The sequence below is a fragment of the Aedes aegypti genome, chromosome 3, assembly GCF_002204515.2.
Source record: "Aedes aegypti strain LVP_AGWG chromosome 3, AaegL5.0 Primary Assembly, whole genome shotgun sequence".
NCBI lineage: Eukaryota > Metazoa > Arthropoda > Insecta > Diptera > Culicidae > Aedes > Aedes aegypti.
The window spans coordinates 395,241,880-395,299,078 of NC_035109.1; the positions used below are offsets into that span (position 1 = coordinate 395,241,880).

Below are 57,199 nucleotides of genomic sequence, written 5' to 3' on the forward strand. Positions count from 1 at the left end.
ATACACGTGGTTACCAATGGCTTTTAGGGCGTTATCTCAGAGTATGCGAGATTTCACTTGACGTAGCAGTTCAGATTTTTTACAGGTGAGTTGATTTCACCTGCTTATAAGAGAAAAAAAAACGCTTTAAATATACTTAACCTAACTTAACCTAAACATATAACGCATTAATCGTGGCAATAGAAGATTGTAACGATTTTTGCCTGAAATTATTTATTATTTTATTTGACATTTGTTCCAATGTTTCAAAATTGGATATTCTATGTAACTCATTGGTACTATACCAGGGAGGAAGTCTCAGAATCATTTTCAAAATTTTATTTTGAATTCTCTGATATTATAACAGCTAGTCCATATTGGTACAGCATACAACATGGACTTAATTAAACTATTATTTACATTTTGTTTACCACATATTATATTTCATTTTCCGTAGCAGTTCAGATTTTTTATAGGTGAATTGAATTATAATTATAAGAGAAAAAAAACTTAAAGAAAAGAACCTAATTTAACTTAAATATTTAACGCATTTATCGTGGCAAGAGGATTTTGCAACCAGTTTTGTTATTAAAAATTAATTTCATTTGACGTTTGCTTCAATGTTGCAAAATTAAATATTCTATGTAACTCATTAGTACTATACCGTCCCTTCGTGCTGTGCGTACACAAGCTCTTTTTGCTCTTTCTGCTTTTTTTAGAAACTACCTAAAGCAATAAAACAGTATCTCATTGCTAAAGAACAGTACTTTTCAGTGCTAAAAAAATGGTGTTTTCAGTGCTATAAAAACAGTGCTTTTCAGTATTATTTTTTCTACTATTGATTTTTTTTCTATCCTTGTTTGCCTTTGACTTTTCGTTGGACCCGTTAGTGAAAGCTAGCGGTGGTAATCCTTCTTGGAACCTCTTAGAACCTCTTCTTTCGTTTAAAAAGTAGTTTTTGAAACTGCCACTAAACGTGGCAAAAATGGAAGGAAGGACTTTTCTCCGGGATGCACGCTTTTTTACAAGGGTGAAATGGATAATTTTGATAAATGCATAGAAATGTGCAATCAGTTTGATGCTTTAGACAAATTTTTCGAACACCAAATCCAGGTAGCCTCTATCCCAGGCTCTTTGATTCAAGTAAGGAAGCAAAGAGTGCCGCCTATCATGATCAGTTTGTTCCGAATTTGGAGGATTTTGGCAGGAGATCTTGACTCCATTAGGGGAATCAGAGTTTCTTTCTAAATCGCAAAGAAAAAAGACTGTCTCGTTTTGCCGGAAACTCTCATAGATCGCTAACTTCTCAAACATCTTGAAGAGAAGAAGCACATTTTTTTTACTTATGACGACAAAACTGAACGTTTGTTCAAAGTCGTCTTAAAAGGTCTCTCAAGTGAATATAAGTCACTTGAAGAGATCAAAAATGGAATAAATGATTTACTTGGTTTTCCCCAGTCCAAGTAATCATTATGAAAAAGAGAACCCAATCTGGCATTGTTCGTTGGGCTTTCTCAAGAATATAATTTAGTTCACTTTAACAAAACAGATCTAAGTAATATTGAAGCAAGACATAGTCCGTGTAACATGGGAACATTTCCAGAAACCTGGAGGAAATTTCCAGAACCGCACACAGTGCCGTCGGTGCCAAAAACATTGCCTCATGGATGCTAAATGCATGATTTGCGGAGGTTCTTCTCACGCCAAGGACGTCTGTCCTGTGAAGGAAGATACCGATAAGTTCATATGCGCAATTGCGGGGGCAATCATAAGTCTAACTTTTGAGCTTGCCTTTCGCGTAGGCGAGTCGTCGAGGCTCGTGCCAGGCAGATGAACGGTAATGTCGTAACAATAGTTTCCGAAATTTCTCGGTAGAGTATCGAACAATGCTCATTTTTCAGTTAAGTTGCTCATTCACAAACTAATTTTGTTCCGCCAAGTAGCCGTTCGAATCTTTTAATTTCGAATGTATCTATCCATGTAAAATCTTTTGCCGATAACGTAGCAGGTAATTTGAACTCCTCCCCTTTTCATACTACGAGTAACCGTTCTAATTGTTTCCAATCAAATGGAAAAAAAAACCCTGCCACCACAGGAAACTTCTACTCCGCTTCTTCGTCTACCAAAATTTCTAACGGAAATCATCAGATAATTGAGACTAACTGAGACTCACGCTGGATGCTGCTCTATAGGCTCATGGCAGAACCAAGACTCCCGGTTAACTGAACTGTGTCGCAGGGTCTGGGCATGCTACTGGGTAATTCGGAGGGGCTACGCGGAACAACGGGTGCAGAAACAAGGGTATTTTTAGAGATTGGAATGGAATTATAATGTGGGTTGCAACTCAAGGGATTTATTCAATTTTAATGGTAGGAATTTATTGGGCTATTGTGGTCTAACACGGTATTCTGGGCTAAATGGGTTTCGTTGTTCGGTACGTACCGGTGGTGTTGCTGGACGACGTTGGCGAGCGCTCGCAGATAGTTCGGTGACTTGATGTTCTGGTGAGTTGGTTCGGTAGCTTGGTCAATGGCGGATACGGAGCCGGAGAGCACAGGTTCAAGACTCAGCTTAACCTATCGTGCAGCGTGAGGCTGTGGTAATCAAAGATTACGCAAAAGCAAGAAAAAAAAAGGTCTTGAACGAACTATGGCTGGCACTACTGGTCGTTCACTGCCGTTTCACAAATGGTTCAACTCACTCACGACTTACTATCACTGACGCCGGATTGCTAATGAGCAATGGTTGACTCCCCAAGTCTTACAAAGCCTTCCTTTTCCTTCCAGTTTTCCAATCGTTCTTTATCCCTTCATTATCCTTCCTTGTAGGTAGCTCACCACCCATCCAGTTCAATTTTCGCCCATTTTACCACAGTTGTTTTCTTCGCCCTTTTCTACCAACGCTATGTTCCACAAAACATGTAATTACCATCTGCTTATCCTACTATCACAAACATTTTATCCTACTAATTCTACTAATTCAACACTAACAAAATCTATAAAAACCCTAAAGTTTCTCAACAACATGCACAAATTAAAAAACAATCTTCAGGTTTTGTAATCAAACGGTTACATAATGTACCCACTTCAAATGATATGTCTCCCTCTGATTTTATTTTTCTAACTGAATAATTGAATCAAATGATGGAGGCAATGTTCAAAGCCACCACTATGACTGAAGCAGTCCAAGTTGGTGTAAAATTTACTAATCAAATTGTTATTGGATTACGTTTTTCTAATGGATCCAATAAATAATAATTTCCATATTTTAAATTGGAATGCTCGTTCCTTGAATGGTAAAGAGGACGAGCAGTTTAATTTTCTTACAGTTAATAACGTACATATAAGGACTGTTCATTTAAGAAAGTGGACACCTAAATATTAGCATTTTGGTGTAAAAATTCCATAAAAACAAATAAAATTTTGTTTCAGTGTGATCTCAAGTGTTTATTTTGACAGCAGACAAAAGTTGACATAAAAAAATTATAAATTCTAAACGATGGGTCGAATTGACATGGCGACTCTCAATTTTTTTCTGCACAAATGGTGTACAGAAAAACTGCCGTTCCGAGATTGTTACTTTTAACTTGACTAACTCAGAAATTCATTTGGTATTTAAATTTTAATAATAAGAATAATAGAAGAAAAGAACTACACTAGAAAGCTAAAGAAATTTACACTTAGAAAAAACTTCAATTCAAAATTAAAAAAAAAACTAATTAATAAGCAAAATTTTTCAAAACTATTTACACTTAAGTCCTCTCAGGGTCTATCCGGGAGAATCGTTCAGGGGCGGACTCACAACCCACACTTGCTTTATCGAGAAAAACTGCGATCACAACGGAAGAGAGTAAAATGGAATGGCACTTGTAATAAATAATTATGCTTAAACACTTCAACTTCAAAATTTTATACACTTAATTTAATTAAATTTCATCATTTTGGGAAGGGAATTTAGGATGCACAAAATTAACGTCACCTGGCTGGATTACTCCACTTCTGGGCTGGCCGATTTGACTTCGTTGCTTGCGTCGGGTGTCTAGTCTACCTTAAGCCGGATCTGGACGACAAAGCTCCACTCAATTTTTGCACTTGGTGATCACCTCGGTACTACGAGAGATCGGCGGTTCCACTCACGGCACTGGTAGGAATTTAGTTCCTGGATGAATTAATAATTAGGTTTTAGGTCACAAACGAACCGAACTGTTGAAATTTAGTTACCGGAAAGATCCTTTGGCTCCTCTTGCATCGCCTTATATGCAAATTCATCTTTCAAAATCATGACGAAGCATAGTATACGGAACATTTCCCGGGAGAGTTTTGCTTCCGTATGGTTGGTATCTCGCGCCATGTTTTTTTGTGCATAAAGGGAATGGCGATACCAGAGGTTTTATAGGAAGGGTTTCAAATTCAAATTTAAATTATTTATATTTACAAATTCATTTTTTTTTTATTTAATTCATTCGTTATATTAAGGGTAACTGGTATCGAAGGATAGGGGGAAAGGGATTGTATTTATATATTAAGATATTTACATTTAAACTAGGGTTGAAAGCACAATTATTTACAAATTTACGAGTATTTACAAAACTATGAACATGTTAACAAAGTATGGATATTTACAAAAAAAAAGAAGAAAAATATATATAAAAAACAAAAGAAAAAATACAAAAAAGCAAATTTGGATTGTGACCTATCACATAGGTAACAAGATTTGGCTTAAATCGCGAAGTGGCCAAATTGATTTTTTTCAACGCTGTGGCCAAAACAGATATTCCTGACGACGTACGATACATCCCAACAGAAAAATTTGGGAAAAATGATTTGGTATGGCAAGCAATTTGCTCCTGCGGTATGAAAGTACTACATATTTCACGACGGGTTCAATAAACGGCGAAAATTACAGAACTGAATGCATTAAAAAATGGCTTCTGCCCATCTACTGAAAGCATACCATGTCTCCATTGTTTTTGCCAGACCTAGCATCGGCTCACTATGCTTCAGCTACTTTGGAGATGCTCAAGAAGGAATGAGTCGAATTTGTAGAAAAATGATCGAATCCATCAAATTGTTCAGAACTACGCCTCATTGAAACATATTGGGCAATAATCAAACGGCATCTTAAGAAGGATGGACGAAAAGCAAGCTCCATCGATTTTTTCAAGAAAATGTGGTCAGCAGTTCAAAAAGCAGTTCGAAAAAGTCCGAAAAAAGTTGTGCAGAATTTTATGGGAGGTATCAAAAGAAAAGTAAGAGCATTCTCCAGCAATGCTCAATAAATGTTCAAATTTATGTGAATTTGATCGAAATTACGTTGATTTCCATGTATTTTAGGTAAACTCATGAATTTGTTCGAAAATAAACAGTTTACTGTAAAAAACACGTGTCCACTTTCTTAAATGAACAGTCCTTAGCAGTTATTTCTGAAATCTATTTTAAACCTGGATCCAAACTAAAAAAAGATCCTAACTTTTTTGTTTATCGTAATGATCGACTTGATGGGGCATGTGGGGGAGTTGCATAAAATATCAACTGTTTTCGTCATTTAAAACTTTAGGTGTTTCAGTTGAAATCCTACTTGGTAAATATACTTTCATAGCTGCCTACTTGCCTTTTCAATGCTCAAGACAGCAAGTTAATTTGCTTGATTGAAAATAGACTCGCAAGAAGTTTTTTTTTTGTCATTGGTGACTTTAATGCCAAACATCGGTCATGGAATAATTCTCAAAGTAGTTCCAACGGCAGAATTTTATTTGATGAGTGCTCTTCAGGATATTTCTCAATTCAATACCCTGATAGCCCTACTTGTTTTTCGTCTTCTAGAAACCCATCTACGATTGATTTGGTCTTAACCGACTCTAGTCATCTTTGTAGCCGACTGATTAGCCATGCTGATTTTGATTCTGATCATGTCCCTGTTACATTTCAAATATCCCATGAAGCGATTCTCAATCCTATCAGCTCCATTTTAAATTATTTTCGAGCCGAGTGGAATTTATATGAAACATATATTGACTCTAATCTTGATGTTATCATTTCTTTACAAACAAAACTTGATATTGACAATGCTCTTGAAACTTTAACAAATTCCATTGTTGAAGCCAAGAGCATTGCAATTCCAAAATGTGACGTAAAATTTGAATCCGTGATTATAGACGATGATCTTAAACTCTATGATCTTAAATCCGTCTTAAAAACGTGAGGAGAAGGCAATTTCAACGCACTCGCGATCCTGCTATGAAAATTATATGGCAGGATTTGCAGAAAGAAATCAAAAAACGATTTTCACAATCAATAAATAAAAATTTGAAAATAAAATTTCTCGACTGGACCCTGGCTCTAAGCCCTTTTGGAAATTATCTAAAATTTTGAAAAAACCTCAGAAGCCAATACCGTCATTGAAAGAGGAAAATAAATTATTACTAACAAATTGCGAAAAAGCTCAAAAACTTGCTATGCAGTTTGAAAGCGCGCACAATCTTAATTAAGGATTTACTAGTCCAATTGAAAATCAAGTTACTCAGGACTTTGAAAATATTTTCAACCGAGAGATCGTTTCAGAAAATTCCTGTCAGACTGATTTGGTAGAATTGAGAACTATTATTAAAATATTCAAAAATATGAAAGCTGCTGGCGATGATGGAATTTTCTACATCCTGATCAAGAAACTTCCAAAAGGTGGCTTATCATTATTAGTTGATATATTCAACGAATGTATTCAATTAGAAAATTTTCCTGACAAATGGAAAAATGCAAAGGTTGTTCCAATTTTAAAACCAGACAAAAATCCTGCAGAAGCTTCTAGCTATCGTCCAATCAGTTTGCTTCCCTCCATCAGTAAACTTTTTCAAAAGGTTATATTGAACAGAATGATGGCCCACATCAACGAAAATTCATTTTTTGCCAATGAACAGTTCGGATTCCGCCATGGACATTCGACCACTCATCAACTTTTACGTGTAACAAATTTGATCCGTTCCAACAAATCTGAAGGCTACTCTACTGGTCTTGCTCTTCTAGACATAGAAAAAGCATTCGACATTGTTTGGCATGAAGGTTTGATTGTAAAATTGAAAAATTTTAATTTTCCAACATACATTGTTAGAATAATTCAAAGTTATCTGTCAAATCGTACACTTCAGGATAATTATCAGAACTTCAGGTCCGAAAGACTTCCTGTAAGACCTGGTGTTCCTCAAGGCAGCAGTTTGGGACCAATATTATACAATATTTTCACATCTGACTTGCCTGAGTTACCTCTTACTTACTTGATACTTGATGGGCTACAATCCGCTACGTTGAATCTACGCCGAATAAATAATTCTTCTCCACTGGGCTCGGTCCTCAGCCAATCGCTTCCAGCCGCCCTGAACGTTAAGTGCCCTTAAGTCCTCTTCAATTGCAAAAAGCCAACGTGTGCGCCGCCTACCACGAAGCCGACGGCCTCGTCCGGGTTCTCTACTGAATATTATTTTTGCTTGTCGTTCTTCCGGCATTCGTACCACGTGACCAGCCCAACGCAGCCTGCCGTGTTTTATGAGCTTGATAATATCAACTTCTTTATATACTTGGTACAACTCATGATTCATGCGACGCCGCCAGATGCCATTTTCTTGTTTATCGCCGAGTATTGTTCGCAGCACTTTACGCTCAAAAACTCCAAACGCTTTCCGGTCGACCTCTTTTAACGTCCAGGATTCATGGCCGTATAGAGCAACCGGAAGGATAAGAGTCTTATATAGCGCGAATTTTGTTTTCGTCTGCAGGCTACGGGACTTAAGCTGGTTACGGAGCCCGTAAAAAGCCCTATTCGCAGCTGCAAGACGCCTTTTCACCTCGCGGGTAACATCATTATCGCAAGTCACTAAAGTACCAAGATACACAAATTCTTCCACTACTTCAAATTTTTCACCACCTAGCACCACTTCACTACCAACGTCCACTACTTCAAATTTTTCACCACCTAGCACCACTTCACTACCAACGTCACGATTGGAACCACGCTGTCTACCAGCGATCATGTACTTAGTTTTGCTGGTGTTGACGGTCAGTCCAATCCTCGCTGTCTCCCTTTGAAAAGGCACGAATGCCTCTTCTACGGCTCGACGATCAATTCCGATTATATCGATATCGTCCGCAAAACCCAGGAGCATATGCGACCGGGTGACGATGGTACCGCTTCTTTGCACGCCCGCTCTCCTTATAGCTCCTTCGAGAGCAATGTTGAACAAAAGATTCGAAAGCGCATCTCCTTGCTTCAATCCATCTAAGGTTACGAAGGAGGTTGAAGTCTCATCCGCAACCCGCACACTTGATTTCGATCCATCCAACGTTGCACGAATCAGTCTAATCAGTTTCGCCGGAAAACCGTGTTCTACCATTATCTGCCATAACTCATTTCTGTTTACTGAATCGTACGCCGCCTTGAAATCAATGAACAGATGATGTGTCTGCAAGGTGTATTCCCGGAACTTATCAAGGATTTGTCGCAAGGTAAACATTTGATCCGTCGTTGATCGGCCCTCACGAAAACCAGCTTGGTATTCGCCGACGAAGGACTCCTCCAGCGGTCTCAATCTGTTGAACAGAACACGTGACATTATTTTGTACGCCGAATTGAGGAGCGTTATTCCTCGGTAATTGACGCACTCCAATCTAACCTCATCTAGCGTCGGGGGCTCCACAGCTTGTCCATCGTTGCTGATGATTAATCTGTTCTCAGACGCGCTCGTGTCCTCTCCATTCAACAATTGCTCGAAGTGTTCTTTCCACCTGGCAGCCACCAAGATTTTATCTGTCAGCAAGTTACCTTCGCGGTCATTGCACATGACGGGAGACGGCGCAGTTTTTCTCCGTACGCCATTGACAGTTTCGTAAAATCTCCGCATATCGTTTTGTTCGATGCTGTTTTGCGCCTCAGTAATGATGTCTTCTTCATACTGCCTTTTCTTTCTGCGGTGAATTCGTTTCTCGACTGCTCTAGCTTCCTTGTACCGCTCTCTATTCTGCCGGGTACCAGACACTAACATCCGACTTCTGGCAACATTCTTCTCATCCGTCACATTCTGGCACTCCTCATCAAACCAACCGTTTCTGGGTCGTCTCTGAGCAGTACGTATCACCTCTCGCGCTGCTGTGCTCATCGCACCGTGGATAGACTCCCACAGATTGTTGAGGTTTTCGCCTACGTTGTATCCCCTTATCCGCTCATCAAGCTTCCGGCGGTACTCGTCTGCTACACCTTCTGTTGATAAGCGCTGGATATTGAAACGCAACGGTCGCTGTTTTCTTGTGTTCGCCACGGTAGACAACCGTGCACGAATTTTACTAACAACGAGATAGTGATCAGAGTCGATGTTTGGGCCTCGTAAGGTCCTCACATCGATGACATCCGAGAAATGCCGACCGTCCACCAAAACGTGGTCTATTTGGTTGCAGAGCTCGCCATTTGGGTGCATCCAGGTGTGCTTTCGGATGTCTTTGCGTGCAAAGTAGGTGCTGCTGATGGCCACCCTTTAGCTGCAGCAAAAGTTATTGGCCTTAGGCCGTTGTCATTGGTGGCGGAGTGAAGGCTCTCCGTACCAATCATAGGGCGGAAAAAATCCTCTCTTCCGACCTGAGCGTTGGCATCCCCGATGACAACTTTAACGTCATGTTTTGGGCATTCTCCGTAGGTCTTGTCGAGACAATCATAAAACGCATCCTTCGTGTCGTCGGGTTTGTCATTTGTCGGCGCATAGATGTTGATCAGACTGTAGTTGAAGAATTTGCCCCGTATCCTCAATACGCAGATTCGTTCATTAATCGGTTTCCACCGCATAACACGCTTCATCTGCTTCCCGATCACTATGAATCCGACACCATGCTCTGCCTTATCGCTGCCACTATGGTAGATGTTGTATTTGAAAGCTGTGTTGGCGACGAGATCCACCGCCCTGAATTCACGTTCTCCAGTTCTAGGCCATCTTACTTCCTGAATAGCAGCCACGCTCACTCCAACCTTCTGCAATTCACGAGCCAAAAGGCTCACTCGTCCGGGTTCATTTAACGTCCTGACATTCCAGGTACCGAGTTTCCAATCATAGTCCTTATTTCGTTGCCAGGTCGATTGCCGAAAATATCGTTCGTTATTTCTCCTTTCTCCATTTTTCGTGGTAGGTAAGAAATTCGATATGCTACCTTACCAAGGTCGCGATACCTACATCACGATGGTGGGGCTGCCACCTTAGGTGTAGCGGACGTGATACAGCATTACATACTCAGCCGCTGGATGCCAGAACAGACGCTGTTTGAGCCGCACCTCCTTGGTGGACAGACGCTCGAGACGCACCTCCTCACTCTAGCTGATGTCAGAAGGACAACAGTGCCTAGGCTGCACTACCAGCTAAGTACGCAACCCTTAGCTGGCGGTCTTTGTCATCATTTGACCCGTGGAAGCGTGAGGTAGGTGACACAGGCCTATCCGGCAAAGGACGAAGCCTGCATGTCATCTGTAGTCGATTGCAAAAAAGTTTGAATATTTTTCTTCATACTTGCAAAAAATGGAAGATTTCTCCTAAGCGTTAGCGTTAGCGTTAGCGTAGTTACGGTATACTTCGTAGATTGGATACTAGCAACATTCATGTTTCTTTTTAATAATCTCATCCTGACTACTTTCAAGAACAAGGCAGGGGAGTATACCTTGTTCAAATCATAAACAAGAATACTAAAAGCATGAATATCGCTATTCCCGGCCACGCCCATCTTTACCGTAACTTGGGATAGGGGAAGGAAATGTTGATGTAGCACTTACTTAATGAGAGGCCACCGACTCAGCGACACCCTCATAAGTGCTACGGAGTTGGAGGTTGGGGAAGGTATATTGTCAGGATTCGCCTAGAAAGCTGGCGATAGACCATAAATATTTGTTGTTTAAGCGTTTTCAAATTAATCTTTTGAATGCCGGCAATCAAAAGAGAAAACAATAGCTTATTTATAGTATAAATAGTATTTCGCGAAATGCTTGTCGATTGTGCAGTAATATTTTTGCTCAACAACCAGTAAAAAGCAAAACCGATCCCTCCAGGGTCATCGGATTGTGTAACGATACGCGTAAAAAAAAAAAAAAAAATCACGCCTATTGAAAAACTGTACTGGGTGGTACTGTATTTTTTTTTAGATAATCGAAAAACGAAAGGAAGCGCGTTCGAACTAAACACCCTAGGACACAGTCGGTTTTTCTGCTCAAAATTATACGAAAAGCAGGATCGATCCCTCCATGGTCATCGAACAGTTAAAAAGCATCCACAACCGATTGTTAGTTGCGTTACACCCGCCCGGACAGAATGCGCAATCTGAACATAATTATCAAACTCCGAAAATAACATTTTCCGTTCAAGAAACGATCAGAAGTTCCACGACGCGAACAAAAACGATCCGGAAGGCTAGGAAGGCTAAATAGGTCAGAAAACCCATTGAGGATATTCAAGCCAAATGTAACAAATATGTAAAATGTCTCTATCCCCTAATTAATAGAAAATCAAAACTTTGTCTTAAGAACAAGCTTTTGATATTCAAACAAATTTTCAGGCCAACCATATTGTATGATGTACCAATATGGGCTAGGGAAAGTTTGCCAGTTATGGTCATAGTGGTTCCCTATTTGGCCATATGTAGAATTTCGAAAGATTTCGCATTTTGAATCTTGTTGAATGTTCTAACAACAAGATATATTTGTTATCTAACTACTACAATACACGAAACAATTAAAAATTTTAAGGTGATTGAATTATCACATTTTGTGACATAGAAAACCACTATGGCCACAACTGGTACATCTACCCTAGCTGTTGTAATACCGGGAAGAAATCTCTGCAGAGCATTCAAAATAAAATAAAAATCTGAGGCTTCCTTCCTGGTATAGTACCAGTGAGTTACATAGAATATTCTATGTTGAAACATTGGAACAAATGTCAAATAAAATAATTAATATTTTCAGGCAAAAATCGTTACAATCTTCTATTGCCACGATTAATGCGTTATATATTTAGGTTAAGTTAGGTTAAGTAAATTGAAAGCGTTTTTTTTTCTCTTATAAGCAGGCGAAATCAACTCACCTGTAAAAAATGTGAACTGCTACGGCAAATGAAATGTAATATGTTGTTAACAAAATGTTAATAAAATCTTAAATTTGTTATACCAAATTAGGATGATAGTGTTGTCTAATAACACAGACAACCTAGATATAAGAAATGAATATGATGTTTGGAATGATACTATTAAAGAAATTAAAAAAAGCTGCTCAGCTCCCTGCTCAGAATATTTCGCCGGGAGATTAAAAAAAATCGCTACATTGTGGACGGCGTTATTTTCCACGCGGCCCAAACGTCGTTATGTGCACTGAAATTGCGCGCAAACAAGAAGGAAATCGCATCTGTTTATCATCTTTATCGACCACTTTCCGATGGCTATCGCAGTGACAAACAATGCATGCTGTGACAAACGTATCAAACAGCAAATAGTCAACAACTCATCAGATTTGAGAAAACTACCGGCAAGCAGTTAGCTGCCGGCTTGTTTGTAGGCAAAATTGAAAACTATTCATGCTGTTTTTTTTTCTGTAGGGGATACTGGGTAGATTTGATGCATGCTTCCAAATTCTCTCTTGTAAGGGGATACTAACAAAAATCTCACAGTGTGATTTTGTTCTTGTTATTCTTCAATTTGTTATACAAAACCAAGAAGTTCTGGAAATTCTTTTTGAGTTTGTTTTTCTAAGTTATTGGGGCTCCACAGGAAAGTTTTGACACATTTTTTAGAAATACAAGAAAACCTGTAAGGCACTGTTTAATTCATCGAGTTGATTGCAGAGTTACAACTGCTTTTACGAAAGAGGATCATTCTCCCCAGTCTCCTCTACGTTGTTGTTGCTGATGTTGGTGGTGGTCACTGTAATGATTCATGAGACGTTTGAAGAAGGTTCCCACTAGATAAAGTCCCACGGCTATAAAAGTTCACATTTGGTCGTGGCCTGCAGTTAGTTTATCGGTGAAGGGAAGTTCAACTGCTTACTGCAACATGGGACGGAAGGCAGTGATCGTCTTTATATTCGGTTTCGTTATCGGGCTTGTGGCAAGTGTTGATGAGCACTGGTGGCAGCACGCCAACTTCTATCAGATCTATCCAAGATCGTTCAAAGACAGCGATGGCGATGGGGTGGGTGATCTTCGGGGCATTATGGAGAAAGTGAGCTACCTTAAGAAAGATCTCGGACTGGATGCCATCTGGTTGTCGCCAATTTTCAAATCACCAATGGCCGATTTTGGGTACGACATTTCGAATTTTACGGATATCCATCACGAGTTTGGAACAATCGCTGATTTAGAAAACCTAGCCGAGGAGTGCAAGCGGCAGAATCTGAAGTTGATATTAGATTTTGTGCCCAATCACAGCAGTGACGAACATCCGTATTTCGAGAAATCGGAAAAACGGGAAGCTGGATACGAAGATTACTACGTGTGGCATGAAGGAAAGGTGTTGGCAAATGGGACACGTGTTCCACCGTCGAACTGGATCAGTGTATTCCGTGGAAGCGCTTGGAAATGGAGTTCGGTTCGTCGGGAATACTATCTGCATCAGTTTGTAGATAAGCAGCCTGATCTCAATTACCGAAGTACGAAGGTTGTGGAGGATATGAAAGACGTTCTTCGCTTTTGGCTCGAACGGGGCGTTACTGGATTCAGAGTTGATGCTTTGCCATATTTGTATGAAAATAAAACGGTCAACGGAGTGTACCCGGATGAACCAAAATCCAACAGCACTGATGATCCCGATAATCCAGCTTATCTGTTGCATCCATATACGCAAAATCTGGATGAAACCTTCGATATGGTATACCAGTGGCGCGAGGTATTAGATGAGTTCAAATCATCCAAGGGCTTGCAGGAAGATCTGGTTCTGATGATTGAAGCTTACACACCGCTGGAAAACATCATCAGACTGTACGGCAAAGGAGATCGCAAGGGAGCTCAAATTCCGTTCAACTTTGAAGTTCTGAGTAACATCTACAAGGACAGTACTGCTAAAGATTTCTACACCTATGTCATGCGCTTCTACGAAGCACTACCACAAGGGCAATTTGCCAACTGGGTGGTAAGTATAGCACTTCGCGGACTAAAACTTTTTGTCACTGACTTGGTGCCAAATTCTACAGGCCACAGTTACCACCAAAGACTTTTACGAGACTATTCCATAAATTCATCAGTATTTTCTTCTCATATGTCTTAAGGAAAAGCAGCAGGAGTTCTACTAGTGATTTAACTTTCAAGCAGTCATCCAGGCGACCCTCTGAAAATTTCTCCAGAGTTCAAAAAAATTGTGAGGATTCGAACGCTACTACCTCTAGTAATTTCCTCAGTGATAAGTCTGATAATTTTCTCAGAGGTTATCGTAGTAGATTTTTCCTAGAAATTTTTCATAGATTTAACCAGATGTTACTCTAGTTTCTAAGAGATCCTAAAATTCCTATAGGAGTTCTTTCAAGAAAACTCCCCCATTTTTGTTCCAGAGTATTGCAGAAATTCGTTCGTCCAGGGCAATCTTTACAAGGAGTTTCTACGTAGCTTTTCCCAGTATATCTCCCAACTATTTCCAAAAGGATTTGTTCAAGAAATCATCCACGGCTATTCCCAGGAATTACTTTGAAAATTCCTCCAGGGATTATTCCGGGAAATCTTTCAAAAACACATTTCTCATAAAATTCCTCCAAAAATGTATATATGAATTTATTTAGAATCTGGGACAGAGCCTGCTTCTCAGCTTAGTGTTCTTATGATCAGTTCCAGACAGTTATTAACCGAGAGCTTTTTTTTGGTAATTTTTGCATTCGTATATCGTGTGGCAGGTACACTGATACTCTCCGTTCAGGGAAGTCAAGGAAATTTCCATTACGAGAAGATCCTGGACCGACTGGGAATCGAACCAAGACACCTTCAGCAAGACTTTGCCTAGTAGCCATGGACGTTACCAATAGGCTAAGGAAGACTCCTGGTTTTGCTGAATAGCTGTACGTTTACCGCTGCGGCTACTTAAGCAAAAGCAAAAGCATCTTTCATTATCGCTTCATTACCATTTTTATATTCTGTTATCAATTATAACTGAATGATAACGTCTTATCAATGTATCCGTGACAAACATGTTTGATAACAGGTTGATAACAAAATATTTCCATAACATATTATTATTATTGTATTATTACATTGCGTGTGTTAATTAACAAAGTAGACTTTTCATCATACAACATTTAAAAAAAATGTTCAGAGCTTGAGTTTAAGCCAGAACACTCATTTCTCAATTTTTTTCTATGATTTTTGACCATAATACAGTCGCCTCTCCACATCTCGATATCGAAGGGACCATCGAGATAGGGGGAGATCGAGACATAGAACACATTTTTAATGAATACTAGATTGAAAATCACTCTGTTACTAGGAAAACTGAAAATAAACAGACGTCATTTCGTTTTTGCAAATTGTTTTGAATCCCTAAAATCCAGTCTAATAACCTTTGATAATGGGCATATCGACATACGGAGAGAAAATTGGGAATGAAAATCACATCGAGATAGGGAGATATCGAGATATGGAGAGTGAAAATGTATGCAGAATGAAGGGACCGAACAAACCATCGACATACCCAAGTAACCATAAGCACTAATAATAAGCCTTTAATCAGCATCATAGATGCGTATATGCATTATAATAGCACCACAAATGCTTACACACCTTATAAAAGCACTTCCGCTGCATAGAAACCCTATTACAGCACCATTAATGCTTCTAAGCCTGATGCATACAGGCATTAAATAAGCACTATATTGGCTTTATATTTGAATACAGGGCATGTTTAAATGCCATCCAGTGTTTTGACAGATATACCACGTGCTTTGTGTTTGCATATAGTGGTAAGAGGGAGTCAAACATAAATCTTCGCACTACTACAATTGCAGGTTTTATGACGGGGAAAAGTGATGGTTTGAATTGGTCACTTTTCTTTCCAATACTATTCATCTTATGTGGCCGTAGGAGCAAAGGAGCAGGACTTCAACAACTCAACAATACGGGTGTCGCAGGTTCGAGACGCAAAATGAGGAATTTCATCATCATAAAACGAGGATCAAAATGTGGAAAAAGGATGAAAACTACCAAAACGAATATGTCTGATACGGAGAAGTACTATCTGTATCATTTTATTACCTTTTTTGCATACTATTAGAGGTTTCCGTTATCATTCATTCATTTATTAACCTCGTGTACCAGTTGCTAGGCCGCATACGCGAAAGCTCTCTGGCTGCGTACGCGAAAGCACAAAATATTCGCCCTAAAAACCTGGCGAAAACAACTGACGTTTCTTACGTGGTCTTTTATCAGCATTAGTGGTGCCAAGAAGCACGGTTATATCTTGGCACTATAATGGCACGCAGTGATGCATTTTGAACTGAACGCGAGCCAAAAGTGAACTGAACGCGTTCTAATTTTGCACGAGAACCTAGTAAGCATTGAACTCTCGTGCAAGATTCTGCACCTACTCAAGAACGGCCCGTTCACTTCAAAATGCACAATGAAGCTGAAAACACGAAAAACACTACATCATAACATATTGAATTCCAACCGTTACAAATATATGGCACCTTAAATGTTTCCTAACATCTTTGCAAAACTTTGCAACATTGAAATAAGTCGTGTGTCTGCCATGACGACAGTTTTCATTCCGCGTTCAATTTTCAGCTCGCATGGGTTCAAATTTTTGAACTGCTCAATGTACAAGCCTACTTAATCCCTCGTTCAAAAGTTTGAACTGGAACGAAAACTGAACGCGTTCAAATGCAACACTGATGGCACGCTATTTCGCCTTTTCTGGCATTATAATAGCATTATTTGCCTATATGCGCATATAATGCTGTTACCGTGCCGCATTATCGTGCTTATCGGTTACTTGGGTAGGGAGAGATATCGAGATGTAGAACATCGAGATGTGGAGAGTCGACTGTATTCAAAAATAAAATGATGATACAGGGGATAGGCAAAATGATTGAGATAGGCAAAATTTTGCCTAAATTCAAATGCTCATAACTTTATGAAAAATTGATGAAATTGGATGCATCCGGAAGCATCCGACGGCAAATTTGGTCTACTTTTAGGAACTTGCTTGGCCATGCATATTGGCCACTGGATACCGGAGATGTTCCGGATCTTCCGAGGTCATGTCTAAATGTCATTTTTTCTGTCGCTTGTATTTTTGAGCGGTGTAAAGTTGGATAGATGTTTACTATTTTCCTAGAAACTAGAACTAATAGGAGGTTGAATGCCGCCGGACGCATCAAGATTGGTTCGAAATCTTCAGAAATATGACCATTTCCGTAAAATGGTTCCGGAAAACATGGTCAGTCATGTGTGTATTCCCAATTATGTAAATACTATCCGGAACTATATCCAAGTGGGCGCTAACCTTAAAAATGATGTTTCCAGCAACATATCCAGAACCATTAGATGTATAGTCCACTCTATAGAAGGTTCCAGGTGCCCTGGGGGAAGTGGTCAATTAGGAACATATCTGGAACCATATCAATATGCGCATCAAACTTCATGATTTTCAAAGGTTATTCTTTCCGAAGCATTTCCAGCATCACCGGCTGCCATGACGACTCTATAGTAGGTTCCAGGTGCCCCCGTGGATGTGGCCAATTCAAAACATGCCCAAAAACACATCAGTATGAGTATAAACAGCAAGATTTTTGAAGGCTATGCTACAAGAAGCATTTACAGAGCAACATATTTATATAACCACTGTATAATAGTTTCCATGGGCTCTGGGGGATGTGGTTATGTTCCGAATTGGCCACATATCTAGGAGCCCATGGAATCTACTATAGTGTGGTTATTTCATCTTGTGGTTCTGAAAATGCTCCTCATCCTCCAAGTCACATGGATCCTACTGTTCATGGTAGAAGGTGATTCTTAACATGGGAACGGCCAAATTGGCCAAATCCCCCGGGCACCTGGAACCTACTATAAAGTAGTCATGGCAGCCCACGGTGTGTTTCGTAGAACAAGTTTATTACAAAAAAAATAGGTAAGTCTGAAACTTCTCCACAATAAAGTCTAGGTTTCTCGCGTTCATTTGCTGCTAAAACCAAAATAATCGGTCGGGGGGTCCAGAGTAATTTTTTTTTTGTTTGATTTCGAGAGGCTTGCACATATGTTTGAATTTGCCTATCTATGTGTTTATGTACTTTAGGGCGGTTCAAAATCAAAAAATGTTTGAGAATTCAATCTCACATATGTTCCTTACAATCCTTACTATAAAAATAGTTTTCTGTGAAATTCGCAGCTTTCTAGGTGGTAATTTAAGGTGGCCCAAAGATAATGGAAATTACTATGAAGAAATTTTGAGGTATGTTCCAAACACGCTTGTACTGTAATGTAAACACAAACTTATAATCCCATTGTAAAAGCTCATTCTTCAAACCATAATAAAGAAATTTGCTGAAGAGAGAAATTCGATTCAACAGATAGCAGAAGAGATATTCATGAGTTTGTTTGCTATTATTTAGCTTAACCCCTCTACCGGCATTCATTTTTTTCAGCAAAAAAATATATTTGAATCGCGATAACTTTTTTGTTTCTCTATATTTTTCCACCACTTTTTCACAACTTCTCAAAAAAACTCTTCTACTTTTGGAATCTATGTCGGTATTGACCATTGGTCAACTGGTTTTAAAAATATTTCGGTGTTCCTTGGGGGACCGACAATTCCCATATAAAATTTCAATATGATGTTTTAAGAAGTTTTCAAGACCTCGTTACGGCTAGAGCACCATTGTGCAAGTATATTACATGCCTTATAACAAGGTTTATCGCATGCGAAGCCCTCTACTAGTTAATTCGAATAACTGAAATTGTGTTGTTTGAAAGGCGGATAAGTCACTTTTGTATCTAGGGGTCATGCACAAATTACGTCACGCTCCAAGGGGGGGGGGGGGGGGGGTTCAGCCATGCGTGACAAGCCTTACAAAATTATCGGAGGACTCATACAGAATGTGACAAAGGGGGGAGGGGGTCGAAAAAATTGATATTTCGCGTGACATAATTTGTGTACCATCCCCTACGAGTAAAAAAATAAATCTTGCATAATTTATGATATCGTCCTAAAAGCCATAGCTTGTTATTACTGAGCAAACGAATGGATTTACACTTTATTTCACAATGCTACGACGAAGAGAAGATCCTCCTCTGTCTCCTAGCGGTGACAGTTTTTATTTTGATCCGTTACCGTTTTGATTCATATTACGGACAGCTTCAAATTCCGGACACTATACTTTGTATGGGAAACATTTCACACGAAATGTTTCAGTTATTGCCGTTCAAAAGTTCTCAATTTCGAGGCTCGTTTTAGTAAGCTTTTTCCATAAATATCTTTGAAAATTTATAATGCTAGATGTCTCTTTAGTGGTTTGACGATTTCAATTGATGATTTGACTGTTCTATTAATGATTAGCATGAGCTGTCCGGAATTCGAATCAAAGTGTCCGGAATATGAGGCGAAAGTGAGGAAGCGTCCGGAATAAGAATCATGAAAAGGCCACACAATTTGATTTATTTAAAATTATTCAAGTTGCGGAAGCGTATTCTTTACCCACCATTCGAAAGTTAAGGTCTTCCGACGCTCGATAACGCTAAAGAATCATATATAATGATTTATTTTGTATGCTCTATGCTGGCTTATACTTCCCTGAGGCCTTAAGTGTCCGTAATTTGAATCAAAACGGTATCTGCTTAATAACAACGAGCTACACACTCGGTTATCAATGGTTTTAAGGGTGAATATACATAGAAGCCAAACCTCGAATTTTCAAAAGCACAAGTCTAGAGAAGCAGACAACCGGTAACTTACTGGTCACTCGCTGGTGGCGACTAATCAATAAAATGTTCAACGCAAAAGGTTGTCAGGTTCTCAAGATACAAATCTACAAACAAGCTCTTTAAAATTCGAGGTTTGATATCGATGCATCTTCACCTATCAAAAATATTTCCAAATAACTTCTTACATCATTATGACCAATTTAAGTACGATTTTCAAGGTTTTTCGTGGACAATAACTAAAATGACGTTTGAGACAGTTTTGCAATTATGCGTATATCATATGTCATATATGCTTATTACAGCTCTTCTGAGCAAGAACAACTTTACCTTCCAAGCCAAGGAGTTCAAATGGTTTGATCTTGCAGTTTGTCCCGTATCTATGTTCAACGCAATGTGTGTCGGTACAAAAACACATATCCATGAATACATTACACAAAATAAAAAAAAATGTTCTGGACCCCCCCACCGATTATTTTGATTTTGGTCGCAAGTGAAAGAGCAAAGTCTAATTGTTTTTAGTTCGAAATTTCAGACTTACCTATTTTTTTGTAATAAAGTTACTCCACAAAGACACCGTGAGCCGGTGGTGCTGGAAATTCTTCGGATAGCATAAGCTTTGAAAGCCATGAAGTTTAATGCCCATATTGATATGGTTCCAGATTAATCCAGATTCCTAATTGACCACTTCCCCCAGGGCACCTTGAACCTTCTATAGAGTGGTCTATGTATCTAATGGTTCTGAATATGCTGCTGGAAACATTTTGTCTAAGGTTGGTGCTCACTTGGATATAGTTCTGGGTAATATTTACATAATTGGAAATACACACATGACTGACCATGTTTTCCGGAACCATTTTACGGAAATGGTCATATTTCTGAAGATTTCGAATCAATCTTGATGCGTCCGGCGGCATTCAACTTCCTATTAGTTCTAGTTTCTAGGAAAATAGTAAAAATCTATCCAACTTTACACCGCACAAAAATACAAGCGACAGAAAAAATTATATTTAGACATGACCTCGGAAAATCCGGAACATCTCCGGTGTCCAGTGGCCAATATGCATGGCCAAGCAAGTTCCTGAAACTAGACCAAATTTGCCGTCGACTGCTTCCAGATGCATCCAATTTCATCAATTTTTCATAAAGTTATGAGCATTTGAATTTAGGCAAAATTTTGCCTATCTCAATCATTTTGCCTATCCCCTGTACACACACAGACAAACAGACGTCACACTCTCATTCACATCATTGTCCATCGACCACCTTTTAAACGGTCAATTCAAATATATTGTACTGCCCATAAAAGCATAACTGCCCCATATGGATTTTCGAACCAACACTTTTTTTCTATGCATTCAAAAATTAACACACTTTGTTTGAAAATGCTGTGGAAAAATATGAAGTTGGTGCAGTCCCATATTAAAAAATAAAGGCATAACAATCTCTATATGAACTTTCAATCCAAATAGCAACTGCAAAACGTGAATTGTGCTCAAGTTTATATTTTTTGCTAATCAATAGAAGCAATATGAGTTATCTGTGCGATTGTTTAAAATGAACATGGCATGTAGAAATGTATTAGAAAATTATGAACATTTGTATGAGAAAACGAACCTCAAACTTTGTGTGCAATGGAGGATGCTATATTTAAAAAAAAATAGGTGAAAATCCAAATCCAGCGATATTTTTAAAGAGAATTAACAAAATTTTCATTGTATTGGTCTCCGTTAGGTATTATTTATTTAATTTAGCATTGTACACACTTAGAAAAGATCACCGACTCCGGTAATTTTATTACCGAAATATAAACCGCTGAGCGGTCGGTAATGCTTTCGGTAATGCTAAGAATTACCGAACAATCAGTAATTTAAATCCAAACGCAGCTGTCAAAATAACTACAAAATGTTCGCAAATTATCACCGAACGAATTGTGAAAATTATTACCGAACGCTTTGTTCATATCAGCAGGCAGTCGGTATTGAATAGGACGATTGAGAATCAGAATTTATACTGATATCAAATTAAATAATCCGCATTTTGTATTCTCCTAGACAAGTTTATTTTTTTTTCATGAATTCAATTCCACTGAAGTAAAATAATGGCAATGTATACATATTTAACACACGAGTTTTGCTCCTGTTATTCTCATTATTAATGTCTTTTAAAAATCCCCGTTAATGAACAGGAAAGTTCGCAGCAATGGGACATTGAATACTCTCAGCGAAAAATCCACTCATTCCACAGTCCAGGCCCGTTTGCAGCAATTCTCCTATAGCATACAAAGCTGATGCAAAGGATGTCTCATCTTCCATCTAGTAAATAACAATGTAGATTAGTTTTTGTTAATACCGTTGGACTTTATTCGGTAATTTACCTTTATCCATTCAACGACGATTTGGATTTTCGTTTTTCCACGTAAAGTTTTGCTTTCACAAACAAATATGGCGGACCCAAACATTTCAAATTACTGTTTGTTCGGTAAGGCATTGCAACACTATGTACTGAAGTACGGTAAAAATTTACAGTCTACGGTGAATCTTAGCAAATTACAAGTTTTTCGGTAAAAGAATCGACGATTTCGGTGAAAACAGAGCAATGACGTTTAGATTTTGCTAATTACTACTGATTTTCGGTAGAGCTCGTTTGCAATACCGAAACTTCTGTTAAATATTTCTTTACAGCTCGTTTTCGGTAAGAAAATTAACCGAACAATGAAAGAAAATCTAAGTGTGTAAAAGAACATGCTTTGAACTTAACATTGAATATAAATAGATTTGAAACAAAAAGACTTCATGAAAAATTTCCAAACTTTTGATAAAAACTCTAATTTATAAACTAGCAACACGGCCGGGCTAGCTACAAAGTGCCCTGTTGCAATTCAACTCAACGATGTGAAAGTAGGCTTTTGCCAAAACGACCAATGAGAAGTGCTCTTTTTTGACAGGCAATTGGTTTCGTTTTTGTACTTTGACCTGTCACGTCTTGTCTTAGGTTTTAGCCTGAGACGAGACTCGCGGAAACGGTCTTCTTTTTCTGCGATTGCTGAGTTTTTTTCTTACTCTACTCAGTGTGTACATCGATCTTGCGCAATCCGTTCAAGCTCTCACAAGACCATCTCAGCAAAAAACTATTGCGTTTGCATCACACCGAAGCATAAACGGCATTTTGAGTGAAGTTTCATGCCAGCAAACGCAGCAGACATTATAAATAACTAGTCTTGTGTTTGCATTTATCAGCGTCTTTGAAAAAACTGCTCCGCTGACTGAGGAATTTTATAAAAGTTTATTTTGAATACAATACTTTTCACTTTTTCTGTCATAAAAACGACGGGCTGCATTTGACGGTTCGTGACAGCGCAATCTGGGCTGCATATGACGTTCACTGAGGCAAAAAAACTTAATAATTTCTTAAGGAATAATTATGATTTGGCGCCACAACGATTATTGTTGAAATTTGTAAGTTTTACTTATGATTTTGGTGAAGAATTTTAGTAATGAATTTCATAAGTCAATCAATGAAATTCGGTAATAAACGCAATGATATTATTTCAATTCGTATTATCAATCGATAATGTTGTTCGCCTTTTATTTCAAGCGTGCACAAAAATTGACATGTTTTGATAACATGTGATCTGTTTTCGATTAACTTGTAGCCAACATCGAAAGCGGAGTAGTTCTTCTAGCGATTGCTATGGTAAATATTTCAAGCATTTGTTGTTAAAAAATTCAAAGCTCTAACTTATGAAACTTATGATCCCATTTTTGAAATGTTTAAGCGTGCAATGAAACCATAATTTGGCTGGTTCATAAGTCTTGATTTATGGAAAACCTAAGTATTTTTGCCTCAGTGTTGATATTTTTCCTCTTCGCGAGTCTCTCTCAGGTTTTAGTGAGCGAATTTGATGGATAGCGCCGACAATTGTTGTTGCATACGATTCATCGAATGGACTAACTTACGATGACGTCACGCTGCCACATCCAACCTTCATCCACTCATAGTTCATCCGGTGAACATTCATTCTTTAGATGTTGGTCCGGATGTCATTTTATGTAAACACCGTAAAGGGAGACCGTGGATAAGCCCATGCAGCGTGGATGTTGCACTATCATGCATGGTCAGATTTTCGAACGCGTGCACGAAAAAAAAACAACAATTGTGTTTGAACACTAAGAAAAAAAAAGTCACCGAATAACTAAAGTTCATGCATTAATTATTGTTTTCTATTCTTCCTTCATTTATTCTGGGATTCCTTCGGAAGTTAATCTAAGATTATAAATTGAATCACTGTAGGATTCTACAAGAACTCCCCAGCTCTCTGGGATTCTTCTGAAAATCCTCCTGAGATTATTCAGGAAATATCACTGAGATTCTTCCCAGAACCGCTCATTAATTAATCTGTAAAGTTCTCTGGAATTATGCCAAAAATCTCTATAGCTCTTCCGGTAATCCTCTTGGAATCCATTATATGAAATCCTTTTGAAATTTATCAGGAAATCCCTTTCATAAACCTATCTCGAGCTGTTCCGTCCAAAAATCCTTTTTGGATTATTCCGGAAGTGCTTGTGGAATTCCTCTTGCAATTTCTTTATGATACTACAGAAAAACTTTCAGAGAAATTTCCAAGAATCCCTGTGAGATTCTTCCAAAAAACCCTTCTGGGATTCTTCCAGAATTCTCGGTATTTCCTCATAGTTTCGTTCGGAAATCCTTCTGAAACTATTAAAGTTATCTCTCTGCTAGCTCTGTGATTCTTCCGAAAATCTTCCTTCTTTTGGATTGTCTCGGAAATTCCTCTTGGATTTTTATGGAAATCTCACCGAGTTTTTTTTCCGTAATATTTCCATGGAATTCTGTTGAAAATGTTTCTATGATTACTTTCCTGAGGGATGAAGTTCTTGAATAAGATCTGGGATTCTTCTGAATATTATTTTTCTTCCTCAGGATTCCTTCTGAAAATCATCCGAGATTATTATATCAAACCCTCTTATTTTTTTTCCAGAAATCCATCAATAATTCTTTCGTGAATGTTCCTGGGACTTTTTGGTTATCCCTCTTAGATTCTCTAAGGATCATTGCGATTCTCTTGTGATTCGCTCAGAAATCCGTCTGAAACTATAGTAAAATATCTATTCTATCACTGTCAGATTATTCCGTTCAAATTCATGAGATTCTTCTGGAAATTCCTATGGAATATTTTCGGAAATCATGTTGAAATTCTTCCAGATCTCTCTTGGGAATTTATTTGACAAGTTTTCTTTATGGAAATCCAAAAAACAACAAAATTACTACGGAGATTTTTTAAGAATTTTCTCAGAAATTTTTCCGAAAAACCCTCAGAAATTGTTTGAAAATCCTGCTGATCCTTTTCTAGAAATCCTGTTCAAGGTTTTCCAGAAATATTCGTAGATTCGTTTGAAATTCTGATATTCTGACAGGCTTGAGAACTGTGATCACAATTTGCCACAGTTCATCGATTCTGCCAGTCAACCAAAACACAAAGCAAAAGCAGCATCAATACCATCAGGTGTTGCGCTGCCAACGGTTCACACACTGCTTGACTGTTTTTGTCTCTCCACTATGACCGTTTTCGGGCAGCCATCTCGAGGTGAATGATTGGAAAAAATGTAAAATAATTCAATCGCTAATATTTCGCTTGTGTTTTCAACTAATTGATATCTATTAGCTCTAACAGCAAGAGCACAATCATTCAGTTGCGATACATATAAACAAGTTCAATTTCATGCTGCCTTTATCGAGCAAAAATGCAAAACCCCGAAAACCGGAAAAATCGTGTCACCACTGTGCTCGAGTCATTTCGCATTCGGGTTTGAAAAAACGTTGCGAAGAAGAAGATTACAGTTTTGAAGAGCCGTGACATTTTTTTGTTTTGAACGGTCATGGTTTGCTTCGGATTTTGATGGTCGTGTAGAAAAATGTAAATGTCGAGGTGGTAAATGTTCGCTACAGTACATTTCTCATCCCTGTTCTGATTCAATCACTCTGTGATTCTTCGGGAAATGTTCTTGATTTTTTATTTAATACTCAATTTATATATTTTATTCAGAAAATCACTCTTGAATTTAAATGGAAATCCCGTAGGAAAACTTCCGGACAGCCTTATGAGACTCTTAAAAAATACCACTGAGATTTTTACGGAAATATTTCTACTCTTATAAAAGTTACTCTGAAATAGTTCCGGAAATTTCGTTTGAAATTCTTTCGTAAATCTTTCTGTAGTACTTCCGGACATCGCTCTGTAATTATTCCGGAAAGTTTTCAGGAATTCTTCCGGATGTCTTAGTGAATTCTTCCACAAACCCCTGGGAATTTTTTAAAAATCTTACAGGGATTCTTTCGAAATAACTTCTAAAAATCTTTTGAATATAACTATGAAATATGTCCATAAATCCTCATGTGACTCTTTCAGATTTTTGCGGAAATCTTTAAGTAATTCCTCCAGAGATCTCCCCAAAATTCATTCAGAAATCTCTCTGTAATTCTTTCGCAAATTATCGCAGGATTCTCCCGAAATTCCTTCTACAATCCCAAAGAAATTCCCAGAAGGATTTTCTGAAGAATTTCAGAAAGGTATTCGGGAAAGTCCTAAAATTATTGTCTCAGGAATCTCAATGGTATTTTCGGAAGAATACCAGAACGATTCAAGGTACAATCCCAGGAAAACTTCCGTTCCGATATGGTATTTCCGGATGTATCACAGAAGCTTTACGCGAGAGTAAGAATAATTATGATTATAAATATATTATGAAACCTTCCAGCAAGATTTCCGGAAAAAATCCAGGAGTATTCCAGAAGAATTTTCGAAAGAATCTTAGGGAATTTTTCTATACAATAATCGCACCGAGATTTCTTGAAAACTAAAGAAGGAATGCCCAGAAGCATCCTAGAAGTAATTCCGGAAGAACCTATGAAAAAATCTTCGAAAATAAATAGTAAGAAGTGTTCACAGGATCCTCAGAAAGAACTCCTTAAGGTTTTCCGAAAGATCCATCCAAAGATATTCGGAAGTATTCCAACAGGAGTTTCGGAAGAGTCCCAGAAGTATTATAAGGATATTGACGAAGAAATTACAGAGGCATTTTAGAAGAATTCCAGAATGATTTTCGAAAGTATCCTCGAATGATATCCGAAAGTATTCCAAAAGGCTTTCCGAAAACGTCTCATATAATTTCCGTTAGAATCCAAAGCCATTCTCGTAAGAATCCCCGGAGTATAACCGGAACAATCTTAGAAAAGTTTTCGGAATAATCTCAGAGCTTGGAGGAATTCCAGAAAAATATCTATTAGAGCTCTAGGAAATCTTTGGAAGAATCCTTTGAAAATATCCGGTGGAATTGCATCAGGATTTTCGGTAAAAAAAAATTAAGGATTAATTTTCCAGGATTTTAAATGAAATCCCGAAGAGATACACGCAAAAATCACAGAGGGATTTCTGCAACAATCCAAAAAATGTGTTCAAAAGAATCATAGAGGGATATCTAGAAGAATACTAGAAGTAATATTGGGAGGGTTCTATAAAATTGGAAGAATCTCAAAGCGATATCTTCAAGAATACTGGGGTTTTCAGAAGATCTTAGAGAGATATAAGAAATAATCCCAAGATTTCCAGAACAATCCCAAAGTGGGTTAGGTAAAATTCAAGAGGAATTTAAGGAAGAATCTCATGGTAATTTCCAAAAGGATTCTAGAGCAATTTCCTCAAGAATAGTTAAGGATTTTTCTTATAATATGTACCGTGAAGGCTTCATACTCTGCGCACTTAAGGCTTTTCAAATCTCAATCAGCTGTAATTAATTGTAAACGAAACACACTACTCTGCAATTTTGAGAGCAAATACTTATTGATCTTATGTATAAGGAAAACATATAAAAGCTAAATAGTCAAATAATGAATTGTATTGCACTCTGCGCACTCATTTTTTCAATGCTCCTTAGTCTGCGAATTAATGTTCCTATATCTGCGCACTCGATAAATTCTTTCTAATAGGTGAAGTATTTTACTATAAGCATTTCTAGCATTTAAACTCCAAATTGTTCTTCTTTTTCTTGCTTTATACGGCTTTACGTCCCCAGTGAAACGTGGCATGTCTTTAACACTAAGTTTACTAAGTGAAGTGAATTTTATCTCTAATTCAATCCGTGGTAGTTACTGTTACTGTATGCCATAGTGTAACTCTCAAAATAATCGCAATCATCATATGATTTGCGTAATATGCAATAAACTTAGTTTTCCAAAATCTACACCAAAATATAAAAAGGGTACAAACTACATCTTTTTTGCGTACACCCTTTGCGTGTAAAGAAAAATTAGCTATGACTGTTTATGAATTTTCACTAGAAAGTATAAAAACCCGAAATTTTCTGTTTGGTCTCTTTTTGGTTTCTGTTTTTCAGACAAGAGGTTTCTAAAGTTCCTATACTCAGTCGCTGCCGGCTCATGATTTTGTATTCGTTTAACCATCCAACAACTTTCACCTCTTGCAGCTCGGAAATCACGACAACAAGCGAGTAGCTTCACGGTTGGGAGTGGCTCGCGCTGATTTGTACAACATTGCGCTGAACACTCTGCCGGGCATCGCGGTGACTTACAATGGCGACGAACTCGCCATGGAAGACGTATACATTTCCTGGGAGGATACCGTCGATCCTGCCGCGTGTAATTCGAATCCTCGTGACTTCATGCAGTACAGTCGAGATCCCGTGAGGGCACCATTCCAGTGGGATGACAGCGTCAGTGCCGGTTTCTCCTCCAATCCCAAAACGTGGCTTCCGGTTTCGCCCTACTACAAGCAAAACAACTACAAACTGCAGAAATCCGCCCCCAGAAGTCATGTTAAAATCTTCAAATCGCTCGTACGGCTACGCAAGCAACGGACTCTGAGGGAGGGAACGTTCGAGATCAAACTGGTTGATGAAAATCTGCTTGTCTACAAGCGAGAACTCGCTGATGTCAGTACGATCGTTGTGATTCTGAATTTCCACAAATCTGCTCGGACTGTTAATCTGTCGGAGGCTTTTGGTGGGCTACCACTGGAGTTCGAGATCATCACCTCATCGTTGCAGACCAATTATATCGATGGGTAAGTTACAGTACATCTAGGTTTTCTTTTTTTTTGTGTTTTTAAGCCACTTGCTTTTCTATTTCAGTACTGTTGTGGATCGAGATCAGATCGTATTGCCAGCTGATGCCGCTATTGTACTGGAAGGCAATATAAAGAATGGAGTATGAGTCATAGAATTAGGCAATATACGTTCCATTTCTGTTTCGAATGTGATTTTTGTGCATTAAATGAACTAAAATAAAAAAAAATAAAAAAAAAATAGAATAGTGCTATTAGAGTTTTTCGAAAACACTTCACTAAGCCACATGAGAAATTCGTCTTTGAAATGCAAAGAGATCCAAAAATCAGTACAGGTCGGACTCGATTATCCGGAGGCTCGATTATCCGGAATTTTAGACTTGATTATCCGGAATTTGTTTTTTGATGTTCTTGTTTTTCGATTTTTATGCATAAATCTGAGATAATTTGGTATTGTAATATACAATATGAATGGTTTTGCAATTATGAACGTAAAATCGGCTTTTATATACGTTTCGTCGTCCATCACACAGCAGCCATATTTTGTCAGCATCTTCTCGTAGAGCTTCTGTGTTCTGTATCTTGTATGTATGTAGTCCAGCTCTCTTCTTTGCATTCTGGACATAGCTCTGCGACATGCCGATCTTTTTAGCCAAATCACGGCTTGAGACGTTAGGATTTGCTTTAATCATCCGCTTCACCTTTCCCTCCGTCTTTTTGTTCTACGGTCCTGGTTTTATTCAAGCTCCTTTGCCGTGGTCCAACGTCAACCGCTCCAACACTCTGGAGACGGTTGAATGGTGAATGTTCAACATTTTTCCCAACTGCCGGTGCGACAGGTCAGGAAATTCCAGGCGTTTGGAAAGAATTTGTCCTCTCGACTCGCGTTGGTTCACCTCCATTTTCGTTGAATCGAAAAACACGACTTCGAGTTTGACAGAATGTAAACCATACACATCAATGAGAAAGTGTGCAAAATTTGGTTGATTTTTACCCAATGGTAGAAAAGTTATGCCCTGTTGAATGTGTCGCAATTATTTCGTGTTCGCTCTTTAGTAGCATACAGATTAGTGTCGACAGTGATTAAGCGTATCGTGTTATGGGTTATGGTTCGATTCCCTCTTTAGCATTTGGAACTTTTCTTGAGAAATATTCTCGGTTGGAGCAGGCTTGTCCGTTGTCTAATACTAGTTTATAATATTATAGTTACAGTATGTGCAACTAAAATGACTTATAACGATGTCCGTGTTTTTTGATATTGATGTACATATGGTGTCAGTACAGTTAGAACATGTTTCACAAATCTAGGAATGATTTTCATGTAACGTAAGTACATATAAGTAGAATAATTTAATTTACTAAATGGAAATTTCTCTCAGATTACTTTCCGAAACTACTCCAAACAGCCCTGCATAGATACCTTAGGAACTATAGAAATTTACTGAGAATTTTGTCAACCAAGTCCTCAATGAGTTTATCAAGGAGTTTTTTCAGGGATGTTACAGAGAAATGTCAATGACATTCTTTAGAAATTTTGAAGAAAGTCTTGAAAATACCAGGGAGGTAGTATGAAGTAATTCCCGATGAACTTTTACAAGGATTCTGAACGAATTTTCGAACCTTGCAGGAATTCCTAGATAAATTTCTATATAAATTATTGACAAATAATACAGCTAAACTCTAAGTAACATACCGCATCTGGGAAATTTTGTAGGCTTTGCTGAAGAAAAAATCCTTGAACAAATTCCTTCAAAAACTCTTAAATAAACGTTTGAGGATTTTATTTGAAGATATTTTGAAGATCTCGCACGGTAACAAGTGGAGAAATCAATGTGGAAGTTATAGGAAACCATGTGAATTTCTGTATGAATTCCTGACAGAATAGGTGAAGGAATTATTGGAGTGATCCCTGAAGGAGTCTTTGAAAATGTTTCAGAAAAAATCCATAGATGAATCACTCAAAAATCCCTGAAACTTTTCCTCCACGTCTCTGAGAAGAAATTCCGAAAGAACCTATGGAATGTCACCAAAGAGTCTCTGAAGGTTTCTCTAAACTTCTTTAATTTAGCATCAAGATTCACTGCAAGAATGAAAAGAAAAAAAAATACTTAAGAGACAATTTTGGTTGGAAAAGATTCTCTTGAGAATATCCAATAAAAATAGAGCCTTTTTGGAAACTTGTATTGAAACTTTGGCCTTGTCCCAAGAAAGACCTGCTACCAGCTCTATTCAATCGATGTTATGTAAAAAATAAAGGATTTTTAGGCATAGTACTTAGATGAATCAATTTCTGACGGGATTTGGGTAGTTGAATTGGGCAGACTTCCGAATTTTCCTAGACGAATTTCTAACACACTTGTATTTCCGGTATTGAGTTTAATGTTTGGCGCAACATTAAAACACCATATGAGGAGTTTGGTGTAGGCACAATGGCGTATTATCTAATCTGATATAGCATACATATTTACTCTGCTTTGTTGTTCAAGCGTCATTTTCCATCTCAAGTACGTATGAATAGGATTTCCGAAGCGCAAATACCTATCTCGATTTTTCCTTGGTCGATCTATCGAAGTTTTCTAATATCTGTTCTGAGCCTTAAGCTACCATTGATTTAATGATAGCAAATTGTATAAAATCAAGCTGCATTTCAGCGATTGCTGGTTTGTTTTGATCGATACAAACTGTGTTGTATAGCTTCACGATGACTCGAGTGTGGACTCTGCTGCTACTGTATCCAGTGTGCACCATACTCGGACAAAGTCTACGCAGCCTCACGGTGAACGACTGGTGGGAAAAGTCCGGGTTCTATCAAATCTATCCCCGTTCGTTCAAAGATAGTAACGGTGACGGAATAGGCGACCTGAACGGAATCACGCAGAAGCTGCAGTACTTGAAATCTCTGGGAATCAAGGCTTTCTGGTTATCGCCTATCTACAAGAGCCCTATGACCGATTTCGGGTACGATATTGCTGACTTTCGCGATATTCAACCGGAGTATGGGACGATGGAGGATTTCGAAAATCTGGTCAAGGAAGCGAAGAGATTAGAGTTGAAAGTCATACTGGATTTTGTGCCCAATCACTCGAGTGATGAACACGAGTGGTTCGTGAAGAGTGAGAATCGTGAATCAGGATATGATGATTACTACGTGTGGCACGATGGAGTCCCTGGAAGAAATTCATGTCAGAACGATCCACCGAATAATTGGGTAAGAACGAATGGATAAATAGATTTTTCCAAAATTTAGAAAAGTTCTATAAATAGGTAGAAAACTTCTATGGGAGTGCTTGGAAATGGAGTGAAAAGCGTAGACAGTATTATTTGCATCAATTCCACTATAAACAGCCAGATCTCAATTATCGAAATGCTAAAGTCGTTGAAGAGATGAAGAATGTCATGCGTTTCTGGTTAGATAAAGGTGTGAATGGGTTTCGTATAGATGCTGTGAACTGGTTATTCGAGGACAGCAGCTTTCGAGATGAGCCTATATCCGGAAACTCCAAAGATCCATTTGTATATGAGTACTTAGATCACATTTACACACAAAATTTACCAGAAACTACGGATATGGTATATCAATGGCGTGTTGTTATGGACGAATACAAACTTGAACATGGTGGTGACACTAGAGTTATTATGACGGAAGCCTGGACGGATCTGTCGACATTGAAGACCTATTTTCAAGACGAGAACGGTCGACAAGGTTCACAAATGCCGTTCAACTTCCAGTTGATCCTTCGTTTGAATAATACTAGCAATAAAGCATCAGATTTCAAAACGGTCATTGATTCCTGGCTCGATACTGTACCCAACGGTCATGCTCCTAATTGGGTGGTAGGTATAGGCATCATTCACATTAGGATTTATTGAAAATTTAATAATTTGAAGCTAGGAAACCACGACCGACGACGGGTCGCATCACGCATGGGAGGCGAACAATGGGTAGACATTATGGAAATGATTCAACTATCTATCCCTGGAGTATCCGTGACCTATCAAGGAGAGGAAATCGGAATGACAGATTACGAACTGACATGGGCCGAAACCGTTGATCCTGCGGCATGTCTAAGACCGCAAGAAGTTTTCCAACAGTATACCAGAGATCCTGCTCGCACCCCATTCCAGTGGGACAGTTCAAGTCACGCAGGCTTCACAAACTATTCCAAACCGTGGCTTCCGGTTTCCACGTCGTACGAAACAGTCAATGTGGAAGTTGAACAACGTGCCGAATGGAGCCATTTGAAGGTGTTCAACGCTTTGATGCAACTCAGAGAGTCGAAAGATTTTCAAAATTGCCACTACACGACGGCCGTTCTAGGGAATAACGTGTTTGCCATTTTGAGATCGGGTCCGGACATTGGGAAATCTGAGGTTTTCGTGACGGTTGTGAATCTATCGAATGAAACATCAACGGCCAATGTTGTCCAGCTGATCGATCAATACAAAATGTTGAAAGTGGATAAGCTATCAGTGGCGGTTCAGAGCGTTTTATCCAAGCGTTCAAAAGGGTACGAAAAGATTATATCAAATTAATTCTTGTTTGAATTTATTCATTTTATTTTTTGCAGGGATCAACTAAATGCTAGTGGTATCGAGTTACATCCCTATGAAGGGTTAGTTCTACGCAGTGCTACTTCAACAATGTTTGCTAGACTTTATCTGACTATTACATTAATGTTAATGACGATAAAAATAATGTAAACGTTGATATGATAAACTTGATTATAAATCTTCGAGTTGTTTAGTAGAATACCTAAAAAATGAAAACGGATATAGTACTTTACCGTTGAATTCGACAAAAGTGTTTTTACCTCAAATATAAGGCCTTCTTTAGTACTTCATGTACTAGACTCGAGTCGATGCGTACACTCAGGCAAATGGACTATCGATAAACATAGGAACCCCTTATGAAAATTCGCCACAAGGAATCGGGTTGAAATTTATAAATTTGCCTTATGAAACCGAAATTTGAAAACAAAAATAGTTTTCGCAGCAACCTGGAATCGAACCAAGGACCTTGCGATTGATAGGCTCGTGCGTACACCCCGCGCCTATCGACGACTTGATGTGGAGTGATGCTAAAACTATACATAAAGCGTTCGTATTGCGATAATCGTTCCATCTTTCATAAGGCAAAATGTATGAATTTCGATAGTCCAGTTCGCTGCGTGTATCTGTCAAAGGATGTAACTGCTAAAGGTCAAAGGATGTACACTCAGAAACACGAGTAGTCACAGAATTACTAAATTTTAGTAAATAATGATTATTTTCTATCTCCATCTCTTTCATTCTGAAGGGAATTTTATTCCTGTTTGTCAATTCGCCTGGGTTGAAGCATCGCTAAGCTTCAACCCAGTCGAAATGACAGTTAGTGTAAATATTCACAGTAGAATGAAAGAGAGGCAGATATAAAATAGTCATTAATGCATAAACTTTAGTAATTCCGTGACTATTTTTATTTCTGAGTGTACTGCTAAAAATAATATGGATGATAAAATCATATAAATACCTTTGACTCATATTCCGAACACTTAAGGCCAACAGTGACTTCAAATGCATCTGATTGGCATAGGGCCCATTCACAAATTTCATAACGCTGGAGGGGGTGGGTGGGTGCCTTTGCGATGTTACGGTTCGTACAAAATTAGAAAAATATCAATACAAAAAGCGTTACAAGGGGGTGGGTGGGTGTCCAAAATGGCCAATTTTGGCGTTATGAAATATATGAACAAGCCCATCAATTGGCTGATATTTGTGTGAATTTTAATTTCTTCGCAAAGTCTAACTGTTTGCTGTTGGGTGTACCAATAATAATGTTGATTTTATTAGTTTTAGTATTGTTTTTACGTGAACGTATGGGACAACATTTTGATTCAAATGCCGAACACTGTGTTCATTCTGTCTCATATTCCGAACACCTTGATTCAAATTCCGAACAGCACGAATAAACCGTATTTAAATGAATAATTTCGCAAATAAATTTATCTGAGCTTATTATACTGGTCTCAAACTAGAGAATCATCACTACTCCCGCGGTATAAATTATATTGGAGACGTTACAATTTAATTGCAATTGACTGCCATTTCCTTGTTATTTGATGACATATTTCAGCGAAACATTTCAACCAAATCGCCATACAAAAACTGAGTGTTCGGAATATGAGTCTGTTCGGAATTTGAGACAAAACACTTTTATACACTTTTCCTAATTTCTATAAACAAATAGTTGATTTTCAATAGTAAATTATTTGTTTATCGATTGGATTAATCTTATTTACCCCAACTTCTTAACGGATAAATTATAAAATTTGCAAAGTTTCCTAAATTTTTACAAAAGAACTGACTTTTTTGTGAATTTAATAATATACTATTTTGATGAAAAGTTAACATTTGAACTACTACACAAAATTGAGAAACAAAATCTAGATTAGAAGTAAAACTATACGACTGAGCAATACATACTTATCAAAAAATGCATGAGCTAAGCCGCCAGATTTCAACCAGGAAACTGGAATAGATGTAGAAGGACGCTCACTTTACGCTAGTTTCATTGGACTTGATAAAAAAAAAGAAAAACCCGGAATCAAACTACGAAACAAGGAAAACTATTTCATGATTTTACATGTCTATTTTTTCATAAACTATTGAGACTTTCAAAAAAAAAAACATTGTTTTTAGTCTTTGGAGACTTGCATTAAAATTACAAAGAGAAATGTGAGAGATTTCATTCCAAATTGTAGTGTTTAACCATAGTTTTAAAAATAATTCCGAGTCTTCACAAACCTATACCTTATCGATAGATGCAAGTATTATCTATTTTTCTCAAATAACGTCATGTTTTGAATTTACAGGCAGTTCACATAAATCAGAACTATCTAAATCTCATGATGAGATGAGACAGTTCGTTTGAAACAAATATTTGAACAGAGATGATATAAATTGTCTAAAATTCTTGTATACAACTAGATATTAGAATCGTTAAGAAGCTCTACCGCAGGCTTGGAAATCGCGCTCTCCGCAGTACATTTTAATATGTTTGTAATATTGTGCAAATAATGTATATAGTTGTAGTCAATAAATGTGCATGTTTTATTCTCGTTTACGTCCGCGTGTGAATCCTTCATTCGGCCACCAATCGCTTTTCCGCGGACGTAACACAATGCTTATCAGCTTTCAGTTGAACCGTAATTTCTTGACCGAATGGATCAAAAAATTAGCTACAAAAATTAATTTCAAATTACACTTCTTCTCAACTGCGAACTGCGATTAAAAAAAAAGATCTTCGACGATTTTAGACAAGTTAATTCCCACATCATCAAGATAGACGATTACTTTTTCTTTTCAACAGAGGAAAATTTTGTCTACAAGACAATAATTGATCCCAAAGCTTGTTATAAAATTGGTAATCACACATAAAAGCTTAACCGTTTGTTTTTCTAATTAACTATCGGACTACAAATGGATCAAGAGAATTTAGCCAATTTTTAAAAGTGTTTCGGTGAATTTCATCACCAAGAACATAGATGACAATAACGGGTTTGATAGTAGATATGAGACGTTTTACAACTACGTATTGAAATGTTTAAACTATATACTCAACATGCAGTTTAATTTGCCTTTGGTTTAATTATCTTATCATCTAATTTTTAAAAAAATTCAGGGAAGCCAAGTCCACGTTTTGGCCCCTCCCTGTTTACGCCAATGCGCGTGATCAGTCTGACAATATACACGCAAACAAATTTTGTTGTATAATCTACCGAATCCATGGTAGAATTAAGAACTGCCCCAAGTAACCACAAGCATTATACCATTGCATTAATTTGGTCGAAAGTCAACATTTTTTGCATTAATAATGTTATCATGCATTTATTCAAAAACTGTCAAGCAATGATGCATTTGAATAACATTGTAAATGCTTTGTAGCATTATTTTAATATAGCATTATGCTAAGCATTTGGAGTGAATATACAGTTATGCTGTCATACAAGATCGCATAACCTCATGAAACGCACTCGAATCTTCAATAAATAAGTAAGACGATCTAGCACGTTTGCACTCGCTCATTTCATTTTGTGGCATACGGAAGAATAATGAAATGACTTTCTTTCATCTCGAACCCCCATTTCATGATCTAAGGATATATGTATTCATTCAAATTATTGTATTTTATCTATGAGACTCTTTTATTCATAAGGAGCGAGAGGATATGTCGATCAATTGCTCTCCCCCGAAATCTGTTTAATGCGCAAGGGCTTTGTTTTGTGGATTAAGTTCTGTTATTTCCTCTACGAGAAAGAATGGTGATCAAATTATTTCTATTGATGTTTCATTTGGTGAGGAAAGGAAATCAATCGCCGAAGACAATTCTTTCTATTCGTAATAACTGGGCGAATAGTAATGGTTAACACACAAAGTGGCTTTGTTTATAAGGAACTTTTATCCTACCTTATCACATCAGCAGCTTTAGCACAGGACACCAACGCGCCAGGCATCCAGCACACCATCATCCTAGTTGTGAGTTCGAATCCTGATTCCAACAAAAAAAAATCATTGGACTCATTATTTTATTTACTTTCAACGCATGCCCTAAATATACATAATTTTAAGCTAATATACATCATGAACCCTAAAAATATAACCATGAATGCTTTAGTAGGGCTTGTGCATTAAAACTGTTTTACTAAGTATTGCATTAATTTGGTTGTTGTGGGGCCCTTTTCCACTTTAATTATGCTTTATAAAGCTCTTTACGGTTATGTCACATTAAAACAAAATCTGATAGCATACTATAGAGCAAACATAAAGTATTGATATATAGCTTCGTGGTTACTTGGGTGCACCAACGATTTTCAACCGACTACAAAAATCTGTTAAGTTTACTATAATCTGGTCAAAATCACTGAGCAGTGCAGTAAATTTGACTATGTCCATAGTAGCATCCACTACAAAGCATTATATTTCAATCCGTGACACCCACCGTACAACACAGTGTGGTCAAAAGTATGATGCTAAACTTCTCAAATCAAGAATGCTTCTAGTCAAAAATACTACTACTCTGGTTAAATCAACAGAAGAAATTTTCTTGTGTAGTGATGTTGACTATGTTTTGGTAGAGTTAACAGATTAATGTAGTCGGTTGAAAATCGTTGGTGCAATTCTTAATTTTACCATGGATTCAGTAGTTTATACAATAAAATTCATTTCAGTGTATGACAATAATACCTACTTGATCCACATACACGGATAAAAATGAAAATACTTATTAGAGTGTTTTTTATTCCATTCACGATATTATATATTTATAATCATTGCTCGGCATATACAATATGCATAGCCGTCTTTTAGTTTATACTTGACATTGCATATTCAAAAAATATATTTTTGATTGAATTTAGTGATACCATTGTTACTCTTGGGACTTTATGATTTTACTTCCCTTTCATCGCCAAGTTCAACGGCTGCTGCTAGAAAGTCGAATAAGTTTTGGCTTGATTTCCGGTAGTAAATTGAGATCTACAAGGTAAGTTAATCTGATTCATTATATTACCTTAACGACAATCTCAATTATCGAACTGTTCCATCTACCAACAGTTCTACAGAAGCAGGAAAAGGAGCTGGCCGGAAGATTCCAGAGAAGGAATGAGTTTCATCGTATCTATTGAGCAGACTGTTGTGATAACTGTTAGGAGTAACGGATCATTCCCGGTTAAGTCCAGAACGTTGTTCCTAGTCATCCCAAAACGAGGCGATCGCAGCCAAATCAGGATCAAACTGCTTTTCGTCGTAAAATAATCCAGTGCCAACAGCAAGGGGAGGAGCTGCATTAGTTCTTACTTGCAGTGCGCATCGTACCTTCGTGCTGTGCGTACACGAATTCTCTCTGCTCTTGGAAGTTTTCTTAAAAACTACCTAAAGCAATAAAACAGTACTTTTCAGTGCTAAAATTAAAAACGGTACTTTTCAGTGCTACTAAAACAGTACTTTTCAGTACTATTTTTCTACTATTGATCCCTTTACGATCCTTGTTTGGACCCGTGCCTTCGATTTTTCGTTGGACCCGTTGGCGAAAGCTAGCGGTGGTAATCCTTCTTGGACACCGTCTAGGGAAAAAACCTCTCGAAGGTCACGTCTTTCTCGTTTATTAACTAAACATGGTATCAACAACTAACAAAAGGAAGGGTGAATCTCTGAATTCACTACTTCCTTCCAAAAAAGTGGGTTTTAAAACTGTCACTACACGTGGCAAGAATGGAAGAAAGGACGCTTCCCCGGAATGCGAAGTTTCTTCCAAGGGTGAAATGAATAATTGTATTGAAATGAGCAATCAGTTCGATGCTCTAGACAAATTTTCCGAACACCAAATCGAAGCAGCCTCTAGCCCAGGCTCTTTGATTCAAGTGAGGAAGCAAAGAGTGCCGCCTATCGTGGTCAGTTGTTCCGAATTTGCGGGATTTAGGCAGGAGATCTTGAACTCCATTAGGGGAATCAAGGTTTCCTTCCAAATCGCAAAGAAAGGAGACTGTCGCGTTTTGCCGGAAACTCTTAAAGATCGCGAACTTCTTCTCAGATATCTTGAAGAGAAGAAGCACAATTTTTTTTTTTACTTATGACGACAAAACTGAACGTTTGTTCAAAGTCGTCTTGAAAGGTCTCTCAAGTGACTATAAGTCACCTGAAGAGATCAAAAATGGAATAAATGATTTACTTGGATTTTCCCCAGTCCAAGTAATCATTATGAAAAAGAGAACCCAATCTGGCATTGTTCGGAAAGGGCTTTCTCAAGAATATTATTTAGTTCACTTTAACAAAAAAGAACTAAATAATATTAAAGCTTTAGAAAAAGCTAAACTTATGTTCGATGTCCGTGTGACGTGGGAACATTTCCAGAAACCTGGAGGAAATTACCAGAACCCCACTCAGTGCCGTCGGTGCCAAAAGTGGGGTCATGGTACAAAAAATTGTCGCATGGATGCTAAATGCATGATTTGCGGAGGTTCTTCTCACGCTAAGGACGACTGTCCTGTGAAAGAAGATACCAGAAAATTTCAATGCGCCAATTGCAAAGGCCCTCACAAAGCTAACTTTTGGGAATGCATTTCACGCAAAAGAGTCGTTGAGGCTCGTGCCAAGCAGATGAAGGATAATATCCGTTACGATAACGGTCGTTTCCGGAATTTGCCTGGTAGAGTATCGAACAATGCTCATTTTTACAGTTAACGATCGCTTGATTAGGAATCATACCCACCAGGAAGATCATAATCATGCTCATTCACAAACAAATTTTAATCCGTCGGGTAGCCGTTCGAATCTTTCAATTTCGAATGTATCTACCCACGGTAAATCCTTTGCCGATATCGTAGCAGGTAATTTGAACTCTTCCCCTGTTCGTTCCATGAGTACCCATTCTACTTGTTTCAAATCAAATGGTAAAAACCCTACCGCCACAGGTAACTCCTACCCCGCTTCTTCGTCTACCGAAAATTCCAATGGGAAATCATCAGATGATATGTCTGCCTCTGATTTTAATTTTCTAACTGAACAATTGAATCTAATGATTGATGCAATGTTCAAAGCCACCACTATGACTGAAGCAGTCCAAGTAGGTGTAAAATTTACAAATAAAATTGTTATTGGATTACGTTTTTCTAATGGATCCAAATAATAATTTAAATATTTTAAATTGGAATGCTCGTTCTCTGAATGGTAAAGAGGACAAGCTGTTTAATTTTCTTACAGCTAATAACGTGCATATAGCAGTTATTACCGAAACTTAATTAAAACCTGGATCCAAATTTAAAAAAGATCCTAACTTTTTTGTTTATCGTAATGATCGACTTGATGGGGCATGTGGGGGAGTTGCAATCATCATTCATAGGCGTATAAAACATCAACTGTTTTCGTCATTTGAAACTAAAGTTTTTGAAACTTTAGGTGTTTCTGTTGAAACACAGTTTGGTAAATATACTTTCATAGCTGCCTATTTGCCTTTTCAATGCTCTGGACAGCAAGTGAATTGGCTTCAAACTGACTTGCGAAAATTAACTCGCAATAAGTCAAAATTTTTTGTCATTGGTGACTTTAATGCCAAACATCGGTCATGGAATAATTCTCAAAGTAATTCCAACGGCAGAATTTTATTTGATGAGTGCTCTTCAGGATATTTCTCAATTCAATACCCTGATAGCCCTACATGTTTTTCCTCTTCTAGAAATCCATCTACGATTGACTTGGTCTTAACCGACTCTAGTCATCTTTGTAGCCAATTAGTTACTCATGCTGATTTTGATTCTGATCATGTCCCTGTTACATTTCAAATATCCCAAGAAGCGATTCTCAATCCTATCAGCTCCACTTTCAATTATTTACGAGCCGACTGGAATATATATGAAACGTATGTTGACTCTAATCTTGATGTTAACATTTCTTTAGAAACTAAAATTGATATTGACAATGCTCTTGAAACTTTAACAAATTCCATTGTTGAAGCCAGAAACATTGCAATTCCAAAATGTGAAGTAAAATTTGAATCCGTGATTATAGACGATGATCTTAAACTCTTGATCCGTCTTAAAAACGTGAGGAGAAGGCAATTTCAACGCACTCGTGATCCTGCTATGAAAATTATATGGCAGGATTTGCAGAAAGAAATCAAGAAACGTTTTGCAGATTTAAGAAACAAAAATTTTTAAAATAAAATTTCTCAATTGGACCCCGGCTCTAAGCCCTTTTGGAAATTATCTAAAATCTTGAAAAAACCTCAGAAGCCTATACCGGCATTGAAAGAGGAAAACAAATTATTACTAACTAATTGCGAAAAAGCTCAAAAACTTGCTATGCAGTTTGAAAGTGCGCACAATTTTAATTTAGGACTTACTAGTCCAATTGAAAATGAAGTTACTCAGGAGTTCGAAAATATTCTCAATCAAGAGAACGTTTTCGAAAATGCCTGGGAGACTGATTTGGAAGAAGTGAGAACTATTATTAAAAAATTCAAAAATATGAAAGCTCCTGGCGATGATGGAATTTTCTACATCCTCATCAAGAAACTTCCAGAAAGTAGCTTATCATTTTTAGTTGATATATTTAACAAATGTTTTCAATTAGCATATTTTCCTGACAAATGGAAAAATGCAAAGGTTGTTCCAATTTTAAAACCAGACAAAAATCCTGCAGAAGCTTCTAGCTATCGTCCAATCAGTTTGCTTTCCTCCATCAGTAAACTTTTTGAAAAGGTTATTTTGAACAGAATGATGGCCCACATCAACGAGAATTCAATTTTTGCCAATGAACAGTTCGGATTCCGCCATGGACATTCGACCACTCATCAACTTTTACGTGTAACAAATTTGATCCGTTCCAACAAATCTGAAGGCTACTCTACTGGTCTTGCTCTTCTAGACATAGAAAAAGCATTCGACAGTGTTTGGCATGAAGGTTTGATTGTAAAATTGAAAAATTTTAATTTTCCAACATACATTGTTAGAATAATTCAAAGTTATCTGTCAAATCGTACACTTCAGGTTAATTATCAGAACTCCAGATCTGAAAGACTTCCTGTAAGAGCTGGTGTTCCCCAAGGCAGCATTTTGGGACCAATATTATACAATATTTTCACATCTGACTTACCTGAGTTACCTCAGGGATGTCAAAAATCTTTGTTTGCGGATGACACAGGCCTCTCCGCCAAAGGACGAAGCCTGCGTGTCATCTGTAGTCGATTGCAAAAAAGTTTGGATATTTTTTCTTCATACTTGCAAAAATGGAAGATTTCTCCTAATGCTTCCAAAACTCAACTAATAATATTCCCACATAAACCAAAAGCTCTTTATTTGAAACCTTCAAGTAGACATGTTGTCACGATGAGAGGGGTTCCAATAAATTGGTCAGATGAAGTTAAGTATCTAGGACTCATGCTTGATAAGAATTTAACTTTCAAAAATCACATTGAGGGCATTCAAGCCAAATGTAACAAATATGTAAAATGTCTCTATCCCCTTATTAATAGAAAATCAAAACTTTGTCTTAAGAACAAGCTTTTGATATTCAAACAAATTTTCAGGCCAGCCATGTTGTATGCTGTACCAATATGGACTAGCTGTTGTAATACCAGGAAGAAAGCTCTGCAGAGAATTCAAAATTAAATTTTGAAAATGATTCTGAGGCTTCCTCCCTGGTATAGTACCAATGAGTTACATAGGATATCCAATGTTGAAACATTGGAACAAATGTCAAATAAAATAATCAATAATTTCAGGCAAAAATCGTTACAATCTACTATTGCCACGATTAATGCGTTATATGTTTAGGTTAAGTTAGGTTAAGTATATTAAAAACTTTTTTTTTTCTCTCTTATAAGCAGGTGAAATCAACTCACCTGTAAAAAATCTGAACTGCTACGGCAAATGAAATGTAATATGTTGTTAACAAAATGTTAATAAAATCTTAGATTTGTTTTACCAAATTAGGATGATAGTGTTGTCTGATAACACAGAACACCTAGATATAAGAAATAATGAATGTAATGTTTGGAATGATACTAATAAAGAAATTAAAAAAAAAAAAAAAAAGTTCTTACTTGCACCGGCTACATGGTAGGTATAACCCGGATAAAGTGCAACGGAAACGAAACGACGCCTGGAAACAGCACTTATACATGATTACATATGAGATATTTAATGAGTGAAATAAATAAACATGTTTTTTGCTATTTGCTTTCATTTTGTTTTTAATTGTTTGTGTATTAAAATACAGATGTGCTTTATGCTTAATTGGATTTATAAGGCTTTTAATCATCAAGCGGATAATTGCCCAATATGCATTAGTTTGAATAATTGTCGTTTATACTAGCAATGCATATTGACATAATATGCCTTACAAGGGGTGAATAGATCGAATAGGGTTTTAGTATGATAATTAAGCTATTTAGAATGCTTTTATTTCTGTGTGTACCCCAATGTCCAATAACTTACTGCACTTAAAATTTGTCCATCACTCGTGCAGGCTCCTTCGAAGCGTGATTAGGGACTATCCATTAATTACGTAAGGGTTAATGGGGGGAGGGGGGTTCTGAGATTTCTTACGCGCCATACAATTTATTTTTAATTTTCATACAAAAAATCTTACCATGGGGGGAGGGGGGGTTGAAAAAACCAAAATTGTCTTACGTAATTAATGGACCGCCCCTGGGAGGAAGGCACCGATACTACACACGCAAAATGAAACAAAACTTTTCCAAACTGCAAGATAACTCCAGCTCCCTAACGACAATCAAGGCAGGCTTGGGGAAAATCGCTAGTTTTCATTTGTTGTGCACCTTCGATCTTTCTGGACAAACATGGGAAAAGGGCCATAGCACAGACAAACAGACGTAACACTTAGAACAAATTTCGTCTAAATCCATCGCCCAGTTCACACTACCATCATCTGGTGAGCATGTTGCACGAAAAGGTGTTTCGTGCAACAAGACCGGCAGATGGCGGTAGTGTGAGACGTCAAACGCGAAGAAAAACGATGCGCGCGCCTCTGGTTGTGAGATTTGTAACATAGCGATTTTGAAATGATCGTTAAATGAGTGGTCGATGGAAATTTCATCAGTGTTACGTCTGTTTGTCTGTGGCCATAGTTTACTGTGTTTTTAATTTTCATTTTTATTTGTAAAGAGTAAAAAGATGCGTGTTTCAATACTAACGCTGTATCAAAATAAAAGATGCTATCGTGACATTGCTTTTGGACTTGCAGGAATTGAATTTAAACCGATTGTTGTCAACTTGGATAAAATGCAAAAATATGTTTTGATAAATTACGCGCTTTTTCATGTTTGTCCACTCTTTATGATCCGGGCTCACAGTGACAGTTCGTGACAGCAGAAATCTCGGCTCACCTTGACGTACAGAAATTTTGTATCGGTTTCTCCCTCCCAGGACCGCCCCATAGCAGCTCAGGGTGCACGGAGAACAAAATATAGTGTTCATAATCATGTTTCCGGTCAATTTAACTATATTTTAAGGTTAATTTGGAGATAACTAAAAATATAGTTGAATTGACAGTATATTGTTAAACATAACTATACCATATAGTTGTTGACAACTATATTTTTGATTGAATTTACAAACGTCAAACGTCAAAATTTAACTATATTTTAGTTGACTCAAAGTGAATTCTTTTGAGTTTACAATATTTTGCAATGTTTACTCAGCATTTTGTTCTGCTTTATCAACATATCTGAAAAGATTCGGTGCTGCTTTATTGATTTAAAAATAACATTGCAAAAATGAAAACAAAGGGCGAGTCGACAAACTTGATATGTGGTCTTCTGCGTGAGAGGTGGTCATCTTAGCACCTACACTATTCCTTGCAAGTTAGAAGTAAGTAGATTTGTGAGCATGTCTTGAAGTCTAGGGAGGTGAATGTTTCCGAATAGTGATAATTATCAAAATTATAATTGTTTAAAGTACAAGTGGATAGCTCAATCAAAGAAGTGTGTGTATTTGATTTGACGTTAATTTAGTGTTGGCGTAAGTTAATTTTATTTCGAAACAACTATTTGTGCGTAAGTAAAAGTAATTGACAGGATTGTAATCTTAACATACAGAAATTCTTCTGCGTGTTACGTCGAATTCTGACAGCATCACATTGGACTGAACCCCAAATTAGACTATCACAAAATGTTGTAGAGCGCATATAAAACTGCACGTTTGCATCGGATCACCTCGACGTATTTGGTGCACTTGTTTCTTGCACTACGAGGAATAAGTCCATCAGAATTCGACGTAACCCTTAGCTGCTATCACACTTCATTTTATTTGAGATATCATATGTGGCATTGAACAGGGCTATCATTGCCAAAAATCTTAAGCCCCTTTTCAAATGTTTGCCCAGACCATGGTTGACATTGTCTTTAGTGATGTCAAATGCATATGATTATACGATCACTATTGTGATATGCCCAAGATGTGTTTCTTCCCTGTTAGTTTTATTAAAATCGTATACGTATATATATAAAGATCTTTATTTTTCAACTCAATTTCTTCGTCCAAATGGGATGGTATATTCACTATACAAACATGATTGTGCAATTAAAGCGTTTCAAAATATTGCAACAGCAGAAGCGGAAATTTGGTTCGCAAATCTTACGAAAACCGTACACCCCTAGTCTGCATCGGTGTGCGTGAGCTCTTTTCTTTCTCTTTCGTTCTCCCGCATGAAAACAAACACATTCGACGTCTTTCTTCGCCGTTTTTCTGTCGCGTCTTTCTTTGCGTTCGTCGCGTTTGCAGTTTGCAGATTGAGTCAAAAAGTAGTGCAAGTCAGCAGGGAGTCGTCCGAATTCCCAACTTTTTCCCCCGTGCAGGAAGCTAGGAATTCCTTGTTTCACCGGTAAGTGTAATTCCTGCCGCGCCTGGAACACGAAGCCTTCGGGCGGACGGTAAATGTCGGGACCAAAAAGCTAACGCGGAACAGAAAAAGTGCCCAAAAGAAGGAGTGCCGTCATCTCGGAGTTGTGGAAAGAAAAAAAACGACACCAAGAAAAACGAAGGAGCAGGAAGCCAGAAAAGTGGTCTGCGGCGATAACCTGCCTTTACGAGAGGGCAACAAGCAAACAGAAGACGGATTACGACCTCCGGAGGAATAGCGCTGACTAGAAGAGGTAAGATGAGACGAAGCTTCCAGAGAATGCAATCGATTGTGCTTCGATCCGGATTGTTTCATCTAAATTTTTCTTTCTTCATCCATTTGGTTTGGGTTTTTGTGGCAAAGGGGAAGGCGGGGCTTGATTTATGAATTTTATGGGAAAAATGTTGATCTTGTGTAGAATTTCGTCGATAACAATGGATTGTTTCATAACCACCCAAACAGGGTTGTTACTCAAAGTTATTAAAATATGTTTACTGATCAATAGAAGTCTTGGTTCTTGAGGAATGTTGAACGAAAAAACTTTATTGTTTCGTGATAAACCATCCCATACATACACCGCCAGTTGTCACCAGCTAAAACACTTGGAACGTCATTCGTTTGTTCATAACTTTGAAGATTGATTCACATATAAGACAGAGGTTCTCAATTCGTCTTGACGTTGACTCTCTGAATTTAATTGAATTGGATGGAAATCTAGTGATCATGACAAAATAAATGATGCATCGCGGTTGTTCTTTATCGTGCGATCATAGCAACAACGATTAACCTTCTGTCGTTTAAGATATCACAACAAACTACGCTCCGCAATTAATGCATCGTTCTGCATGTGTGCTAGCGATTAAGTGTTCGCGAGTTATTGTTTTATCATTCTGAGGATTGCTCCATTTTTATCTGTTGATTTCCCTTCGGATATATTGTTTGAGAGTGCAAAATCATTCGGGCATGGTTTTAACGAAAAATAATAGCGTAAATGCGCCATGATTCAAGTTGATCGCTACTTGTTACAACATCCGATAAACTCTGTCCCACGACAAACATTGCATCGGATGCTCCTTATGTCGGTACAATGCGCGCGTGGTGAGGTTTTCAAATCATGCTGCTAAAAGAGCGACGGCCCTCTTAGACCGTTCGAATACCGTGTTGTTTGTCGCTAGAGACGATTTATTTCCATCCTTAACAGTTTTCAATCATTTTTTATGTTCTGAAAAAAATTGCGTAGTATGTTGACTCATAGGCAAAAAAGTTGTTTTGCCATACATTATTATTAACTTTAGATAGCTACACTGAGGCAAAAACACTTAAAAATAGAGGAATAATAAAAGGGGCCTTCCTTAGCCGAGTAGTTAGAGTCCGTGGCTACAAAGCAAGCATGGCTTTGTGTATGGGTTCGATTCCCGATCGGTCCAGGATCTTTTCGTAATGGGAATTTCCTTGACTTCTCTGGACATAGAGTATCGTCGTACATGCCACACTATACGAATGCGAAAATGGTAGCTTTGGCAAAGAAAGCTCTCAGTTAATAACTGTGGAAATGCTCATAAGAACACTAAGCTGAGAAGCAGGCTCTGTCCCAGTGAGGTTGTTAATGCGAAGAAGGAATAATTATGCTTTGGCACCACAATGATTATTGTTGAAACTTATAAGTTTGACTTCTGATATTGGTGGTAATTTTTATTACCAAATTTCAGAAGTCATTTTATGAATTTCTCAAACAAACTATAATACTTACTCTTCTTTATTTGGAATAAGTTATAATGGTGTGTCCAAAATTTCAGGCAAAACCAAAAACTGGCATGTTTCGCAAAATGTGATTAAATAATCGCTGAACTTGTACTTATGGAGCAGTTGCTTTAGTGATTGCTATGGAAATTATTTAAAAATGTGCTTCTTAAATAATTTACAGGTTTCACTTTTTAAACTTATGATTTTATATTTGAATGGTTAAGGCGAAGTAAGCCGTCATTGATATTTATACGCATTGTTGATGATTGTTGCTAAATCATGTCACAATGTCGAATTGATGGAAACCAAATGGTAGTGCAATGATGTAGCTGAAAAAGTATCAGCATACTTTCAGCATGTAAGTGCATATAGTGATACTTTTCCGTATCAATATCAACTATGAGGACTGAGTTTTATCACTTTGAAAGTGCAAGCTGAAATTTCAACATGGCTGCCAAAACGAATGACGGTCTACTTAGCCTTAACTGTTCAGTGAAACTATAATTTGACTGGTTCGTAAGTCAGGATTTATGGAAAACGCAAGTATTTTTAGATCAGTGTATATATCCGTCATTTCTCAATCGATTCTTTTAACTTTTGATGAACTACAAATTATCTCAAATTTTGATATCTGTTGAGAAAGTTTTGTAGAAACGTTTGATTAAAATGCTACAGACAGATAGGCTTAATTTTGAAAATAAAAATTCACCAAGACAAAAAATGATATAAGGTACCGTGGGGCAAGTGGGTAACGAAAATCGTATAGTTGGGATCAGTGAATCAAATTGTCATCAAAACAGACAAAAAAACAAACAACAAATCAAGCTCGCTCATAACCCTTTTGTCCCAACTGTTGCGGATAAGGATCCAATCTAAAGCATAATTGTCATGACAATCACAGAGCGCAACATTGTTGCAACCTTTTCATCTCGCGATAAATCAGTTATTATTAACACAAAACCAAATTTGTTTATGTATTCGGTTCGATAATGTGTCAATGTTTAACAACACGGAAAAAGTTCTCGAAAATTGCAATGCGAAGCCCAGAAAATCGCTGCGCAAGTGGTGATCGATCATTGTCATATTCCGTTCGAGTGATGATAAACTGATGTTGCGGAATGAAATTGTTGCAACAAGAATAGGAGATGATAAGGTCTTTGTTGCTGCATGTTAGGTGACAATTGATTCACTGGTTGGGATTCAATGAATCATGAAAACTCAAAACATAAATCAATGATTTCGTATATATTTTTTAGATTGGCACCGTAATTTCGTCGGAATTTTAGGGATTCCGGTGATTTTTTACCGAATACTGTAAAAATTTACCGTATTCCGTTAATTTATTTCACCGAATTGTTCTGCTGTTGAGATTTCACAGGAATCCGTAAAATAATTTGATTGTGTAAATTATTTGAAAAGCTTGATACCTTCCGATGATTGTGAGCTGCATTTTATGATAGTTGCTGTTTATCCATGTGAAGTATTGTGGTTTCTAGATATTGAAAATGTTTCATACTATTTTTGTTTGAATTTCATCAACATTTCCTTCCCCTATCCCAAGTTACGGTAAAGATGAGCGTGGCCGGGAATAGTGATATTCATGCTTTTAGTATTCTTGTTTATGATTTGAACTAGGCATACTCCCCTGCCTTGTTCTTAGAAGTAGTCAGGATGAGATTATTAAAAAGAAACATGAATGTTGCTAGTATCAAATCTACGAAGTATACCGTAACTACGCTAACGCTTAACTATTTTTGTTTGAATTTCATGGGCGCAAAACATTTAATTACAAACCTAAGAAACAATATTGAGAAAAAAATGTGAGTCAGTTACAGATAAGTAAATTTGATTGAGATCATCCTGCAAACAAAACCTTTGGAAATACTGCCTATCTTTCGATTTCTGATATTCTTTATAGAAAAAGTCTGGTTTTGAAAATAAGTGGGGTGTTAAGGGATTACCCCTTCTACTTTATCTAAGTTAATAAGGTTTATGCCGTTATATATTTCAATTTACCTTTGGCTTGTTCCGTGAAGTAGAATTGCAATAAAAAAGCAAAGAGGGTCTGTTTTGTGGCCCACTGAATATATATAAAAAATATTAATCTCGAAATATGTCGATACTTGTAGAAAAATCTAGATAAAATCATCTGAAAAAAATGCGTTCGATTACATTCATAAATGTTTGGCCCTGCCCTTGGTTATGTGATCTTGCCGCGATGGGAGGGCATAATCCATAAGCCCATACAATGGAAACCAAAGGCGTAACCTGTAGTGGTGGTATCACGTTTTGGCATTTTTGCTTAAAGCCGCGTCATAATTCATATGGCATAGACGCACTAATATCTCGGATGTGATCCAACGGACATTCTGCGTCATTGATAGAATTGATGCCCATTTCAAATAATTAATCTATTCGAACTGGACATTAATACTATTGGTGACGTTCAGTTTGCCTTTTGCTAACCAGAATGATCCGTAGCCACTCTTACTATTAGCTAGCTAGACACATCGTTATCATGTACCTACGACGTAGGGAATATTACCCTGAGGAAAATGACTAGTAGTTTCACTGAGTAGATATAAGTGGTGACAATCTTATTTTAATATGGTTTTTACATTGCCATAATAAGAAATACCTTTTGTAACAGCGGTATAAATAATCTAATTCCAGCATCATTTTCGCAAAATTTACAAGTAGAAAGTAGGCGTTGTGAAGCATTGCATTTGCTACCGAAAAGTAAATCTTGTAGGAGACTGTAATAGAAGCCTAAGGTAACTTTACTCTTCGACTTTAAAATTTTGAATAATTTTTTTTTCAGTGTAGAAAATGTGTTTTTATTTTTTCAATATTTTTCTCTAAAACGTCAGGAAATTGCACGACAGTCCCCCATACAACACTTTTTTGTAGGTCTTACCGTTTTCGAGTTATACGGGTTTCTAAAAAAAGTAAAACAAACTTTGACCCTTTCCAAATGTTAGTCTAGATCGATTTTGAAAAAACAAAATATGCAAAGTATCTTAGTTTTACATACTTTTGACATCCAGAAAGTTTCATTGAATTCTGAAGGGGTGCTGCCAATCGCGTGTCGAGTTGGCGTGAAATCCGTCCTAGGTAGCCTTTTGCTAATATTCTACCACTTTTCCGAAGACATTGGGGTGTTTCGACTACGCAAGTCAAAACATAGAAGTCTCCAAAAACACGCTAGAACTCCATCAACTATGCGAATCGGATCAGAATTTTCTCAAGGTTATTATTTGAAGTCTTCCGAAAAGCACAGTAGGAATCCTCTTTGCCAGACTAATGCATAAATTTACATCAATTATCCCACCATGAATCTAAAGAGGGTTTCAGAACACTCATTTAGATGTATCACGAAATCCTGCAATAATCTCTGATCAAGATATTGCTCGGTAATAACTAAGAATGTCAAAAACAGCCAAATATATTGCCTAGAATCTAATGGAAACTTATCAGAAATGCGCCTCAAACCTTTTCGGAGATTTATAAAACATCATACAAAAAAATGCCGGTAGCATTCCTCAAATCATGTTTTTAACAGAGAGCCTGCTAAGAATCTTTAAAGAATATCATGAAGAAGCATCCGTTAAGTTTCCATAAAGATCTCGTGAGAATTCACCAAGAATTTCGCCAGGAATTTAAAAGTCTTACAAAAAATCAATCAAAGTTTTTGGGAGAAATCCGCCAAAGATATCCCCATGAAAACCCACAGTTTTCTCTACGCGATTCTAAGAACAGGGTGTCTACTACCTGGAAAAACCTGGAATTATCAGGGAAATTTATTCAACCTGGAAAAACCTGGAATTCTCAGGGAATTTCGGCAATAATCAGGGAAATTATTTTGAACCAGTAATACAAGATAGAATATGTCATCTTTGTAACAGAAAATCTTTTCAATCATAAAAATTTTCGGCTGCGCCTTCACAAAATTTGTAAAAAAAATCGTATAGCATTGCAACACTATTACCTCCAGTAATTTTAACCAGTAAGACCACTTTGAAAAAAATGACTGCGATTGTCTCAAGGGGCCTTCCTTAGCCGAGTGGTTAGAGTCCGCGGCTACAAAGCAAAGCCATGCTGAAGGTGTCTGAGTTCGATTCCCGGTCGGTCCAGGATCTTTTCGTAATGGAAATTTCCATGAATTCTCTGGGCATATAGTATCATCACAGACAAACAGACGTAACACTGACGAAATTTCCATCGACCACTAATTTAACGATCATTTCAAATTCACTATGTTACAAATCTCACAACCAGAGGCACGCGCATCGTTTTTGTTCGCGTTTGACGTTTCACACTACCGCCATCTGCCGGTCTTGTTGCACGAAACACCTTTTCGTGCAACATGCTCACCAGATGATGATGGTGCAACTGGGCGATGGATTTTGAAGAAATTTGTTCTAAGTGTTACGTCTGTTTGTCTGTGGTATCATCGTAAGTGCCACACGAAGTACGAATGCGAAAATGGGAACTTTGGCAAGGAAAGCTCTCAGTTAAAAACTGTGGAAGTGCTCATAAGTACACTAAGCTGAGAAGCAGGCTCTGTCCCAGTGAGGACGTTAATGCAAAGAAGAAGAAGAATCCCAGGAGTTTCTCAACATATTTTTCCACTGATTCATTTTCCAGTTCCAGATTTTACCAGTTGTTACTTCTAGGAGATTTACCACATATCATAAACAAGTTCGTCCACAATGGTTTATTCCAGGTTCTTCCACAAAGGTTTATTCTTTATTTCTATATACAGTACTGACCCGATTTTGTCAGCCCCCGATTTTGTCTGCCCCCGATTTTGTCTACCCCCGATTTTGTCAGCTTTTTGACCCGATTTTGTCAGCCTATTTTAAATTTGTCAAAAAAAGTGTTATCGTCATGTTTTACCACGTTTACATTAAAATTGATGATGATGTTTGATGTCATGCACGCATGGGCGTAGCCAGGGGGGGCAATGGCAATGCCTCTTATTAAGTGTTAAAAATCGATATTACCAATATAAGGGAGGAGGAGCCCCTGATCAAAAAAAAACTGACTACTCCCATGTCCATGGCTCTCTTAAAAGTCCATGTAACCATGCAACACGTCAAAATTTGAAAAATAGGAACAAAATAATATGACCCGATTTTGTCAGGTTCCCTATTTTGTCAGCCTAAAATTCATCGAGGGGCTGACAAAATCGGGTCCTTACTGTATTTTCAAGAAACCCTACCATACGCCGATTTTTTTTTTCATTTTTTATAGGGATTCTATAAAAAAATCATTCACGATTACTTTACTATATGAAATTGCTCCGAAAATTTCTTCAGGCATCATTCAATGAAATCTTTTATGATTTTTTTCCTAAAAATTCTCAAAAAATCGACCTGGAATTTCTTATGAAGTTCCTCAGAATTTCTCCAGCATTTCATCAAAATATTATTGCTGTGGATTTCTCTAATAATTTTTCAAATAATATTTCCAAACTCCATGGACTCTTCAAAACATCATTCAAGGTTCCAAATCAGTTATTACTACAGCCATTTTTAAAGGTATTTTTCTAATTATCCGTACCTTAATTTTTCCAGGGAGTCTTTCCAAGTTTCTTCACAAAGTCTTGTAGGACAGGTATATTAGCATTTCATCAAGAAAATTCCAAGGAGAATTTAATCAAGGAGTTCTTTCAGAGATCCTCGTAGGAATTCATCAAGGCATACTTTGAACTCACAAAAATTTTCTTTACACGCGGATTTTTCTCAAAATTTCCTCCAAAAAAATCTGAAACAAATCCTTGACATTTCTCTGGAAGGGTGAATAGATTTTTTTAGATTTCTAAGGAAAATAACAAGAAATAAGAATTTCTGAATGAATTTTGAAGAAGCTCTAAACGAGATCGTTGGAGAAAATCCTAGGGAAATCAAAGGACATATTTCTCAAGAAGATGAGACTCCCCCTCATGTACGGTCTCTTTTTGGAACATGTTTTTCTTATTTCCAAGACAATCAAACGCTACGAGAACCGATTTCCCCAAGGTATCATCTTGGAAAAAAAAATTCAAAACGCCTTCTAAAGAAATTTTGTGGGTGTATCGCTGATTGATGTCCGTAATTCAGAATCCCATTTTAAGAGAGGTTTTTTCCCTTAAGTTTGAATAGAATATTTTCCCTGGGCTTGGGATTATATTTTCCAGGGAGCGATGAATTTTGATAATTGATCGCTGTTGTTAGTAGTTTTGATTAGATGTTGGGTAAATTTCAAAGCAATGGCAACCTTTTTATTACAAAATTTAGATTTTATCTTCTGACCTTAAGATTCTGATTAAACTACTGTACTATGCAGTTGGGCTGCACTAGGCTATCACTCTTCAAAATTACTTTCACTTCGGGAAAATATAATTTCAAGATGGCGAGAAGATTACGAACTGAGGGTGGGTTAGGAGCGCAATCAGACCCTTGAATGTGCAATGTGGGGTAGTAATTGGGAATGCCATTGAAGGTTTGTAATCTTCTACGAGGTTTTCGAAAACCAACAGGGCGCGTGCACCGGGTTGCGGATAGGAGCAAAGGGAGATCAATAGCATCTACCTAAAATAATAGAGCAAAAAGCCGTTCCATGATTAGGTAATGTTAAGCGATCTTCTATGGTGTTCTAGTACTATAAAATTCTTCACTCACTGGGAATTCTGACCTTGATAATATCAATAGTGATAAAAACATAAAATAATACCTAATACTTAATAAGTACAATGTAGCTTCAATGTACCATCAGTGCACCATTATCCGCTCATGCTCCAGTAGCCCGCTCACACTGAAAAAAGATAAGTTTGCACAAAGTAAATTTGAAAACTATAGCCGCTATACGGTTCAAATCGACAAATTGAATCATACTGTGGAAATTTTTTTGTGTATTTACTAAAATTACTGTACTTTTTAAGCTCGTGGGCGGGCTACTGGAGCGTGAGCGGGTACTGGTATGTTGACGGTAGTAATAAATGAAATAAAATCAATTTTCTATACTTGACAAGGTTTTGAAGACAATCAATGAGTGAAAGAACTACCTATTAGAAAAGCCACATCAGCTAAGTCTATACATATACAAATGTTGGTCATAGGGTCATGGCGAGCATTCGGTATGTATGTCTATGACTGATTCTTATCTAATAGGGGCACTAGAAGACCACGCGGACAATTTCGAAACAAATTATTTTTATACATCGGTCTTACGTTCCGAAAGGCTCAGCTATGCTGCAAAGTAATTTTATAAGCTATTACTGCTGTTTAAGGGGACACGGGAGACCGTGTTATTTTCCCTATCTTCCGTCTCACTCTAACAATAATCATCAAAACTTTGCGGAAGCAAATCTCGAGTTTTATTGAACCGATGAAGCTGAAAATTTATCGGGTTGTGCACTACATATATAGAATCATAGTGATACATTTTCGCATCGATATATGGAGTGGTTCTTGGGATTTGCTTCTTGAAATGGATAGGGTGATTATGATGACGTCCCGTGCGGCCTTAATTGTTTATAATTCTAACAAAACTACATAATTAACTCATTACTAATCACTGTTCCTATATTCTCTTTTTCTCTCCTTCTTATCTGTTGCATGATTATGAGAATCACTAATATAATGCATGAGCATGCACAATAAGAATAATTTCAGGATTGAAAGCAGTACATGGATACCTGGATAGAATAGCTTCGAAAAGGGCGCTCAAAATATAATATTTCTAGTCAGGGAAGTATTTCATCAAGGGTATGTAAAATTTTTTCATTATTAACACCTAGATCACACAAACAAATGAACTAATATCAAATATTTTTAAAATATTCTTATATAAATCAGCATCGTCAATAAGTGTAAAAACAGATAAAGTTTGTAAAGTTATCACCATCGATTAAATTGCGCTCTGTATAGTAATGTTCAATCAGTATCAAAATCTCCTAAAGCGTCTCATTGTGCCATCAGCAGCCCTTAGCATCACTCTCATATTGTTATTATTTTGTTGTTTATAAAATTTCTAGAAAGCGATCAGCATATTCTTTCTTACTTGTACAATGGCCGATCTATTCGGAATTTCAATAAGTCAAATCAAACTTCAAAACTCAAATTAAATTGCTTTCAGCACATTTACATTTTGCAGCATTAATCGCATTACTGTGTCAAGTCTTCTCCATTCCCTATACCCTACCCCAACCCTTCTTATCCTTTCCGATGGTGTTCAAGTGGTCCGCATAGACTATTACGGCCATTACCTATCCCTTACCCCGGCTTTGGACTGACTTGCGCTCTCATTGCCCCACCAAACGCTGCAAAATGAAAATGAAAAATGAAAGTTTGAATAGAATATTTTCTTCATATCTGATTTTGATGATGAAAGGCATTTTTTTTTAATTTTTAGTCGTGTAAAATGAACTATTCGTTAATCATTTTTGCATTTTGGAGAATATCTAGAACCTGGAATTGTTTTTATTTAAACTTGGAAATCTCAGGGAGTTTCATTTCTGTAAATGAGTAGACACCCTGAAGAAACATTCTAAAAAGATCTCTCTAAAAACTTATGGTTAGTCATGATGTGGAGTGCGAGACGAGGTGGATAGAACTCCTTTTTGCGATCCATCAAAATATTTCACGAAGATAGGGAACATTTTTTATGATCCCATGATTACTACCATCTGTGCTCAATATAAAAAAAATGTTTCGAAGATCTCTTTCATTCTGATAGCAATAAAATATAGATCTAGAAAAAAAAGTAAAAGTACACCAGAGCTCGAAGATTTATTATCACCAGAGATGATTTAGTACAAGCTCAAATGATTATAGGTATTAGCAGTATGTATCAGAATCGTCAAACATCCACTGAATCTGAAGGTGTTGCGATTTGTTGCGATACAGCGTGAAACGCATCCCAAACTTTCTATGCAACTGAAGTCGATATCTAAACCACAAAACTCAACATGAATTTTCAGATAGATGCCATTTGAACATTCTTGGTTTGTTTTAGTCTTCGGATAATTTTTACTAATTCGAATTAATTTTAAGATTCCATGGTGTTCGCCAAGCAGGAAAAGGCAGGACAAAACTAAAAATATG

The 57,199-nt window shown here is 37.4% G+C and overlaps 3 protein-coding genes across 3 annotated transcripts in view; all 3 read left to right on the top strand.

Moving 5' to 3' along the window:
* Nucleotides 1-12,973: 12,973 nt before the first annotated feature.
* Nucleotides 12,974-29,214, top strand: LOC5565453 (probable maltase). The gene is made up of 3 exons (XM_001649734.2): nt 12,974-14,108; nt 28,378-28,973; nt 29,041-29,214. The coding sequence occupies exons 1-3, from the start codon at nt 13,035-13,037 to the stop codon at nt 29,120-29,122; spliced, it is 1,752 nt and encodes a 583-aa protein (XP_001649784.1). The 5' UTR covers nt 12,974-13,034; the 3' UTR covers nt 29,123-29,214.
* A 2,319-nt stretch (nt 29,215-31,533) lies between these two features.
* Nucleotides 31,534-33,709, top strand: LOC5565420 (maltase 1). The gene is made up of 4 exons (XM_001649733.2): nt 31,534-32,181; nt 32,238-32,807; nt 32,862-33,481; nt 33,542-33,709. The coding sequence occupies exons 1-4, from the start codon at nt 31,675-31,677 to the stop codon at nt 33,672-33,674; spliced, it is 1,830 nt and encodes a 609-aa protein (XP_001649783.1). The 5' UTR covers nt 31,534-31,674; the 3' UTR covers nt 33,675-33,709.
* A 12,509-nt stretch (nt 33,710-46,218) lies between these two features.
* Nucleotides 46,219-57,199, top strand: part of LOC5565442 (ceramide glucosyltransferase) — a 14,589-nt gene continuing 3,608 nt past the window's right edge. Inside the window, exon 1 of the mRNA XM_021854821.1 lies at nt 46,219-46,620. The gene's annotated coding sequence lies outside the window, so the exon portion shown is untranslated. The remainder of the gene's footprint in view (nt 46,621-57,199) is intronic.

Coding starts and splice junctions, on each gene's coding strand:
- LOC5565420 (XM_001649733.2), top strand. CDS start 31,675: ATGACTCGAGTGTGGACTCTGCTGCTACTGTATCCAGTGTGCACCATA. Junction 32,808..32,861: donor GTCATGCTCCTAATTGGGTG/GTAGGTATAGGC, acceptor AATAATTTGAAG/CTAGGAAACCACGACCGACG. Junction 33,482..33,541: donor TTATCCAAGCGTTCAAAAGG/GTACGAAAAGAT, acceptor TATTTTTTGCAG/GGATCAACTAAATGCTAGTG.
- LOC5565453 (XM_001649734.2), top strand. CDS start 13,035: ATGGGACGGAAGGCAGTGATCGTCTTTATATTCGGTTTCGTTATCGGG. Junction 14,109..28,377: donor GGCAATTTGCCAACTGGGTG/GTAAGTATAGCA, acceptor CACCTCTTGCAG/CTCGGAAATCACGACAACAA. Junction 28,974..29,040: donor CAGACCAATTATATCGATGG/GTAAGTTACAGT, acceptor TTTCTATTTCAG/TACTGTTGTGGATCGAGATC.